The 72,089-nt window shown below is 40.5% G+C and overlaps 2 protein-coding genes across 4 annotated transcripts; one reads left to right on the top strand and one right to left on the bottom strand.

The window, feature by feature from the left end:
• On the bottom strand, window positions 14,243-21,944 carry LOC109225832 (microtubule-associated protein 70-2-like). Its single transcript, XM_019390613.1, has 11 exons — window positions 21,433-21,944; window positions 21,214-21,299; window positions 19,451-19,516; window positions 19,196-19,366; window positions 18,942-19,112; window positions 18,667-18,822; window positions 18,423-18,569; window positions 18,230-18,301; window positions 17,606-18,136; window positions 17,334-17,521; window positions 14,243-14,804 (listed from the first exon to the last, which is right to left on the bottom strand). Exons 1-11 carry the CDS (start codon window positions 21,692-21,694, stop codon window positions 14,765-14,767), a joined length of 1,890 nt encoding a protein of 629 aa, XP_019246158.1. The 5' UTR covers window positions 21,695-21,944; the 3' UTR covers window positions 14,243-14,764.
• On the top strand, window positions 29,578-44,058 carry LOC109225831 (putative RNA-binding protein Luc7-like 1). 3 transcript variants are annotated; one of them, XM_019390611.1, is made up of 13 exons: window positions 29,578-29,882; window positions 32,603-32,655; window positions 33,420-33,588; window positions 33,703-33,766; window positions 37,227-37,306; window positions 37,432-37,585; window positions 38,306-38,367; window positions 38,497-38,559; window positions 40,363-40,421; window positions 40,752-40,833; window positions 41,077-41,130; window positions 42,418-42,461; window positions 42,575-42,617. In XM_019390611.1, the coding sequence occupies exons 1-11, from the start codon at window positions 29,736-29,738 to the stop codon at window positions 41,125-41,127; spliced, it is 984 nt and encodes a 327-aa protein (XP_019246156.1). In that variant the 5' UTR covers window positions 29,578-29,735; the 3' UTR covers window positions 41,128-41,130; window positions 42,418-42,461; window positions 42,575-42,617. The 3 variants fall into 3 exon arrangements, with proteins under 3 accessions (XP_019246156.1, XP_019246157.1, XP_019246155.1); XM_019390610.1 differs by lacking the exon at window positions 41,077-41,130 and adding an exon at window positions 43,781-44,058 and having other exon boundaries at window positions 29,582-29,882; window positions 42,575-42,784; XM_019390612.1 differs by lacking the exons at window positions 42,418-42,461; window positions 42,575-42,617 and having other exon boundaries at window positions 41,077-41,131.

The following is a 72,089-nucleotide window of genomic DNA, read 5'->3' as shown; positions in this document are numbered from 1 at the left end:
GATTCATCATTAGCCGTCGATTGATCGGATTGGACCCGTCAAAGGTCAAAGCTATCCAGGACTTGCCACCACCGAAGAATAAAAAAGATGTGATGAGCTTCTTAGGGCGTCTCAACTACATCAGCCGTTTGATAGCACAATCAACCGCGATCTGTGAGTCGATCTTCAAAATGATGAAGAAAGATGCTGCAACAAGCTGGACTAAAGAATGCCAGAAAGCCTTCGACATAATCAAGGAGTATTTATCTAAACCACTTGTTCTGGTCCCACCAGAACTAGGAAGACATTTGTTGCTTTATTTGTCCTTATTAGATGGAGCTTTCGGTTGCGTTCTGGGACAACATGATGAGACTGGAAGAAAGGAGCAGGCAATATATTATCTGAGCAAGAAATTCACACCTTATGAAGCCCGGTACTCTTTGCTAGAGCTCACCTGCTGCGCTTTAACATGGATAGCTCAAAAGTTGAGGCATTATTTCTGTGCATACACCACATATTTCATATCAAGGATAAACCCACTGAAATACATCTTCCAGAAACCCATGCCTATGGGAAAGTTAGCAAAATGGCAGATATTGCTGAGTGAATTCGACATCATCTATGTAACTCAGAAGTCGGTCAAAGGGCAAGCGTTGTCAGATCATTTGGCAGAAATTCTTGTAGACGGAGAATACGAACCATTGAAAATGCATTTTACCAACGAGGAAGTATCGTTTGTCGGAGAGATATCACCGAGGCATACGAAGGTTGGATAATGTTCTTCGACGGAGCTGCAAACTTCAAAAGAGTGGGTATCGAAGCTATCTTAGTATCAGAAACTGGCCAACGCTATCCGGTATCTGCAAAACTCAGGTTTTCGTGTACCAACAATATGGCAGAATATGAGGCTTGCATCTTGGGACTCCGATTGGCTATTGACATGAATATTCAGGAACTGCAGGTAATTGGAGATTTTGATCTTTTGGTACACAAAGTTTTAGGAGAATGGTCTACCAAGAACACCAAGATATTACCATGTACTATGTACAAGAGCTAATCAAGAGGTTCACGAAGATAGAGTTCAAACATGTTCCGAGGAATCAGAACGAGTTCGCAGATGCATTGGCCACTTTATCTTCAATAATACAACACCCCGACGAGAATTTCTCGATCCCGTTCCAATAGGAATTCACAAGCATCTAGCTTATTGTGCTCATATTGAAGAAGAAACTAATAGAAACCCATGGTTCCACGACATCAAGGAATACTTGGCAAAAGGAGAGTATCCAGAACACACAACTCATACTCAGAAGTGCACAGTCCGAAGGTTAGCCAACCATTTCTTTAAAGCGGAGGAATTCTATACAGAAGGACTTCATACCTGGGATTATTACGATGTGTCAACGCCAAGGAAGCATCCAGATTGCTCGAGGAAATACATGCCGGAACCTGCGGACCGCACATGAATGGATTTGTCTTAGCCAAGAAAATACTAAGAGCAGGATATTTATGGATGACTATGGAAATAGACTACATCAAGTATGCTCATAAGTGTCACCAATGCCAGATACATGTTGATATGATACGAGGCCACCCAATGAACTCAATGCAACAAGTGCACTCTGGCCTTTCTCCGCTTGGGGCATGGATGTCATCGGTCCAATGGAACCCGCTGCTTTAAATGGGCATAGTTTCATTCTGGTGGCCATAGACTATTTCACAAAATGGGTCGAGACCGCATCTTACAAAGCTGTAACTAAGAAGGTCGTCGTAGATTTTGTTCGGGATCGCCTTGTTTGTCAATTCGGAGTGCCAGATTCAATCATCACCGGCAATGCCGCCAATCTCAATAGTGATTTAATGAAGGCCATGTGTGAAACGTTCAAGATCAAGCACAAGAATTCCACAACATACAGGCCGCAAATGAATGGAGCTGTAGAAGCCACCAACAAAAACATCAAGAAGATACCAAGGAAAATGGTAGACAATTACAAAGAATGGCACGAGAAGCTGCCATTTGCTCTACTCGGGTATCGTACCACGGTTCGCATATCAACTGGGGCAACTCCTTACCTGTTGGTCTACGGTACGGAAGCGGTTATTCCTACCGAAGTAGAAATTCCTTCTCTAAGAATCATACAAGAAGCTGAGCTCAGCGACACAGAATGGGTACGGAGCCGATATGAACAACTGGCTCTCATCGATGGAAAGAGAATGAATGCGGTATGTCATGGTCAACTCTACCAGAATAGAATGTCAAGAGCTTTCAACAAAAAGGTCAGACCAAGGCAATTCACACCGGGGCAGTTGTTGCTAAAGTGGATCTTCCCACATCTGGATGAAGCCAAGGGGAAGTTCTAACCCAACTGGCAAGGTCCCTACATAGTTCACCGAGTACTAACAGGAGGAGCACTCATACTTGCAGAAATGGACGGAGAGATTTGGCTAAAACCTATCAACTCAGACGCAGTCAAGAGATACTATGTTTAGGATTGTTTACATTTCTTCACTTGATGTAACTTAACTACGCTTGACCTGATTCTCATTTAAGAGGGGATACGTAGGCAGCCCTGTGGGTTCGGTCACATCTTAATAAAACCTTCATTTTCCAAAGATCATAAACTAGGGCGAGGTCTCGAGTTCGCCCAATTTCATAACATTTGGAACAGCCAAGGAATGTATGCACTTAAACTGGGGCAGAAATTTGAGGAGGACCCTCAAAATTCTAAGGCAAGGAGGTTGCAATGTGTCTAAAATGTGTCATAATCACCGATTCGTCCAAATTATTTGATATCACATACTACTACATTTCGAATAACTATATTTTTGCAAATAATTGTCAAATGCATACATATTTTCGAAAACTTCGTTTCTATAAAAGCCAGACATTACCCAAGGTAACTCAAACAGGATCTCAAGATGAGAGCGAAGGCAAAACAAGAGTCCAGAGCATGAACCAACCTTCCCCCTCGCAAAACTCACGATTTTTCTTTGGATGCAGGCACGATAAGACAACAATATCCGTAGATACATCAAATCACTACCTTCATGACAACAAGTTACCAAGCGCAAACACCTCCAGCTAAGAAATACTTTACTTTCTCACTGTCACTCATCGTTTTCTTGCATAAGGCTAAGCATTGCCTTTCCTTGCATGAGACTAAGCACTGTCTCCCCTAATTGCATAAGGCTAAGCACTGCCTTTTCCTACATGAGACTAAGCATTGTCTCCTCTTCTTGCATGAGGCTAAGCATTGCCTCCAAAATTGCATAAGGCTAAGCACTGCCTTTCCCTACATTGAGACTAAGCATTGTCTCCTCTTCTTGCATGAGGCTACGCAATGCCTCCCAAATTGCATAAGGCTAAGCACTGCATTTCCCTGCATTGAGACTAAGCATTGTCTCCTCTTCTTGCATGAGGCTAAGCATTGCCTCCCTAATTGCATAAGGCTAAGCACTGCCTTTCCCTGCATGAGACTAAGCATTGTCTCCTCTTATTGCATTAGGCTAAGCATTGCCTCCCAAATTGCATAAGGCTAAGCATTGCCTTTCCCTGCATTGAGACTAAGCATTATCTCCTCTTCTTGCATGAGGCTAAGCATTGCCTCCCTAATTGCATAAGGCTAAGCATTGCCTTTTCCTCGCATGAGACTAAATACTATCTCCACTATGCTATCTAAGACCTAGAACTATCCTCTGTTCACCTAGGGCTAAGCACTGCCCTCATCTTACACAAGACTAAGCCTTATCTTGTCACATTTTTGCATATGACCAAGAATCCTATCTTTGCATTTCATAGGCTGAAACATCGCCATCTTTTCCAAAGGCGCCATATTCCAAAGGCATCATCCTCATAGCCGAGAGACACCATGTCATGGCCTGAGGATCTCTCAATATTGCACATCATTAATCAAAGGCGTCATCATCCAGAGCCACCATCCTCATGGCCCGAGGGCATCATTTCATGTCCTGTGAATCTCTTATCATACACTTCATGGCCCAGAACGTCATGGTCAAAGGATGCCATCCTCACCGTCCAAAGACAACCTTCATGGTCCAAAGGGAATTTGCATCATGTTTAAATTTTTGCAATAACCCATATATTTTTACATGCACCGTGTTTTAAGTTTTGCAGGTAATCCAGGAAGTAACCGTTCTACAAACGGGATCAATCTTCGCTCCGGATTCTGTTCACAACGTTCACATCCTTCAACTATTTCAAACGTAATCGGCCACCAGCAGTTGCCCACTTTTACTCTATGACCGTTCAGATATTTGCTCCATGATACATCTGTAACGTTTCAGATTCACATACATGACTCCGCGTAAATTCATCCGGTACTATCCTACCCAAAAGAACCCTCTCTGAAACATACGAGCATTCTTGTAACAACTCTAACGGTTTAGTTCACCGTTGGATCCAGAACTACACACGGCCTAACTCCTGTAACACTAGAGATATGTAGGCAACTCAGGAACCAGGCTTCGGCCCCCATTTTTTTATTAACTCACATCCCTCACTCAATTCGACCAAAATTGGTCATCATTTTCTTTACCGGACAACTCTTTCAACATTCCCGAGTAAAGAAAGGCAGTTGTTGATATCCAATTTTGCCCTCATATTTTCTCAAATAATATATATACTTTCAAAACATCATTTTTTGCATCATTGCTTAGTTTACAAATCTATACAAGCATTTTCTATAATTTTCCATAAATTTTAGAGCTTTAAAATTGATTTTTCTGTATTTAAATTACTTGAATATTTATTATTTACTCCATTCAATTATTTTTGTGATGACTTAATTACCTAAAATTGTTATTTACATCTATAATGCATTTTTCAAATACTTTTACTGCATTACAGTAGTATTTTTAGGCCATTTGCACAATCTTGCAATAATAGCCTATATTTTACAATTTTATTGCATTTGTCATTTTATTCAAGGTCAAAATAATATCTTACATTTTTATAATCTTCTAATATTGTTTTAAAATATTGATTTGCATAAATAGCATTTTTTATCATTTATTTAATTGTTTTATTAGATTATTTTCCCCTTAATATTTTAAAATCTGGCCCAAAATTGGTATTAATTCGGACCAGACAAGCCCCAAATCTCTGGCCCAACCCCTAAGCCCAATCCAAATGACCCTTTTATCCTTAACCCAGTCCAAAAACCCGAGCTAGATCTTCCTAAATTCCAATCGTTGATCAAAAGTTATCAACGACTCACAACACCCCTCCCACTCTCTTTATATCCCCCCACCCAAACTCTAGTTCCCATTTCTCTTCATCAGCCACCCTCAAACACTCCCTCCTCCCTCAGAAACCCTAGTCTCCCTCTCAATCTTCTTCGAATCCGTCTCAATCATGGATTCCTTCCATGATTTTCTTGCCTTCTGTATGGTATCTCAGTATTACCTGCAAGACTATGGTATCACTTAGTACTTGCCTAAACTTGGCAAGTACCGTCTCTCATATTCGGGCCGGTCAACTTCAACCGCTAAGATCTGGACAATATCTCGTCCATATACATGGAAGAATTGTTGAATTCTCATACCAGTAGACGAATTTTTAAAAGCTAAACCCTAATTAGGGTTTGATTTTGGATTTCTTTCGTTTACTGGTTGCTTTATGATTGCATGTATGTTTTTCCTTTCTTTATTCATATTTGATTTATTTCTTTCTTTATTTAATCGCCTGATTTAACGACTATATAAACCCCTCCCCATTCCCCTTGGAAACGGACCTTTTTCACTAGATTCATCAAAAATTAAAGCTATTACTCTATTGTTCTCTCATTCTCTTGTTCTGTACTTTTATTCTTGGTCGGCTGAAAGCCAAGGCCGCCGAAATTCGATTCTTCAACCTTTCTTGGTGCGAGCACTTCCCAGGGTTCATTTGAATCCCTTGGGAACTCTGAAGCACTAAGATTCTAGGTTCTTGCTCTTTGTTAATATTCAGAGTACTGTGAAATTTGTTCTTTCTTGTTGTCTGTTTAACTGGTAAGTCTTTTGGCTTTACGGTTGCATTCTTCTATGTTTATGTCCTGCATATTTACGCCTCTAAACTTCATGATTCGTAGACCACCTCTGTGTATAATTTTGTTAGTATTTGAACCTATCTTATAATCTGAACTTCTCTGGCATCTAAATTCATCTAAGATTTATAGTTTTGAGACATTATTATTTGTATATGCTTAACTTGAACAATTTAGGCTCTCTTAAGCTCGATGAGACTAGTAGGTTGGTATTTGAATGTTCACCTTTACTGCCTAACGTGAGTTTTCTTCCCTGCTTTGGCCTGAGTCATTGTACTGACTAGCTCTTATTAAGAATATGTTAAGACCTTCACTATTACTATGACTTGCTCCCCTGCTATGGTGTCACTCAGCATGTCTTTGGTTTACTCAATTCCATATCCTTTAGTGATTATTTTAGACTTTAGAATAGCTATATCGACGTGTGTTTCCTTGCCATGTTTGATATTGTTTTGTTTCATGATGTAAGTAAGCATGTCTGTCTCTTGACATTGTGATGGATACTTAACATAATTGTAACCCTTAGGATTTAAACTCTTTAAGTTGGTACTCTACCTAGATTTGTTTGGTATTATGCATCTTGGTATATAATCTTGTAATCTCAGGGAACTTGTTTCTCACATAACTCTTTCAATGTGTTTCTGCCAATATGTTACTTCTTGCTAAGCGTTGAACTTGTAATAGCAACCTGCCTCTAAGTCTTGTTGACCTTCTTAACTAGCATGTTCTATGTTTTAGACAACTTTGCTATGTCTGCTTTTTAAAATACAAGTGTATCTCTTCAAATTCTGTCCCTTAACCATTGTCCTCTCACTCTCATTTGTTACCTATACTATTCTGAATCTATCACTCTTGGCCGTCTGAAAGCCAAGGCCACCAAGACTCTCACTATTGACCTCCCTAGTGTGAGAAACGCTCGGGTCTTTATGAGACCCTTGTGAACTCTGACACACTAGGACTTGGGGTTCTTTGGCCACTCTCTTTACTACTGAGACCTGAGCTATCTCTAACACTCAGTTCTTTCCTCATTCTATCTACTGAATCTGCAAATTGGGTTGTTTAATTGATTTATGTGTAATTCAATGTTTGGGTCATATGGCCGATCTGTGGCTATTTGGTTTGGCTTGGTCCCTCTATGATTTCTAGGTTATGATGATGAATATGGTCCTCTGTTGGGATCTGGGTATGCTATTTGTGAAGAAAAAGTTTGTTGAAGACCCAAGCAATACTGGGTAATCTCCTTTGGGCCTGCTATAGGCCTACTGCTAGAGCTTGTATAATATTTGTAATCACATTCATCATTGGGTCTGTAATAATTTTGTAATAAACAATTGGGGTGTTAGTGAAATTGGGGGAAACGGGCATACTCTAATGTTTGCATGAAAGGGTAGAAAACATGCATATAGGGTTCGTATGATCTACTTGTTATTTTATCCAAATTGCCATATATGTTATTCAATTTCCATGTACATTGATAGAAATTATGTTATTAGGAGAATCACACACTCACACTACTCGTCTACTATCAAAGCATGAGTGTAAATGTTTTATTTATACCTATGTCGACTGCTATGTGTTACTAGACAGCATGCGGGAAAACAAATGCCAATGAACTTTCTTTCGATTTGTATAACTACAGCATATTCATCAGATACCATGCCTATAGGAATATACTAGCTTATGTTCTACTGATTTTCACCTAGAAATCATGTCTATAGGACCTTAATTAACCAATTAGCTACTGTTATTGTTATCATATTGCTCCGCCTAGATAACATGCTTATAGGGATAAAGTGTTATAAAAATCAAGTTCGATCGTCAATTGCTAGAGATCTTGCCAATAGGATACTGTCACTTGCTTAATTTTGCTTATGAGATCAACTCGTCGACGCTGGGCTCTCATAACTGTTTTCATTGTTTAGCTACGCCACTATTAGAAATTATGCCTATAGGACAATGTCACCTTTCTAAAACTGGTATCTATAAAGCTAGCGTTAACAGCTCTAATGTTCATAAATGATCTACTGCCTCCTCGTCTAAGCCACTAAGAGTAATATTGTTATATATGCGGTGTTGGAATTCAGAGTCACGTAGAAACCATGTCTATAGAGCTTAATGGCTTTAGTTCGCCTCAATTCTGAAACTGTCTAATGCCTAATGTGGAAATCTGTTTGCGTGCATTTGTTGTCTAAGTGTGGAGGCTAACCTGAGCCTTTAACTGCCCTTACATGAAGTCCAACTTGTTTTGTATGGCGCCTAGTTTTATCATTTTGAGCAGCCTAGGTAAAGTCTAGAACCACCCAAATAGAGGTCCAATGCCTCTTGGACCATAGGCATGGCACGGGTAGTACACGCATAGGGTACGACTTAGAATTGAATTAGAGCGCAGTTAGGTAAACAACTTTAACATAGTAATCGGGTAGCAAGAGATGATAGTCTATGCCCGCTGGATAATATGAGTAACTCCCTACTTCAAGGGAGTTGCGAAGTATTATTTATGTTGCACGGGGTAATCCTTTAGGCTAAAAAACTTAGGACCCCCATCCCTCTTCTTTATACATCTAGTCATCTAATATAGACCATTACAGTTATATCCTTGTAATCCTTATCTGTGTTATAATAAATTTCTTTGACCCTTACTCTCTTTGTTTATCTTGCCTTATTATAATCCGCATAGTCTAAGTTCGGCTGGGACCCACAGTTGTAGACCTTGAAGAGTGCCTAACACCTTTTCTTTGAGGTAATTTGAGCCCTTACCCGATCTTTGGTGGCGTTGACTAGTCAAACTGAGTTATTTGCACAATAGGTGCCCTAACGAACCTCAAAAATTGTTAGGTGGCGACTCTTCCTTTTTTAACACTCTATCTCCCATCCAAAAGAGTTATTACAATGTCGAAACCCACTTTTGCGAGAAAATGGGGCGCAACACTACACTTGCATGGTTTGCTTCTACTGTTTCATCCATATCTATGATGATTTTTCCTTCACTTACAAGAGCCATGATTTTTTCCTTTAAGACGAAGCATTTCTCTGTAGGGTGGATAATGACGCGATGAAACTTGCAGTATTTCGGATCGCCAACTTTACCAATTTCCTTAGGCCTTTTTTATTCAGGGAGATAGACGACTTTCTTGGCTAGTATTTCATCAAGGATCATGGGTGCGTCTGAATCTAGAAACGGATAAACCTTTGCCTCCAATTCCTTCAGGGTTGGACGATGTTTCTCCTCTTTGGGATATTGACTCGGGTCTTATCCTCCTTCACTTTTGCTTAGTCGTGACTTTCACAAAGTTGCTTTCACTGCCTTAGATTCTTTTGTTTGGTTCTTTGATGCAACACTTTTCTTTAACTCCTTCTGATCAGCAAATGGAGATGCATTTCCATGACTTGCGATGCTTAACTCCATGTCGTGAGCTCGCGTTGCAAGTTCTTCAAAAGTTCGTGGTTTGATCCCTTGTAAGATATACAAAAGGCCCCAGTGCATACCCTGAATGCACATCTCTACAACATATATTTCTGAAAGGCGATCCTTGCAATCCAAACTTAACGCTCTCCAACGATTGATGTAATCCACCACGGATTTGTCCTTCCTTAGCTTGGTGCCAGTCAACTCTATCATGCTTACAGTTCTTCGGGTACTGTAAAAACGATTGAGGAATTCCTTCTCAAGTTGCTCTCAAATATCAATAGACTCGGGCTCCAAGTCAATATACCAATCAAATTATTCCCTTTCAACGAACGAACAAACTATTTTACCAAAAGGTGACCATACGTTCCAGCATTGCTACAAGTCTCGTTAAAGTGGGTAATATGTTGCCTTGGGCTTTCTTTGCCATCAAATTGATGCAGCTTTGGTGATTAATAATTGGTTGGCCTAGTTAGACAATAAATCCTCTTATTATAAGGCTTAGAGTAGTACAACGAACTTTGTGATGGTTGCCATATTGAGCTCTGATGGTGTTTGTTATCATGTCTTGCAATTGTTAGACAGATAACACCGCAACCGAAGTGGATTGCTTTTCCCTCTGAATGCTGAACTTGGCAAGCGATTCCTCAACAACCATTTTTTGCGAGGTGAAGACAGGTGAACGAGGGGGACATGGCTCGAATCCCCATGTACATAGGCCTCCAATTTGTTCATGAGTTGAGCGATTTGAAGGTTTTTGTCTTCAACAGATTTATTCAAGACTTCTATAGTCTGTTCCATCATGGCAAAATTTTCATCCATGTTAGTTGCGTCAGTCATTAAGGCATTGACTTTTTTTGAAATTGGAGAATCCACTAGATCCTCAAATTCACCAAGGTTGGAGGTTGTTTGAGAAAGTTCGTCAAATAGCAAGGATGGGGTGTTGCCCTGGTTGCAGACATCATGTGAGATCTGCTCTTCTTTTCCATCTCCAAGGAGGCGAAGTATTCGGATCCATCCAAGCCACTAGCCTTGGACTTGCTTCGAGTGATTGGTCCAACATGACTGATGTTACGTCCCGTAATATTACGTCGATATTATGTCCCGCAGTATTATATTACGATGATGTTACGTCCTGCGGTATTATAGTACGATGATGTTACGCCTTGCAGTATTACATTACGATGATGTTACGCTTTGCAGTATTAAATTACGACGATGTTGCACCCTGTAGTATTGTACGTTGAATTTGTCGTAAGGTAATTGACTTCAGTCCAAGGAAAAGATTATTTGGAGATTATAAGGATTATGCTATTTCAAACAAGTGATCAGTAAATTCGTGAAGGTGAGATGGGAAGCAAGTCAAAGGAAATGAATTTTCGTCCAAGTTTGATATGTTGGGATAAAATACGGCCCGAGCTAAAATACCCAGTATTTATGGACTAGTACCATACAAAGTACCACATGGCCATGATAGTAAGGTGTATAATATGTGATAAAAGTGAGTAGTATTTTAAGTAGTTTGAGATAATTCTTAATTATGTGGATATTTGGTTAATTGTGAAGTTTTGGTGGAAGATTAACCATGTAATTAAGAAAATTGGTGGATAAAATTTGGATAAGCTTAAGTGTTGAGACGTGCCAGCATGTGCCATGTAACCAAATGACTCATTAGTCATTGATTATATGCGTCAGATTAAGGAATTTTTGGCAAAATTTGTCCTTATCAAGTGGGGCCCACAACCACTATGATAAGAGTAATTTTTCCTTTCCTGGGGCTTAATTTCCTTCCGCTATTGTTATTAAATGGTCAAGCAATGATTCTCGTCAACAACCTTCCATTTCAACAGGTTAGTGTAAATTTCAATTTTGATCTTGGTATATCGTACAGTATACCAATACAAATCTGATTAAAGCTTCAATTATTTGGATCAGTTGGTAATTGTACTCGACGAGAATTGCACAAGCTCATGATTGCTTCCTTTAAAGTGTCAAGATAATTCGATAGTAATTCCAAGTTGTCTGTCTCTTTTTGGTTGCAGAACTAATTGGAATAGTGCATGGAAAATACAATCTTTCTCAAGAATATCATACGGATTTTTCCCTACTTCGGTCCACCGTTACGTGTTGTCGCAATTGACGAGTGTTAGAGGGATTGTCAAGAGAATCGGCTCAGGTATGTTAAGGCTATCCCTTCTTTCTTTTTGGCATGATCCAAATAATACGAATGAAACGAGCAAAATACGCAACTTTCATAAATGACTCTATTCATAGAAATACTATGGGTGTCTATATTCTTGATTCCCCATGTGGATTATTATTATATCTTCTGTTCATAGGTCTCAGAAAAATACGTATTTGATAAAGTTTACCCGAAAGGCATATGGATTTTTATGGCATTCCGGGAAAATCTTATTAACGTATTTTTCATGCATTTCATGCATTTATACATGTACATTGACCAATGACCAGATGGCGTTATATACGTGTATATATGTATATTGTATTTATATGGGATATGGGAAAAGGTTACGGCGTTATATACGCACCACCGCTAGATCAGCTAGTATACGTTGATGATTTGCCCACAGTGGCCAAGATGATATGATGGGATGCCCTTAGAGGCTTGATGATGTTATGAACACATATACCCATGCATGGTATGACATTTATACGCATATGCATGACATTATAAAAAATGAAATGATTCACAGAGCTATGCAAATGTTCATGTCGAGTCTTTTACTCCATGTTTCTCTCATGTCTATTATTTACTGATTTTCATTCCTTAAATACTCGATACATTATTTGTACTGACGTTCCTTTTGCCTGGGGACGCTGCGTTTCATGCCCACAGGTCCCGATAGACAGGTCGAGAGCCCTCCAAGTAGGCTATCAGCTCAGCGGAAGATGTTGATGCGCTCAATTTGCTTCGGAGTTGCTTGTTTGGTTAGTATGATTTAGATGTGTATTGTTTGGTATGGAGGAACTCTGTCCCGACCTTTATGAAAATTATGTATTCTTAGAGGCTTGTAGACAGATGTCATGTACGTAAAAGATTGTATAGCCTTGTCGGCCTATTCAGTGTACGAGTGGTTATTTTGGCCTTATAGACCCGTATGTCTTATGTATAAATTGGTATCACATGTTATATTCTACTTATCTCACAGCAGCCTTCTGGCTCAGTTATCTATGATAGTATGACATGAAAAGATATGTTATGTTGGTGCTCGATTGAGTAAGATACCGGGTGCCCGTCGCGGCCCATCGATTTGGGTCATGACAACTGAGCTCAGCGATGTGGCAGCAGTAGCATCGTTGCATGAAATATCATCACACATGCGGAAGGCCATTGCAACAGTATATCTTAAGTTTGTAGTTTTCAACTTGCAAAAAGGAGAGATGAAAGGCAGAATTGGTTCCGTCGGGCGTGCCAAAAAGTTTTCGCGACAAATTTTCGTAGTACAAAAAATAAGCTGCAACAAATTAATATGAAGAAAAAAATATTTTATTGATAAATATTTGTGAGTACAATTCTATGTATCCCTTGATTCTCCTCTCTAAAATTCTCCGTGATTAGAGGGCTTGAGAAGCATCTTTCTCGAATGTAGACGATGCAGACCTCCTTGTGATATATTTAATCGCCAAGAACGTCGAGCAACACTTTATTGTTATAGGTTGATCTCCGGGAAGAACTTCGTTGATCACTCCTTTGTTGAAGAACTATGCACTTAATGATTGATCTCTATGTTTGTGGATGGCTTCACCAATTGCGGAATACTCTTCTCCAACTCTGAATGTCTCCAGAGAGTTATGTAACCCCTCTATATATAATGGTAGAGGATGGACAGTCCAGCTACATATGAACTCTCTTGCTTGATTCTGAATTTCTGATTAGCTCTTGTGAGTCATCAAACTTATCACATAAGTTATGTGATAAGCTTGCTAGTGATTGTCCAAGACATGTCATTTTAGACACTTGGCAACTCTTGATTGGTCATTGTTTTAGACTGGGATTGCCACATCATTTCACACGTGACGTCATCTTGTTGGCTTTGAGTTTGACTGGATATGTCATGTCACTTGACACATGGCATGAGTCTGGGCCTTAAGATGAAATGGACATTGGGCTTGCAAATAATAAAATAGACTAATTTAATTTGTAAAGTTTAAATTAATTATTTAACCCAAATAAAATTAAGATTCAATCCAAATTTTTGTATGGATTAGACTTAATAAATTTTATATGTCTACGATCATACCATACGACCCCTTAGATTAAAAGTACAATCGAACTTTGAGTTTGTCTTTGACCGGAGGACTGGCTGGATTAGAGAGATTTGCATTACCCTAAAAAGAGAAGTATGTTGCTCTTAGCTTTACTCTTTAGTACTTACTTATTTTTGCTTTGTAAGGAAATAAGGAGTGTGTCCAAGGCGAAACCATATACAGGGGTGGATCAGAAACCATATTCATGAGTTTGATTACGCATACATTTGACTAGGCAACTATGACCTTGTTTCCTGACACAAGGGCATAGTCCAAATAAAATCTCTGGTACTTCTTCAAAAATACCTTTTAACAGAGTTGGATGCTTGAGAGCTTTAATAATGCTGGATTTGCAGAATATTTTCAACTGCGAGACATTTGACAACCTAAAGTACCATATCTCAATGCAGTTGGGAATTCAAAGGAGCAAACTAATCAAACAATTGCAAAACCATTCTTAAAAATCCAAATGGTTTGGAAGTCCTAAATCATTCTCCAACTATAGGATGCAACAAATTTACCTGATTCAGGCTTGAAAATTATATGACCAGAAATACTCAACTTTAATTGAAATATCAGGGTCCAGAATAGTACACAAAAATGCAACACGTTCAAGGGGGCAAAAACTTCTGATCTTCATCTGATTACAAGAATATTGACAAACCTGAACAAGAAGATATCACACTAGAGCTGCAGATTACTACTATTGACTGCAAACAAGATGGGGAAAAGAAAACAGGGCAAAGTAAATGCTGACAAGCTATCTATACAACTACAAAACCACAGCTTAAAATGTTCTGCCAAAAAGTTAGTTCAACTTTGATAGCTAGAACCTCCTGCCGATTCCTAAGCAGACTTGCGTCATAACGTATGTTAGAAGCACACCAAAATATCACCTGTTGTCCTCCCATGTTTGGAGAGATCTCTATCTTGCCACTTTCAGAAAGCAGAGAATAGAGGCGTTGGCATGCTTGTTAGAAAATAGGAGAATTGTAAAAGTATGCAGATGACAGCAAGCCTATGCAGAATTGCTTCTTACAGCTGTCTATGGGGTTGTCCGCGAATGTTATTGTGTGCCTCGCATTGACCCATTCCGTGCTACACTCCTGTAGATATATACATATTATTTGAAGCTAAAAATAAATAAAATTGAATAATAGGCACAGTGAAGTTCTACATTTCAGCACTTCTCCCTAGCACTTATTGCAAGGATGAGTGAACAGTAACTGGAGAAAAGAAAAGGAAACCTAATAGAGGGTTTTTAGAAAGGGAAAGCATAAAAATCTTTGAGAAAGTTAGTTTGCTAGATAGTGAATTGTGCTTAGATCCGGAACTGCAGAATCTATCCCTTGTGGCTGCACCTGCATTGCCTAGAAACCTCATGTTTTTTTCTTTCTCTCTTTTCTTTTTTTTTTTTTTTTTTTTTTTTTTTTTGTAACAAGGTAAGGTATTTTGTTGATGTTAAGTACCAAGAAGGTACTACAGAAAGTAGAAAAGGAAGACAACTAGTTCACATATACTGTTACAGCATCACCTCTTCCAAAAATTCCAAAAGAAAATCTGGAAATTCCAGCATACCACTCCTACACTATGAATATAAAGACTGTAAGCAATCTATACGCTACAAGAGAAGAATGGTGTTTCTTTCCCTCAAAACATCTGTAATTTCTTTCCAACCATATTGTCCACATGATGCATAGAGGGGAAGAAACCTCATGTTATAACTTGCCAAAACTAAAAAAGACGATGAACATCTGAAAAAAAAGTGATTCAAACCAGAATTGAGGATCCAGCTATTTTCAGTTACTATATGTTTGCCTATAACTGCCATCTTAGATAAACTACGTGCCTTTAGAACCCCACCTGAATTCAAAAGATTATATTTCAAGTCTGAGTTTGTCATTTAAGGACCTCTTAAAGGAATTAAGTTATCAGATGAATGAGCAGAGCAAAAGGGCTGAGCCCCTATATGCAATAAACCAAGACAGAGGCTCATTAGACTGCCCATCTCCTGACATTGTTCATGGAATCATATTCTCAAGTGTTAATCCATCCACTCCGTGTACATGTACATGTTCCGCTCCATAATTTTTTCCAAAATATAGGCCTCAAGTCTTAATATATCAAGTTAGATAAGTTTCAAGCAAAGATATTGAAACCTGATATGGTCATCTGTTTCCACTACCATCATAGAATAAGGCCTCAACAACAGCATAAGCATTCACCACCATCATGTGTTAGGCATCGACAATCATAGAAGCATGTGAATTTTCTTTGTTGAAAACATACGCCAAATGGGATCCAGCTCAAGATGGTCCTAACTCCCAACAGTCCAACCCCTTCCCCTCCACCCCAGCCTTTAACAAGATTTGTAACCATTAGGTCAGGAGTACAGAAACAAATACAAATGTCTAAAAAAGTAGACACTGATAAAGAGGCCTCTAATGTCTTCTGTTTCTCACGTTTGTTTTGGCAAGTCAAAAGAAATCTTCTTGTATTTCCCACAATGCAAAATAAGATAACATCATTTGCTAGAATGGCCTAATATTGTTCATTCAGCTTCAAGCCAGACAACCTAATTATTCTGTAACAAAGGGGGATGCAGCCTATATTCAATGAGTCCAACTAAACACAGTATTTTGACGCGGAATATAGATATATGTGAAAACTACTAAAATTTCAACAAATATTAAATTCTGGATCAGTCTAAAATTCGGTGCTAAGAACCTTGAAGGTCGAACCCATCAAGTTTAAATCATGAATCGTCTTTGTTTTGTAATAGTGATTCTACTTTAACCTCCAGGTGAATCCTCACAGGCATAGTAAGTTTCAAATTATTTGTTCTAAACATGTTAGCGCTAAAGTTCACACAACAGTTTTTCTAGACTCATTTTGAAATAGAGATGGATAGGGGGAGGGGTATGAAAAAAGTAATTTGTAATTTCACAAAAGTAGCTTGTAAAACAAGGAATCAGCTAAACCATGCAATCTGACACACAGTAGGTGGCCCCAAAAGACTTTTCATTTAGAACAGGGGTCCACCTGCTATTTCACGCTTGTCTTTGAAAGAAAAAAAGGGTCTGAACTCAAAGTCCAAGAATACTTTTTTTATGACCAAGAAATATGTCTGGGCCAACCTTTAGGACCAACCGCAACCTTCGAAACTCGGGGATAATGGGTCCGCCCTTCTACTCTTCTCCATTTAAATACCAGGCTTAGTTCGCATGATGCAGGGCTCGAACCTGTGACCTAAGGCACAAGTCCCTCAACCTTATCACTTGAGCTATGTCCTGGGGGCCAAAGTCGAAGAATACTTTAAACTGCTTACTGAAACGCCGAGGAATCATGTGTCTAAAGAAATTCAAAGTAAAGACTTAAGTTCCTTGCAAATGGGAAAAAGATGTATTGTGCATATCCCGCAAGGACTCATTCTTTTTTTTCCTATTTCCTCTTTTATTTGGGTCAAGAAAATTTGGCTTAAGTCCTCAAGGGGATGACAGAAGGGATTAGACAGGAGTTAAAAAGAAAATTTTGCTTGAATGTAAAGTCTGAGATAAGGGATTGCGAGATAATTAGCGATAAAGACTGACTTGAAGTTCATTTAACATAATTGGTTGACAGAATTGAATGCATACCTTCCTGGAAGTAGCTGAGAACTGTTCACTGGACCCTTGGAATTGGCAAATCTTTTGGCTCTATTTTCTTGTTGTTTCTCAACACGCATGGCAGCAACTTCCTTCTCCATCGCAGCGACTTCCCTTCTCATCTTTTTGGCCTCGACTTCCATGGCTTTTGTTAAAGTCTCTACTTTCTTTGCTAACATCTGAACCACAAGAATGTTATCAAACTTTGCAGAAAATCAGAATGAGTGAAGGTAGTCATGATACCAATCAGCAGTCGATCTAACCTCAATAGCGTCGTCTTTATCATTAAGACTTTGATCCTTCTCATGACCAGCTTTCCTCAAAGCAATTACTTCTTTTTGCAGCAAATCATATAATACTCCAGGGACAGTATCCTCTGTTCCTGTCACTTGGGAATCATTGTGTTTTTCATCTTGATTCGCTTTCCATGAACTGTTCGCAGTCTCATTATCCTTAGTCCCATCACAGGACTTGCTGCTATTGAAATTTGGACCTGTTCCATTCAGAAGGTTTTTAGTCCTGTCCAATGATCTTGAGCCACCATCAAACGACTTAGATGTCCCTTTTGCATGCTTCAACACTGTACTGGCCCCAGAAGATCTCAGCTGAAATGATGGTGATCTCTTGGGTAAAAAGCCATTCGAGGACAATTTGGAGATGTTTTCAGCTCCACCCAGTGATTGCCGACGGGAAGGGCCGTTGCTTGAACTTCTACCATCTGGTGTACTGCGAGCACCTGCGCTAGTCGATCTCAATGTCTCTTCGAGGACCTTGAGCCTGAGATGATATTTCTCCTGAGGGAATTATCAAGATCAAGATAAAAATAAATTATAGAAATAGCATCAAAATCACGTTAAAATGCACCCTGTATTGGGACATAATTGTACTTTCAACTGGGCTTCGGACTTTGCAGCTCGTTCAGTGATTGCAAGCTTGTCACGTAACTGCTGCCTCTCACCCTGCAGAACATTTTCTGAGATCAATGTGAGCTCATTTACTTTATTTAGATTGCATCAGTTCTATTAGGACAAGATGCCCCTATGACTATCTTATAGCGAAAGTCAAGGAAAACTATCAAACCTGCACAAACTTCCTTTCTTCAAGCCACTGTTTAACAGGCATTACTTTATCATTGGCATCTTTCCACTCATTAGCAACCACGGTTGCAACCCTATTAGCGGTTACCTTGGCACGTGCTAGCTCCCGATCAAGAGTTTTTCTTTCTTCCTGTAGAATGGATAAGTAGAAGCATTCCAATTTAGGGATTGTCCACATAAAAAATATCTAGTTTATATTTTATTGAAGTCTTGCTAGGGCGAATTACATTCATCTCTTGAACTTTTCGTTGGTAATCCCGGACAGCATTAGCAGCAGCACCGCCAGCAAGAACAGCCTCTTCAAGCTCACGTACAGTTTGGGTAAGCTTTTCAACCTCTGCAACCTTTTGTCGATGCATTCTGTCCAGTATTTTATTTTCTTCCTGATGTATGTTTGTATGAAAAACATAATTAAAGGATGATGATTTAGAGATTAAAAGAATAACAACAAAGTGGTCTAACGTTCATAACAGCAGAAGCACCATTTCTGTGATCGACGTACCTGGCATATTTCTATCTGTTTCATCAATTCCTGGTTCTTGTTCTGAAGGTCATCCACCATAGAAGCCTTTGCTAATGCTGACTGCACAGTTCTCTCAGCATCAAGTAGAGCTGCCTCTTTTGACTTAGTAAGACGGTCCAGTGCTTTATTATCATCTTGTAGCTTTGCAATCTAAGGAGAAATAGGCCAGAGAATGAGTTCTATGAGGTGAGGACATACATAATCACACCCAGATGCGAAATACTGCCACAGACCTCCTGACGAGCAAGCTTGAGCTCAGCCTCCAAAGGCGCAAGAATGGCTTCAATTGGAGGCATATCATCGTCTTTTTGAGCAGCATGAACCCTTCGAAGGGTGGCTTCTGCTGCAAACTGAGCTGCCATGGATGCCTTTTTCTCTTCATTAATTTTCTTAATTTCAAGATTCTGCCAAGCATGAATTGTATCCACAGTTATGAATGCACATCAACAAAACAAAAGAAATGTACAGGGAAGAGTTCGAGCTAGTACCTTGCTTTCCAGAAGAGATTCTGTCACCTTCAGCTTTTCGTCAACCCTTGACAACTCGGCCGTAAGCTAATATCATATAAAACAATTAACTGTATCAGCCTGCATTCTTAGCACTAATGAATAGCTCTAAAATTAGCACAATAGAATTCATCATATATGCCCAAATCAAAGTGCGTAAGGGACAAATATGCAACGGTACCACTAGAACTATGTTTCCAAAAATCAACATGATTGCAATACTAATCTAGACCTGCCCAATCAATGAAGAGTACATTGCAGTATTCAACAATTAATGTGGAATTTATACATGCTATTCTTATTTTGGAACAAGCTGCCCTTCCCAAAAAGGGCAAAAGAAAAAGTAGTACGATAATGTAGATAATACTAATATCTAAGTAATATAGCAATTTCCCTAAATGGTTTTTAATGAATCCTCAAATTTTAAGTCCAAATTATATGAACAGCATCTTGTTGCTCCTAAACTAAGACACAAACCAAAAGTAAATTCAGTTACATAACAGAAAATCTAGTTCAAACAAGACTTTTTCCAAAATGGTAAATTTTAGATGAGAAATGCACTGATAGATATTGAAGGCAACAGAAACAGCAAGAGAATTAAAGTTAGAATTCTGTATTTTACCATATATTTTTCTGAAGAATTTTAATTATATACACCGACAGTGTTTTATACTCCCTCCGTTTTAATTTATGTGAACCTATTTCCTTTTTAGTCTGTGCCAAAAAGAATGACCATTTTCCCTATTTGGAAACAATTAACAAAAAATATATGTGTTTCATTTTACACCACAATTTCAAAAGTCATTCTTTCTTTTCTTAAACTCCGTGCCAGTCAAATGGGTTCACATAAATTGAACGGAGGGAGTAAAATTTTACACTAACAGTTTATGTTAACTGGTTATAGCAGGTTATTAGTCTATTTGTCAAGTTACCTTACAAGTTTTTTTCTGACGAGTTACATATTATTGTATCAGCTTAACCTGATGGCTGATGGTATGAAAAATATATACACCGTTATTGCACAAAATATAAACTCTTTTCTGAAACAAGACAGTCAACCAGTCATAGCAAAATTTTGTCCTCTGTCCTAGTTGTTTCAACTCCTACAATTCTTGTCAAACTTAGAGAATGCAGTTAATGCATTCACTTCACAGCCAATGCTTCTCTTAATCAACGCCGCTCTTTATTGAACAATTTTCAACTGTGATTGCACTTGACCTTTGAACTCAGTTTTTTAGACGTTAAAAGTGAAAATGGTATCACTTTCCTACTTCCTCTTTGTTTGCACATCCTCAATAACTCAAAATTTTGTTTAGTTGATTAAAAGTAACTGAGAAGCATCAAGTGTTGAAAAGCACTTTTAGGTGTTGAACCTGATTTTATAAATAAGCAGCAACATGTTTGGATAAAAGTGTTGAAGCTGATAATAATAGTCTTATTAGCAATTAGGAATTCGATACCTAACTTACATTAAAATATCCCTATGTTTCACTTTAATTGACACTCTTTGTTTTTTGGTCGGTCCCAAAACCCTTGACACATTTCTATATTTAGAAACACTTTAACTTTAGACTTACCAAATTACCCTTAATTATGTGATTTACAATCACAAAAATATATCTGCCTTCTTTTACACCTTCCTAAATTATGTGTCCAATCAATCAACATTACACAAAATTGGGACTGAGGTAGTATTTTGAAATCACGTCACATTGTAAGAAGGTAAATATTCAAAAAATCAAAACCTCTTCAACAGCCTTTTCTCGTAAGCGCTCTGAGAACCTCAACGCCTTGATCTCCGCCTGAGCCTCACACAATTCCCGGTCCTTATCTACAATGGCACATTCACACACCCTATCAATAAAACTGTAAAAAGCAAGAAAAAATTAAAATAAAAACTCACAACAGAAGAACACAGCTAGCTATCAAATAGCTTTGGATCCAATCCAGCTAACAATACAGACCTCTTACTTCATTCTCCAGTCGATTAAGCTCCAACTTCACCGGATCCGACCCGTGGAGAAGGTTTAAGAACTCGTCTGCGTCAAGGCTTGGCCTCATCGACGTTCTTCTTCGGTAAGTCTTCCCTTCCTTGAACGAAGCTGATACTGTCAACGGCGAAACTGTTTCACTCGTCGTCGGTCGCACATTGCCGCTGTTATTGCCGGAACACACCTCCGGCGACCTTACCTCGCCGGAAACCTCCGTCAGCTCCGATCTGTACATTTCTCTATTCTTACAGTAAGCTCACTTTTAATGAATAATTCATACATACAACAAAATGTAAATAGACAGATGATTATGTCTATATATCTATAGTATGTATATTATATACGGAAAGTGTCTCTGTGTGTGTGGAGTTCAAAAATGCTGTGTTGCTATCTCTTCAGTGTTAACTGTTAAGCTCAAAATAGAACTCTGTGTTAGAGAGAGAGAGAGTTGAAAATGGTGCGATTTTGGGGTTTGTTTCAAGACAATTTGTTACTCCGAAACAATGTTTGTTTTTATTGTTTCATTAAAATTGGTTGTATTGTATTGTTAAATTTATTATTCCGAAATAATAAAAAGTTTTTTTTTAAAACTACCGATTTGGTGTGGTGGTATTGTTTCCTATTTTTCTTTTTAATTATGACCTAACTTATTACTCCACAATTCTAATTTACCCTTTATCTTTTTTCTATTTTAACTCCAAATTTCCAACTTATAACCTACTATATTTTTTTCTAGACCAATGTTAAAGGTGTTTTGCTGCCCTCTGTTTTATTTTTTCTCCTAATTTGCTTGTAACTCAATTTTAATTAGTTGTGCTCTTTGTTTTGACTTCTTCTGTCTTGCCCCTTTGTTATGCTTTCTTGTTGTGTTTTGCCTTCTTCTGTTTTGTTTTTTAAAATTATTTTTATGCATAATTTTTGATAAATTTAATATTTAAATAATTGAGGGTATTTTAGTAAACTTGTCACAGTACAGTATGATACAGTCAAACCAAACAACAAATTATTATTTAACAATAACAAACAATACAATCTATCCAAACATTATATTCATAAAATGATACAGTATAATACGGTATAATACAATATATTATAAAACGATTGGGAACAATGATCCAAACAGAGTGTTAGTGGTGATTGAGATTGAGAGAGAGGCAATGGGAGCGCGACTTTGTGACTTGTTGAGTGTGTGAAGTAGTGTTTTTCTTTCTTATAAATTTCACACTTTTTTTTTTGGGGTTAAAACTGGATGCATAATTAATTAACAAAAGAAACTACCCGTTAGGGGTTACATGTTCATACTACTAAGTAGTAAGTACTAATTTAACTTTAAGTTGGCATTTTTATTTAATTTAAGTTATACTATATATTATTAGTCTTGTGAGAAATTAATGGATTTTGTTGTTATTATATGTTGTTAGCATTTTTATTTATTTTTATTAATTTAAGTTATAAATACTATTAGTGTAAAAATTATAGTATATTATCAAATATATTAATTAATAACTTGATGTGTATATATCGTTCTGACTTTTTCACCATCAATAAAAGGAACATAAAATCCTTTTTTATTTAAACAACAAAAGTTTATAATTAATCACTTTACATACTTCCCACTTTTAGTTGTTCACTTTGGACTTTTCACGCCCCTTAAAAAATAATAATCGTAGTATGTATTTTACCTTATAACTCCCTCATAATAATAGCATTTCAAAAAGTCTTTGGGAAACAATTAGAAATGAGTAATTAATGATAAGGGTACGCTAGGGAAAAAGTTTGTCTTTTTCTTGATTTGCTAAAAGGACAAGTAAAAATAAAACTATATCTTTAATATGGTGAACAACTAAAACTGAAAGGAGGGAATATTTATATACTTCTGTTTTATACTTCTCTCCTAGAACAAAGACATTAAAGATATACTTTGAACTGAATTCTAGTCTCGATATGTAAATGAATTCGAAGCGCCTGCTTAACTATCATTTGCTAGACTATACTTTGTACAAATTTTGTTTTGTGAATATTATTTAAACTAGTAAAGTCATAACAGACAATAGTAATAAATTATAACATGCTTTTTTTTATAGTTTAGCTTCTTTTTGCCATAAGTTTAGTTGAGATAGAAGGTACAAAAATTATTCTTATATATGTATATAAATGTTAATTTCGCGAACTTGATTAAATCACAATTAAAATATTTTTAATATTATATTGTTGGGCTGTCTAAAATCTCAAACAAGAGCCCAATAGAGTAGTAATTTTGCTTACACAACACTTGGGCCCTGATGGGCTTTTAATATCTTGGCATTGATGGGTTTTTAATGTCTTGGCCTTATGCGTCTTATGTTTTGATGATTTAACAAACTTGTCGTGAAGAACCAGATAGAAAACCTGGCAACCTGGCCTACTAGGTATACACTTCATGTGACTTTGTTAAAGTATGAAAATCAACAAATGGGTGAACAACCACATGGAGGAACACAACAGGGACCTGGTAACCTGGTCCTTTAGGGTTCTCCGACACAAGCACAAGTCAGTGACTGTACGCAATCAATATAAAGAGAAACTGTGACGACCCGGCCGGTCGTCTTAAGAATTTACGCTCCGATCCCCTATTAACTGCTTCCCCTAAGTTCATTTCGGTTATTTTGGTTTGCCGGGACGTTCGGTGTTAAGTTTCGGAGAGTTTTGGGACACTTAGTCCCTAAATGAGAGCTTAAGTGTTGAAAAGTGGTCCGTAGTCGGAACAGTGTGAAGACGACCTCGGAACGGAAATCCGATGGTTCTGTTAGCTCCGTTAGGTGATTTCGGGGTTGGGAGCGTGTTCGGAATGTATTTTGGAAGTCCGTAGCTCATTTAGGCTTGAAATGCCGAAGGTTGAATTTTTGAAGTTTCCGGTTCGATAGTGAGTTTTTGATCCGAGGGTCGGATTGGAATTCCAGAAGTTGCGGTAGTTCCGTTGTGTCATTTGGGATGTGTGTGTAAAATTTCAGGTCATTCGGACGTGTTTTGGTTAGGTTTTTGATCGAAAATGTATTTTTATGGAATTTGAAGTTCTTAGGCTCAAATCATTGATTAATTCGAGTTTCCGACGTTGTTTGAGGTGTTTTAAGGATTGGTACAAGTTTGAATGAGGTATTAGGTGCTATTGGTACTTTTGGTTGTGGTCCCGGGGGCCTCGGGATGATTTCGGGTGGTTAACGGAGGAATTTTGAAGTTAATGCAGCAACTGAATGTCCCTCTTCTGGTATTTTCGCATCTGCGGCTTGGGACCGCAGATGCGGCGCCGCAGAAGCGGCTATGTGGCCGCAGAAGCGGCTTGTCCCCTTTTCCCTTGGAAGCCGCAGAAGCGGTGCCATTTCCGCAAAAGCGGAGCCGCAGAAGCGACCCAGCCATCGCAGATGTGGCCCTGTCCCCTTTAATGAAAACCGCAGAAGCGGTATATTGGTCCGCAGAAGCGGGACCGCAGATGCGGTCCCTTGTTCGCAGAAGCAGAAACACCTGTTCAGAAAAGGGAATTTCGAGGGTTGAGTTTCTAGAGTTGGAAAAATCAATTGAGAGCTCGAGAGAGGGCGATTTTGAGTGGGTATTGAAGAGAAGATCATTGGGTAACGTTTCCTTAATCCCTTTTTGTTGTATTCCATCAATATATAGCTTAATCCATCATCTAATTTCGAAATTGGAATCAAAATGGGGGAAAACTTCTTAGAACAAACTATTGGGTTTTGAGTGAGCATTTGACCTCCGATTTGGGAGATTTTTATACGGTTAGACTCGTGAGAGTACGAGGGTTCTGAAAATTTGAAAATTATTCGATTGCGAGGCGTTGGCCTGAAGGGCATTTCGGTCATTTCACCTAATTTTACGCGCCGTAACTTTGAATTAAATAGCAAAACCAGTTGTTTGCGATGTTATTTACAATGTGTAATTGAATTGAATAGATTTAGGCCATTTGGAGTTGGATACTCGTGGCAAGAGCGTGGTTTCTAGTTGATATTGAGCCGGTTCGAGGTAAGTGGCTTGTCTAACCTTGTGTGGGGGACCTCTTCCCCTTAGGACATGATATTTGATATCTGAAAGCCTCGTACGTGAGGTGACGAGCGCGTACTTGAGCTAATTGTTGAAAATCCGTTTTTACTTGAAGTATTTAAATTGAGTTTTCTTGCTTACCTACTTATTTGAATTGTAAGTTTATCCTATGCTAGTTTAGTTGAGCATGTTTAGTTGACCTACTTGCTTAAGTGCTTAAACTGTCTTGTTTGTGCTACGTGGAATATGTTAGGCTAGGATTTCTATTACTTGTTCTGAGTTTAGCATTTATCCTGATGTTTGGGCTGTTATTGTGTGTTTTAAATTGGGACTACGGGACGGCATCTTGGGAGATCCCCCTGTACTTGTTATGTTCTGGATTGAGGTGCGGGATACCAGGAGAACCCCGGCACATGTAAATGTAAGATTCGAGGATACCAAGAGATCCCTCGTATAAATGATGAGGATACCAAGAGATCCTCGGGATACCAGGAGATCCCTAGTGCATATGATGAGGATACTAAGAGATCCTCGGGATACCAAGAGATAACCAGCTATTACTTCCTGTTGTGAGCAATATTCCTTATATCGTTTTGTTTCTGCTTCCTATTGCTGTTTTCCTTATTTATCCTGTTTAGATTCTCGCTGTAGACTTTATCTATACTGTTTTCCTTATTTCATCATTTATTATGTTTATCTCAGTAGGGCCCTGACCTTCCTTGTCACTACCCAACCGAGGTTAGGCTTGGCACTTACTGAGTACCGCTGTGGTGTACTCATGCCCTTCCTGCGCATGTTTTTTCACGTGCAGATCATCCAGGTACCTCTACTCAGGCGCACTATCCTTGAGGCGAGGAGATACACGGAGCCTTCGAGGTATATCTGCAGCGTTCGCAGACCGAATAGTCTTCTTCTTATTCTAGTTATAGTGCTTTTTTTATTCCTATCATACTTTGATGTAGACATTCTGGAGGCTAGAGTACTTATGGTAATTCTATAAGCCTGTGTTTCTCGTGAGTTTTCGGGTTTTGGGATTGAGTTGTAGACTTCCGCATATCTTTAGAGTTGTATAGGCCGGGTGGCCTTATTTTCAGTTGATATTTTTTCCATATGTTCAGTTTAATTAACGATTCCGCAAGTTAAATTGTTATTCCCGCACTTTTAGGCTTACCTAGTTGTAGGAACTAGGTGCCATCACGACATGTTCATGGAGGGTGAACTGGGGTCGTGACACAAACACTGAGATTGCTACTTCCGTCCGTTCTTTTAAACCTCTAAAAGCCCCAGGCTCGAATGGCCTCCACCCTATATTCTTCCAAAAATTTTGGCATGAAACAAATCATGCAGTAATTCACACTTGTCAACATGCGTTCTCTACTTCCTCTATTCCACTGAAAATTAATAAAACTAACATTACTCTTATTCCAAAATAAATCATCCTGAGTCTATTACTCAATATAGATCAATTGGGCTTTGCAACACGATTTATAAAATTATTACTAAGATTATGGTCAATAGAATTCGCCCACTGATGCCTAAACTAATAAACCCAACTCAAATCAGCTTCAAGGTCGTAGGGCTGCTGATAATGCCATTCTCGTTCAAGAATTAGTACACTTATTTAGGAGATAAAAGGGTAAAATAGGCAACATAATGCTTAAAGTTGACCTAGAAAAAGCTTTTGACCGCTTGGAATTGTCCTTCATCCGCTTCTCACTTCAGCAACTACACTTTCCACAAATACTAATCAATCTCATAATGTCATGTATCACTACTTCTTCCATTTCAATACTTATTAATGGTACACACACCCCTTTTGTTCCAACCTTCCCGTGGTATTAGACAAGGAGACCCTCTATCTCCTTATCTATTCATCATCTGTATGGAATCCTTGTCCCGTATAGTCGAACACAATGTTGATATTTGCCGTTGGACACCCATACAATTAAATAGAAATGCCCAACCTCTCTCGCATCTCATGGTTGTTGACGATCCCGTGTTGTTAGCCAAGGCAACAATGTCCAATACTAAAACCATTATTGAAATTTTTAACGTGTTAAGTGCAAAATCAGGGCAGCGCATCAATTTTCAACAATCTAAATTACTTTTCTCTGCAAATGTAGACACCAACCTTAGTCAATCCCTATCAACATCCCTCAATATCCCAATTGCCACAAATTTTGGAAAATACTTGGGTCTCCCAATCACAATACATCATCCTAAAACATCTGATTATCAATACATTATTGACCGAGTCACCTCCAAATTATCCGAATGGAGATCCAAATTCCTTACCCTTGCGGGGCGAAGCACTCTTGTTAAGTCAGTTTTAAATTCAGTCCCAATTTACCCAATGCAAACTAACTTACTACCACATACAATCATAACACAACTAGAACGCATTCAACGTAACTTCTTATGGGGTTCCTCGGCACAGAAGCGTAAAATTCACTTAATTAATTGGGATACAGTTACTTCTCCTAAATCTAAGGGGGTGTGGGGGTGGTTAGGCATCCAAAAATTAGCCCCAAAAAACAAGGCTATGATCACCAGTCTTCTATGGCGTTACTCCCATTCCACTAACTTCATATGGCCTAACATACTTTCCGCTAAATATAACCATCAAAATACTAATACTAATAATTATTAGTACATATTGCACACACATTCTAATGCCTCCTACATATGGAAAAGCATGATCAAAGTAGCCAAATATTGTAGATCAGGCACAGGCTGGAATGTAGCTCATGGTACTAGAATAAGCCTTCGACGAGATTGTTGGATTGCAAACAATCTTTCTTTACGCCAACTCATCCAAGGTCCACTTCCTATAAATGAACTAAATCAATCGATAACTTCAATTACAACCAATACTTCGTGGGACATTTCCACCATATCCTTCATACTACCCCCACAAATTCAATCCCTAATTAATAACAACGTTATTGACCAATCTCCCCAAGCAAAAAGACACTCCTTATTGGTATCATACCTCAGATGGTATGTTCTCCACATCCTCTGCTTACACACACATCTTGAAGATTGACAATAACTACACTACTGACTTTGCTTATACCTGGATTTGGAATACAACTGCACTACCAAAAATAAAATATTTCTTGTGGTTACTAACTCACAGGAAATTACCTACATCATCGCTCCTTCATCATAGACAAGTCACTAATAACTCCACTTGTCCAGTATGCCATAACACCTGGGAAGACATACCTCACATTTTTCTCTCTTGTACACCAGCAGCCACTTTGTGGCAACACCTAAAAATAAATCCTCCATCATCAAATTACATTGAATGGTTACACAAAATGTGCACCGCCCATAATCCAATTTCACTAAATGCCAATACTGTTGTACCTTCATTCATACTCACTCCAATCATTTTATGGCATATTGGCAAACCGTAATGACAATATTTTTGCTAATACTAAACATCTAATGACCCTATCACCTATCACTACACTAGCAACGTAAACTACTTATTTAACAAACATTTCTGGGAGAAAACAGCGCCTCGTTAAGGAATAAATCACATGGCACAAACCACGTGAGTATCACTACAAACTAAATATTGACGGGGCCTATGACCCGACTTCACATTGTGGTGGAGCAGGGGAAGTCTTTTGTGATTCCTCAAGACAGTGGATCTATGGATTTGTAAAACACATACCAAATACAAATGCACTACATGCAGAACTTTTAGCTCTTCACCAAGGGCTATTCTTTGCCATTAGTCGCCGTATTCACCCTCTAATGGTTGAAACCCACTCTCAGGTATTACTTCAAATTCTACAAACTGGTAGTCCAAAGTTCTCACAAATTGTTTCCAACTGCAGGTCGGTGCTCCATGAACTGAAAGTCCACCATCTCGGGCACATCTATCGAGAGGGCAATGGAGTGGCAGATGCCTTAGCAAAATTTGAAAAACTGACATTGGGTTCAATTACACAAAATATATGCTTTTTGAAGACCCTACTCCTTCTATTTTCATGCAATTAGATTTTAATGTAATTGGCACCAGCACTAGTCGTTGCTTAACTTTTATTAATGCAATTCTCCATTTCAGCGAAAAAAAGAAAAAAACTTTGGCTGCCGTAAAATGAAAAAAGAAAAAAAGAAAAGAAAAAGAGAAAGACAAAGATGAAGAAGCAACCCAATTAGCCCAAACCCTATTAACCAGCACAGTGACTGAAAGACAAGCAGAGAAAGCTTTCATCAGGAACAAACCAGCAAAGATGGACGCAATAAGGAAGCAGCTGGACGTGTTAATGGGAGCGAATCGCAACGGCGACGTCCGTGAGGTCGATCGGAAGTACTACGACCGTGAAGTTTGCCGTCTCTTCCTCGCTGGCCTCTGTCCTCACGAGCTTTTCCAACTCACTGTGCGTAATTGAACACATACACACGCACACGCACACGCACACGCACACGCACACGCACAAGCACAAGCACACACTCTCTCTCTTGCATGTTTCTGTGATTGTATTTTGGAGCTCTAGATTCAGATATGTTAATTTACGCGTGGATGGAGGTTTTGTTTTGTTTCCTTTTTGTTGCTGAAAAAGCTGGAATTATTGTTGAAATAGTAGTTTATTGGCTCTGCTATTACTCTTTGTACTGGAACTGTTGAATGAAAATCGTAGGAAGCTTTGCTGTGAAAAATTATCTCTAAGCGTGAGTATATCTGGGGAGGGGGGGGGGGGGTTACAAGAATAGACTAAGCATTAATTAATCTTTTGGCTGCAAATGTAGTTGTTCCTGAAGGAGCTTTGTTGAACCTTCTTCTATTTTTCTTTTTGATTCCTCTTGCTTTATAATTGTTGAAGTAAATCATTGAAGCTACCTAAAGTATGCATATCAAGCCCTAGATTACAGTTACACTGTAACTGAGTGTGTAGAATTTTAGGGCTGTACTGAGTCTCCTTTGCACAAAGACATATCAAGCCCTATGCGTGATACTTGTTAGTGCTTTACAATCTGAAGACTCAGACATTAGGTTCCCTGTTTCTTTGGGAACATCTTTCGAGTATTGGCATTTCCCTTTTTGGTATTGATATTTTCTTTTACTTCCATATTTTTTCATTTTATGTGATGATATTACCGGGCTCGAGGTTTAACATTTTAATTTGGCTAATATAATATTTGTGATGATTAACAATATTAAAGTATTGGTTAAAAGAATAGATTATATCACATCAAAGTTAAAGTGTTTAAGTGTGTAATATAAAGAATGTAACTTCTTGAGAAGTGTGAAAGTTGTATTGACTAGAATGGTGTAAAACAGTTTCGAGTGCCCCAAAAATAGGAGTGTTGCATGATTAAAGTGACGGAGTACCTTTTCTGGTTTTTGAATCTTAAATTCTTTTGAAATGGTTTTTAAAATTACTCTTGTTGACTACTATGAGCATGCCCCGTTTTAAACATTGTGAATGAGTTACATGTAGCTCGTATTCGCCATGTCTATCTAATGTGGTTAAAGGCTTGTTTGAGGCGCGCTTAAATCCTAAAACTAGGTGAATCTAAGGGTGGGTCTTCACCTAGTTTGGTTGAGGCTTTAGGGAAGTATCGGTGTGATAAGATAAGCATCTCATCGCAATGGGTCCTATCTTGAATTGAGAGGCACTAAATGGAAAAAAGACATTTTAATTGTTAATGAGACATTATCAATAAATTTATTACTTATAAAAAAGAATAAAAAATCTAAGATAAGAAAACATTCACTTAACGACCTATTAAAAACAGTCACTCAACTGTGTTTTAAGAATGGTAAGGTTTAAAACAGTCACTTAACTTGTATTTAGAAACTTGAAACCTATGTTACTCGGTCTTTTCAAAAATGTTGTTGGGTACGTGTCGGATCCTCCAAATTTAGTGCATTTTGGAGGATCCGACACGGGTGCGACAACACTTTTGGATAGTGCGAGCAACATAGCTTGAAACTACATCTTGTGCATCTAATTCAAAATTTTAACTAGGTTTTTGAAGTTAACTTACATGTCCTTTTTTTGTATCATCAAGAAATCTCCGAGGGCTATGTTCAAAACTTGTTGGATAATGTCCCCGCTCCTCTGCCCTTTTCCATTTAAATACCAAGCTTTTATCTGTGCCAGGGCTCGAACTCGTGAAGTGCACCTACCTCTCACATCACGGACTGCGCTGTTGCCACTAGACCAAAGCCCTGGGGGCAATTTAAATGTCTTTTTACTTCATATACATATCACTAAAGTGTAGTTTTTGTTTTTACTTTGACGATATAATTGTTTTTTTCTATTGCATTCATATGCAGTATTTGGTGTCTTCATTGCACCTTTATTTATTAAAACTCGTGTGTTAATTCCGCATTGCACTTAAAGCCTCAACAAGATTTTGAGCACTTTTCTATGCTTTTGGGCTTACTCTTAGGTTTTAAGGGCTTTGTTTGAATCTCCTCACATGCTATACTAGTACTAAAGCTTATCTAGCTACCATTTAAAAAAACTTGCACATCCTTTTTCCTACATTGCATTCGCTTTGTGTCTAAAGGAACATAAGCTAAACACTTACGAGTAATAAGAGGTCAGTCATAGCATAGTGAAATCTAATGAATAATCAGTAATCCATTAGTGCTGATGTTTTCTCTCTCTAAAGCATAGAACTTTCTTTTCAACTTGAACTTTGTATTTAATACTTCTATTGACAATACCTTCTTCCAAGTAAAATCATTCATTACTGAAGAGGTGATGATTATAATCTTAGTTAAAAAATATACAACAATTTGGGGTGGGGGTGGGGAGTTTGGGGGGGGGGGTTTCAATTTTGTGCCTTGATCTAGACCTGCTTCTGCTTTCTGTATTTTGCAATTGATTGTAGCATTTTGTCTTTTCTTTCTTTTATGATGTAGTATCGAGAAGGTGTTTTCTAAAAAGTACAAAAAAGTATTACAAAGACTTTATTGCAACATTTTCTTCATCGAGTCTACTAACTCAAAAGATGCTCAATATCTTCTGATCTATATTCCTTGCACCAGATATATAAGCTATGTATGCATTTGTTTAACAAAGTATAGATATTGCATCTTTGCCTCTGCAATTGATTGTAACATTTCTTATATGGATCTGTGCAGAAAATGGACATGGGGCCATGCCCTAAGCTGCATTCGTTGCAGCTGAGGAAAGAGTATCCTTTTTCTGTTATGTTTATGCTATGATTTGCCAAATATTTCATTTGATTTCGAGGTGTGATTAACTGATTATGTATTCATATATGCTGGTAGGCTAGCTTGTCAGAATCTTTTTAACTATCTAATGTTGTTTCTTCATGTTTTTTCTGTCTTTTTTGTCCTTTTATGTTTCCTTCTAGTTTATGGTAAAGCAAAGGTTGATGCTCCCCTCACCCCTCTTCCCAAAAAAAGAAGAGAAAAAGAAAGAAAGAAGAGATAAAAGAAAATAATGGAATTTTTCATCTATCCTGCAGAGCTTCATTGATTGTATTAGCAGTAAAGGAAAACTGTGAGGTATTAATAAGTGGTCTGCTTACGCACTTGAGAGGGTCAGTTATTGGGTTGGCTAAGTAAACCCCCCCATCCCTCTTGATATTGAGAATATTAATTGTCCAAGGTGCTCACATTCAAACATCCTTCTCCTTTCTGTCTTAAGAGTATTCCCAAGTAAAAAGAAATGTAGTGCTTTTGTTTCTCTTGGTATCTAGAATAGTAGCCGTCCAAGGTGCTAACTTGTCATTTTTAATTGAAGTGTCAACATTATACCTTGCTTTTGCGACCCCCAATTGCTTAGGGGTCGCACTCTGTCCCGCTTGGTGGACGAAATCTTCTCTCCTTTTAGAATTCTTTCTCCCACACACCTTTTTTGCCCTCTTTCACCGAGGAGGAAAGAATACCTTTAATATTCTAGCGCCTTTTGTCTTGCCTTAACTCTGTTCAGCTATGAGGAAGCAAAAGCAAAAGGTCAAGATAACTATGATAGAGACTTGGAGGATGTAATAGATAGGCTGATTATTGAATGTGATCGAAAAATAACTAGAGCCCTTAAACGACTAGATGAGGAGGATGCAAAAGCTGCAATTGCCATATCAGTATCTGAAGTTACTCAGGTAATGGTAGAATGTTGGGCTCTGACATTAAGTAACTTCCTTTTATTGGTCTTTGGTACTTACTTTCCCTCTTTTGCTTTTAGTCAGTCACAATTACACTTGCTTAAATGGCAGGCACCTGAGATCGTTGAGCTGTCAAAGCAAATTAAAGAGAAGTTGAAAGAAGCTAATCGCTTTGGTAAGCCCTTTAAGGCCTCATTTCTTTTTTTAAAGATTAAGACGTCTGAATCTGAATGCCCATCTGGATATTAAGATGTGTATTAAGATTAAAACGTGTGAATTTGAATATACATCTGAATATTAAGATGTGTATTAATATCCGAATATTAAATGATTAAGACTGTAATCTAAATGTTTAAAATTTATTCTTATTTCAAAATTAAAAAATAGAAAATTTTAAAAAAATACTACTCCCTCTATTTCAATTTAAATGACATACTTTCCTTATTAGTCTGTTCCAAAAAGAATGACGCATTTCTATATTTGGAAACAATTTAACTTTAACGTTTTCATTTTACCCACTTTACCCTTAATGAGAAGCTTTTATAGCCATACAAATGTCATGACCCTACTAAACTTTTGCCCTTAGGACCAAATATATCAAAAGTCTTTTTTTTCCTTAAACTTTGTGTTTGCAATGAATTTTCAACATACGAAAAATATACTGCAATCACAAAAGAATAAAGTGATTTTATTGATAAACATTGCGGGTTACAACTCTGTTTATCCCTTGATTCTTCCTCCGAATTGTTCTCCGTGATTCGAGGGTGTAGGATGATACGGACCTCTCTCGATTATTTGATCTCCATGAAAGTCGATCATTGTATGTATATTCTTCCTGAAGTATTTGATTATCAAGAAGAACATCTATTGATCACGGCATTATTTTATGCCTTAGATCCCTTTGAAAATTTATGGGATTTTTTGAGACGCCTCGTCAAGGGAATATGTATCCCTTTATATAGGTGTGTGTTAGGGTTTAGGGTAGAGTAACCTCCAAGAAACTCTGATAGACTCCTGGGATTTCAAGAGTCTTGTCATATCTTGAATTTAGGATTTAGCCTGATCCTTTAAAATTTCGATGTCTACACTTTGTACCAAGTCAAACTATATCATCTAAATTGAAACGGAGGGAGTAGTTAATTTAATGTTCTGTTAATATATTTTAAAAAAATAATAATATGGTAGTTGGTGGTGATGATGGCTGACTGTGGCACTTATGGATGCCGACTGGAGGTGGTGGTTGGTGGTAGTTTTGATTGATGGTGGTGGTTCTAGGTAGTAACTAGTCATGATTTGTAGTGGTAGTTATGGTTGAGGAAGGTGGTGGTGGTTGGTGGTGGTAGTTTATAATGGTAAACAATGGTGGCTATGGTTGATGATGGCGGTTGGGTGGTTGATAGTGGTAGTTGAGGTGGTTGGTTGTGGTTGAGGATAATGGTGGTGGCATTAGTTGATAATGATTGGGGGGAGGGGGTTAGGCGGCGGTAGTCGATAATGGTTGGGTTGGAGCTGATGGTAGTTGATAATGCAGTGGCGGCTATGGTTGAGGATGGTGGTGGTAAGTGGTGGTGTTTGATTTTGGGGGTAGTCGGTGGTGGTGGTTGAGTGTGGTGCATGGTGGTAGCTGATAATGGTGGGCGGTGGCGGCGCTTGGTAGTGAATGTGGATAATAGCATCTTAATGAAATTAAGTCTCTGTTATAAATCTTAATCAACGACCTATTTAGACCCATTAAGTGGCTGGGAAATAAAAAAAACAAACACACTTAATGATTAAGATCTGAATAATTAAGATCCAGATTTAAAAAACAAACGTACTTAATATCCGAGATATGAATGAAGATTCCGACCTCCATTAAGTACAAACAAATGAGGCCTTTTGTTAGTCCCTGGTGCAAGGACATTCATCAAGCAAATCAGCATGGGCATGTTCTCTTGATGTGTCATGTTACCAGTTTATGATTAAATCTCACGTGTTGTAAGTCATGATATATATGAAATATTATGAATTGGCTTGCCCAATCTATTTACTCTGTGCACACACGAAACTCTTTAAGGGAATATTGTAGACTTGAGAGCCAATGCTGATATTATAAGATGCCTCAACTTTGCCTCAAAGTATCAGCTCTATGAAGGTCAGGTTTCATGGTAACATCTAGTCCTCTGTGGTCGCTGATAAAGGGTGGCAAATGGGCAGTTTGGGTTGAGTTTGGGCGGGTCAAAATGGGTTGAAGCAAGAAATGGGTCATTGCCCAACCCTGCCCAAAGCTTACTTGCGTTAAGATGAGTTAGGTCAAAATGGGCTAAAAAATAGGTTGTAGCCCAACCCACCCAACTTTTGTATATTCTTTCAAAGACACTAAACATTATTCAAATTACTTAAATTGACTAAAATAATACACTTTATAAGATCCATAATTACATTAATATCGCTACCGTCCTATTTGATTTGCTGTTTTTTTTTTCCTGTTCCTTTAAACTTGTCTCTGGCAACAACGGAAAAAAAATTGTTTCTTCTAATTCGTTTGAAATAATGAATATTTACATGTGGTAAGTATAGTCTTTGGTTCACGGTTATGCCTTTGACATTTTATTTTCGATAAATTGGTCAATTTGAAAGTTAACTGTTAAAATAAAGGTATATGTATATTCATATTCAAGCAATCATAATATGGGGCATTTACATTAGAAGATTGGAATATAAGAATAAAATTGAACCAAAAATGCTACCCAAGATCACCTTGTATCCTTATTATAGAAGTTATTTATTCTTCTCAATAGGCACTAATACATTTATTTTGTAAAATAAATACAAAAGCATATACTTGGACAATAATATAATCAACAGGTTGACTAGGTAGTTACTGGTTCAAGTAATTTAAAAAGAAGAAAATAGGGTCAGTTTAAAAAAGGTTGACTAGGTAGACCTGGGATTTGTTCATTGAAGAAGGAAGAAGAAGAAAGTTGAAGTGACAAAGTTGAAATCTGATATGGACTTTTGCTATTCATGGGTCAGTTTGGGCTAAAATGATGGGCTGCTTTGGGCTAATTAAAACCTGGGCGGGTCAAATGGGTTTGGGCTACTTCTGCCACCCCTATAGCTAACTAGGAAAATGCATGTTTCATTGGATCTTGTCTCGTGTTAACTTAGTAAACACGTGTTCTTACTGATGAAGTAACTATCTGGAAATTGTAGGAAATATATAGGTTTGATCTAGGATGTAGCTTTATTAGGCCTTTACAGAAAATGGATATAGATTCATTAGAAACTTAGAACTGAAAAGAAGAGGAGCAGGAGGTGTAAAAATTACAGAGATTGGAAAAGCAATGTGATGCATGTGAAATAGGATATCTTATAATAGGAGGCTAGTAGGGTTAGTTATGATGTAAATAGGTTACTGAGGCGGAGTTCCTTGCTCTGAAGGGCGAATGTACACTTTGATGTAAATGGTTTGCATCTCTAGGATGCTGGTTCTAAAAAAGTAACTCATCAAAAAGGCAGTGATAAATTTGATTGTAACATAGGTATCAGATGAATAAAATAAGCGCTACTTTGTTTTATGAACTTCTCTACATGAAAGAGAAAGGTGCTGCCTTCTAGTTAGATAAGTTTTTAAATGATCTATTTCCTTGCAGATTTTGAAGGCAAGGCAGATATGAAGATTCGAGCTTTGGAAGAGGTCGAGGAACTTAGAGCAAAGAGGGCAGACAAACAGGTGCCGAGGGGAATTCAAGACATTCAATTTCCTTTTCCAATAAGTCAATTCAAACAATAATTCATTACATGTTTAAACTTCCTCGGCTAAAAATTTATATCACGATACTGTTCCCTTTGCTTCAGTCAATTCTTCTTTTGGAGGCTTTTAACAAAGACCGAGCATCTTTACCTCAGCCCCTTCAGAATGCTCCACAATTAGCACCCTTGCCTGCTGCTACTCCAGATCCTCGCATACAAGAAATTATAAATGAGAAACTGAAGAAAGCAGAAGATCTCGGTATGTACCAATTTAATATCTATATAACCATGAAGTTCTTTGTCTATGACCTACTTATTTTGCACCAAGTCTTCGTATTTCTTTATTAATACACTTTCTCAGGCTGACTATGTTTGGATCTTGTGAAATCCTGTTGATTTTGGTTCATGTCCATGAGTGTTTCAATGGCAATTTGAGAAGTAAAGTAACTACAGGAACAAGAGTGACTAGTTTGGCTTTAGAAGCATCTTAGTGACTACTTTTGAATGGAAATTGATTCAGTGAGTAAAGTAGAGGATAGGCATGGACAAATTTTATTCCCAGTCAGTTATTTGTTCTGATACCTTGACATTCTACAGCATTTCTTCATTGTGGAACCAAATGAGATGGTGATGTGCACAGGTCAATTTTGAAGCAGAACAGGGATCCTCTGATCTCCATTTTCTGATGGAAAAGCATTTATAGGGAAAAAGGGAAAAACAGAAATGATCGACTGATATCTAAAGAAATGTGTTAACAGATATTGACTAAAGACAAAATTATCAGAAGAAAAATTGACTTAGAAGAAGATTAAGCCCAATGTGGAAGAATTTTGCTTTTGTAAACCTCAGATGATATCTACTGTTGGTACTTTATCTGAGCAAAATGCTGCATAGCTTTTGCTCATATTTTTAATTACTTTCTGGTAACTTTTTTCTGATCAATTACTTTATTTTGATATTTTGCCCTCATTGTATTTAGGTGAGCAAGGGATGGTTGATGAAGCTCAAAAAGCATTAGAAGAGGCTGAAGCGCTTAAGAAGGTTCCGGGCAATTTTGTTCTCGTGTTGTGCTTGTTTATGAACTTTTGATGCTTTAGTTTGCCTCTCTTCCCTTTCTCTATTTATGAGTTTCTAGTCAGTGCTATGTTCCTAACTATCTTCTTTATTCAGCTGCCTGCGAGACAAGATCCTGTTCAGGATTCCTTAAAGTACACTGCAGCCGATGTGCGGATCGTATGTCAATTTTCTCCATCTCTTTTAGGCGGTATTATTGTGTATGAATTATATCTTTGTTGCAAACCAGAAATAAATAAATAAATGTGTTCTATCTCGAGCTGTTTAAGCTTTTAAGTTAGGTGGTACACACTTCATCGCAGTATTAGAGCAGAGATTTTGTGTTCAAGTCTCACTACCCACCTATTGAATTGTCCAGGAAAAAAAAGGAAGAATGAGGCAGCATGTGACACAGCATGCTGTAGACCTAAAGTACATGAATAAAATTGTTCTAAAAGCTTCATATTGTCTTTTCGTCTTCTTGAGCCGAGGGTCTTTCGGAAACAGCCTCTCTACCCCATCGGGGTAGAGGTAAGGTCTGCGTACACTACCCTCCCCAGACCTCACTTGTGGTACTACACCGGGTCGTTGTTGTTGTTGTTTGTTGTATTAGGTTAAGCTTTTAGATGCAATGGTCAGAACACTTTAACAATCTATCTAATGTATTTTTGTTAATTCTGAATCTTCCCTGGGTGTTTATCATAAAAATCGTAATTTCAGTTTGAGAATCTATTTTACCAATTCATGAAGAACGCCCTCAATGAGACTGTGTGGAATCCTTATAAAAGAAAAATAGAGACTATTCTATGGATGGAATGGTTGGGGAATGGGGTGTTGAATCTTACCTTTTGAATTTTAAAACAGTTTGCAGTGGTTACATTCTCTTTTTAGGAAAGCTAAGAGCTTGGTTGGATTTTGTAGCATCATTCTGTTTCATTTTCCAAGAAATTTCTGTGGAGGAAGAGTTCTGCATTTTATTTGGCTTGCTTTTTTGCTTTTTCTCAGAGGACTTGTTCGGTTAGCTAGGGAATTTGAATTGAGGAAAAATCGAATAGGATCCAATTGACCAGTAAAAGTGCTAAGTTTCAGCTCAAATAGAAAGGAGAAATTAGAACAGAGTGAATTAAGAGCCTTATGGGAGCTTAGATATGTATGTTTTATGAGGGATGCACTTCGCAGACACATACACACACACCCCCTCTCTCTCTCTCTCTCTCTCTCTCTCTCTCTCTCTCTCTCACTCACACACACACACACACACTCAAGAGAGAGGGAAAGGGGGAGGGAGAGATGAGTCAAAACAGTTTTTGAAGAGTAAATTTAGACTTTGTGCTCCAACACACTGCTCCAAAGAAGACTATGGGAGCTTAGATATGTGTGTTTTATGAGGGACGCACTTCGCAGACACACACACACACACACACACACTCTCTCTCTCTCTCTCTCTCTCTCTCTCTCTGTCTCTCCCTCTCTCACACAAACACACGTACACACACTCAAGAGAGAGGGAGAGGGAGAGGGAGAGGGAGAGAGATGAGTCGAAACAATTTCTGAAGTGTAAATTTAGACTTTGTGCTCCAACACACTGCCCAAAGAAGACTTTTTAGTTTTTACAGCTTCTCCCTAATTGGGCCACAGGTGCAGAATAATGTTGTGTTTTGTTTGAACTGGTAACTTTTTGAAAACAACAGAATTTGTCCATCCTCCCACATGGGCTAGTTTGTGCACTGTGTTTCCGTAATTTTCACTGGAAACAATAAAAGCCAGGTTTCTTTTGGGCCTGAGACGATAAATAAAATGAATGAATCATTGATTTTCTCTTGAATTACTAAAACATTGCCTTGAATTGGGACGTATACAGTATGCTGAGTATTAGCAAAATGTGCTTGCTTTCATGATGTTTGTGCATATGTTCCTTTTAACTTGAGAAAATGAAGTCCTTGTATGGAGTTACCAATCCTGATATGTTGATTACTTTTGCAGACTGATCAGAAGCTTCGCGTATGTGACATTTGTGGTGCATTCTTAAGTGTTTATGACAGGTGAATGTTCTTTTTTCTATTTTCTTCTTTCTGGAAGATCTACCTAGTAGCTTTTTAGGAAAGACGGAGGGCTACTTTGGAGTTTTGAGTACTTCAGTATTTAACATGGCGATTGTACCTCCTTGTCACCAGCAGGGTTTGGGCCCAGTTTTACGAGGATAAACTTTTGCTGCTAAATAATGTGCGTCTTTTTCTGTATTAATTTTATCAATCATGCTATCCTTAGCTAGAAAGTTGTGGGGCAACTGTTATTGTTACAATCTTGTGTTAAAAGCAATTGGATTCAGAGCCAAGAATTACCAGTTGTGCTTGCTTTGCTTTTCTCCTCAGTGATAGACGCTTAGCTGATCACTTTGGAGGAAAACTTCATTTGGGTTATATACAAATCCGTGAAAAGTTGGCTGAACTTCAGGTAAGATAAAACTATTTACTTTCCATTAATCCTTATCTTGCTCTTGTTTTGTGAGAAGGCAGCTATATGATTTATAATATTTATTAAGGGTATTGTGTTCTTGTATATATCTGTTTGGAGAAAATATCTGTTTGTAGAAAATGGTGCTTGACTGCGTGATGTGATGTGTTTGATCTATTAAGAATTTCGGATGAGCATTTTTAGCAAGTAGCTAAACTGGGTAATCTGAACATTTTGATTCAGGTGCTGGTATATTGTTTCACTTTCTTCTATAGAGATTCTCAGTGTATATGATCTGTGAGTTTTCTATCCTCGGAGAAGAGTGTATCTTGACTTCTTAGTTATCTTGTTGTACTCTTTGATTTGAGATTAATGGTAACTAAAAGTAAGCTGCACAGCATTGTTATTGTTCCTGATGGAGTTTGAAAAGAGACATAACTTCTCTGTGAAATTCATTAGCAGCTACATTTGAACAGTTTTGGTACTCGTAATGGGGAAAGAATTTCAGGCGGAATAGATTTGTTGCATGAACTTGATTTTCCTGAGAGCAGAAGACAATTAATAAGTATACAATGGATATGCCTGTGCCCTAGGTGAAATATCAATTATTTAATGCATGTTTTAAAACATATATTAATGATTTGTGTTCCTGCCACTTTCTGATGGATAGCAGTAAAATCACTTAGTAGCTCAATCACTCTGTGCATACCTGCAGTAATCACTTAGTCGCTTAATGCATTGTTGCAAGTTGATCCTTGCTTTGATCTTTTCTTTTTTTTTTTTTTGCGTGTGTATAATTTATGAGTCATGTCAGAGCATGGTACAATTTATTTGCCAAAGAAACTCAGTGTATCCTGTATGATAACTGAAAATTGGGTTTCATCCTTTTTGTTGCTAGATAAGACTATCTCCTTTAATTTTGTATGGTCCAAAACATTTATGATATCTGTGAATTGATGTGGCTTCTGGAATAGGATGGTTAAAAGCTAAGGCTTTGGTAACAGGTTTAATTTAGTTTTTTTTTTTTAAATACGTTGACTAGTCAATAACTGAAGGAAATCATCGCATTTTATAGTTGCACGTAGGAGTGGCAAACGGGCGGTCGGGTCGGATATAGGTGGGTCGAAAACGGATATGTAAAAATGGATAAATTATCCGACCCAAACCATATTTAATACGGATAAAAAAAGGGTTAACCGGCGGATAATATGGATATCCATATTATCCATGACTTCCTGAATATGATCACTTTTGGGAGAATTCCTAGTCTCCCAAACTTGAGGACCTCTAATTTGAGGCTTTGCAAATGTAAAAGTCGAACCCATTAGTTATACATTGTCTAATGTTATTATGTTTCTTATCCATATTTGACCCGTTTTTAAAAAGTTCATTATCCAACTCATTTTTTAATGGATAATATGGGTGAATAACTGTTTTCTTTTAACCATTTTGCCACCACTAGTTGCACGTCTTTTGTTTGAATGCTTTCTTTTTGGTTGAATATATCCATTGTATTTTCACTGGCTGTAACGTGTGTGAAGTTGTGATATGCTTCAATCTTTTCTCTCAATGACAAATTGTCAGGAAGAAAGAAACCAAAAGCGAAAGGCCTGTGAAGAAGAGAGGAGGTAAAGTTAGATTACCTTTTCAATGTTGTATGCTTTTTTTGCACTTTTCCCCTCTCTATATATATATGTTCGGTTTTATTTGTTTAGTTCAAGTCTTTACTGTTACTATGTAGATCAAAAGAGAGTAGAAGCAGGGAGCGTGGCAGAGAATCAAGCAAGGATCGAGGTGATAGCCGTGAACGAGCGAGGGATCATGATCGTAAGAGCAGGGACCGTGACAGATACTATGACCGAGATTGCAGTTATGAACACGAGCGTGACAGAGATAGAGACCGCTCTCGCAGGAGATCACGATCACGGTCAAGGGATTATGATCGTCACAGGTTTTTATTTTTTGAACTGCTACATAAAATGCATTATGGTGTTCTATGTTTTTTTTTTTTTTTGAGTTGTAGCCAGGAGGTATCAATATACTGCATGCCAAGTAGCTTTGAATTCCAAAGAATTAACCAAAATAGCATCCCACCTAATCTCTTAAACTAAAAATAGCTGGCAGATGTATAATCTATGTATACCTGCTAGAATAAGCAAACATTGAATTTGGCCGGCTATATGTGTAACAACCCCTTTGAATTCCTGGTGGAAATGTTTGAGTGTCAAGAAAGGGAACTGCATACAACAACAACCACCAAGTAAAATCGCACAAGTGGAGTCTGGGAGGGTTCAGTGTACGCAGACCTTACCCCTACCCCGGAGGAGTAGAGAGGATGTTTCCGAAAGACCCTCGACTCAAGAAGACGAAAAGAGACAGTGGATCCGTAACAAAGGGAACTGCATACTATATGATTAAAATAGGATAAGCTAATCCCTCGAGGATGAACTATATTCTTTTATGATGCTCATTTTTTTTTTGTGGTATGGTGACTTGGGTCGGTGACTTCGGTGTGGTGACTTGGGTTGGTACTGCGCACTCCTTTAGTTGGACGGGTATGAATGACACAGATCTTTAACTTATCTTGAAGTGATGTTTGGTGAGGATGGGCTCCTTGGGGTAGCATACAAAACCTTCCATTTGGGAGGCACTGTTGTTTCTGGAGATGTTTTGTTTTAAGATTTTCGCACTGAATATCAAGCTACATTCAGTACTTTTTGAAGAAGAAATTATTACGTAGAGCAAGGGACGGGGAAGGAGGACAGTGAGAACCTTACCTTACCTATCATTTCACACCAGTTTCAGTAGACTATTGATCTACAAATACACTTTTAAGTATGTACTAGCAATACATGGTGATGAGGTCATTAATTCGTTCAAGCTATTGCATATAGCAATTGCAATTACATATTTCTAAATGGTTACTATTTTTGTCTGTTATCTTCAGGCGTTATGATCGCTACTAGGTGGAAGCTGCTGTTCCGGGGCTAATTTGTATCTTGTTGGTGGATGCTCACTAGCTAGCTGTTTTAGCATCTAATATGATGTCACTTCTTGGTCTCCCAATTTAGAAAGACATGTCAGATGTCACATATATAGCTAGCTTAATTTTGTGGTTGTGGACATTATATGTAGTGGTAGAAAGAAATTTGATGTTGATCTCTTAATGTTATCGTACATTTTATGCTGCTTTCATATTCTAGTAAAATGCAGGATTTTGCAGTTTGACTCTCCTACCCCACAGATTGTACGCTTTTCTGCAGGGAATTATACGCAATGAATTAGTCATTAAAAGACGAGACGTGTAGTGAGTGGAGATTAACTGCATGATTATGGGTTGCAAGCAATAGATGTTTGGAAATCTGATAAAGTTTAAAATAGATTTTAGAAATGAGTTCCTTTTTCTAAATCGATGGGGACTTCAAAAGGGTCCCAAGCTTAATTAAACTTGCAAGAGCCGTCAAACATTGCTACCGGTTGTCATGCAGTCAGTTATCTGTCAAGATTTTGAGAATCTTTGCAGTTTCCACCTTTAATGAATGCCTCCTTTTTTTTTAATAATCAAAGCTGAACATAGAGTCTTGCACATTCAATGTATGCCTCATTCTGGAAATTGTACTTTTTCTCTTCTTTTTTCCCCTTAAATCATAATAATAATGATAATCTAAATGCACAGCCATTGTATAAATCAGATATGTATTGCTGGGTGTCTCGATGGCTATACCATTTTCTATAAGATGGGAATTCCAAATAGCTGCTCTCTTTATTAGTTCCCACCAGTTTTCTATAGTCAGAAATTAGTTGCATCCTCCTGGCTCCTAGAAGAAGATGACAACTAACAATGGTAAAAGAACAGCTACCTTCAACAGATCATCCTGTCCACAACCTGATAAAACCCGAACCTTTTTTCTTGTCCTCGATCTCCTGCAGCAGAGGCTTGACGGCCTAATGAATTCGTGCTAAATAATTTGTAAAAAATAATTGATGAAAGAGTATACTGAAAAAGAAAACGACATATAAATAAGAGATAAACCTTCCAACTAGCTGAAAAGATTGTACGGAGCATTCACAATGCAGTATGTAAGTACTCTCCTCGGGCACGTAATTTAGGTCATCAATGGAGGAAATTATTGTCAATAGCTGAATGACGGAAATAACGTTAAGCTAATATAATTTGCTCCAAATATTAAGGCAGCAATGGTTCCAAGATCATTCTCAAACAAATTGTTTACCCTCAAATTCGGATAACAATTAAACATATATTGTGGTTTTAAGGATATGTGATTTCGTCCAATACCAATTGATAAGCAAGAAAATAAATGAATAAATTAGAGAATAAAATAAATCAAACCAGTATGCTAGCCAAGTCTCGACCTCGACTTGGGGTATTCTCGAGGTGGGATAATAAGAATAGTAAATGATAAAGCAACTCTGATGAACAATAAGTGAAATAACAGGAAAGTAATGGGTGTATATATTCTTGTTAATGAACAATAATGATGCCTACAAATGAATGGGATCCCTCTTTATATAATAGAGGAGTCCTAAATAAGGTACACTTCTAATTATAGTAGGAAACCATATTAACATCTGATTAACCGCCGTAGATTGATCCGTTCCGAGATTCACGCTACGATCCTCGACCAATCGTTGATGTCTCGCCTTTTCCGTTATCAAGCTATACCGATGTCACTCGAAGTCTGTCTCTTTCTGGCCGCAATCGGTGTTGATCTCGGTCCGGACTCGACGTCCTAGCTCTTTGACGCGACATTCCTATCTCGACCAAAGAATGAAATCGGGTAGCCCAGATTTCTACCGTATACAGATAGTCCCCTCGTTTCTTAGAGTAAAACGATAAGAAACGACTTGAGCCTCGATTTTCTGGAGACCCCGATAAGTGATGTCATCCCCGTGACGTAAGCGATTGAGGTGACCGAAGCGTCCCGTCGGTACAGTTCCCCAAATTATTAATGCTTGCCAGTGGACGGTCGACCACTAGCACCACCGAATCGTCGCCGTAAATCTATAAATACAGGCTCTTTGGTTGAATCAAAATTTTACTTTCACCTCCACCAAGTTTTCTAAGCCTCTTACTCTCTCCATCTCTTCTCTTTCACCACCCGTTAAGTCAACTTTGTTAGTACCAAAAATACTAAATTTCACCTCTTTCCGCTTCCTTCTACCTGAATCAATGGCAAAAACCTCCAAGACCGCCCCAAAAAGGAGAAAGCTTCTTCCTCTTCTTCCCGGCCGGCCGGTGACAAAACGTCGGTGGAACCACTCACTCACAAGTATGTTCCCGGCCCTTGTGTATTAAAATCCGACTTCAAAGTCGAGAACCCTCCATCGGTCCCTGGCCGATGTGAACACGTGTCGAGATACATCTGCTCGATAACAGCGGTCCATCTAGAGGTTGTGAAGAGAGACTGTAACTGGGGGCCGAGGTCGTGGTGCAAATCCTTGGTCCCGAAGAGAGTATTACCACCCACGTGGAGGGGTTTCTAAGTGTCTACACTTACCCCTTCACATTCGGTCCTCTCGACCCAGTTATCGTCGACTTTTGCAAGAGGTACCAGGTCACCCTCGGCCAGGTTCATCCCTCGTTCTGGCGTATAGTGATCATGCTCCGCTTATTTTCTAGCAAGGCCGAGGGGTTGGAGTTCACTCTCAGCCACCTCATGCGGTTACATCGACCTCGACTTTTTCGAGGGTTGATCAAGCTCCAACGCCGCGCAACGAAGACCTTGTTCGCGAGCGTCGATGAGGACAAGGACCGGGGTTGGATGAGCCTGTTCTTGCGGGTAAGGACCTTCCACCTCATCCCAGAGGAAAAACTACCATTCCCCGAGAAGTGGAACCCCGATCGTAAGTAACGTATTACCCATTAGTCTTCGTACTCCATTTTTTGCTTTATGTAATGCCTTCATCTGTTATGCAGTGGTTGCCTGGATGCCCGGAGCAATCCCGGACCTCGAAAGTTGGGTTCAGAAGCTGGCTTCGACTTCCACACATGCCGAGCGCTCGTGGTGCGATTTAGCGAGGGACCGATGGGAGTCCAAGAATCATGGTGAGCTTATCTTGTACGCTTTCGATGCTTTTTTCTCAAGCATTTCTTTTTATTTACACTTGAATCCCTTTTATGCAGGCCTCGGGGATGTTGCTGAAATGAGGCCGAACCCGCCTGGGGAAGAGGTGGCTCCCAAACCGGCTAAGGACAAAAAGAGAAGGGCCTCGCCTTCTGCTATCCCGAAGCCTAAGAAGAGTAAGGCTCACAAGCCGAAGGATGACTCCGCTGCTGCTGCCGTAGCCCAAAAACTATGAGATGAAGAAGATGAGGGGGAAGATGCTGGTAGCGAGCTGGTGGCTCGAAAGAAGGGAAGCACTGAAGCTTCAAAAGCAGCTGAGCCGGTGATGGTTGAGGAAGCTCATCTTCGGACCAAAGAGATCTTGGAAGATGGTCCGAGCAAAGTCCCCGAGTCATCGGGGGCCGAAGATATCTCCTGACGTGACGAACAACCGGCGAGTGTGCCCGAAGGGTCCGGTCCCGAGGCCCTTCAAAAGGGAGAGAGTGCCTCAAGTGACTTGCTTGGGGCAATCAATATTGACTATTCGCCGCCCGGCCCCACATTTTCTTAAGCCAATTTCGGGAGGCTCGGTATATGGAGACCCTCGATGTGGGAACGACCCACGAAGGGAAAGACATATTCCGAGGCTGCCTTGCGGGGGTTGACGATGTTTCCAACCTATATGCAACGATCATTTTTGACGAGGCTCAGTGACTCCTGAACCAGGTAAATTTCATCCCCCGTTATTACGTTTGCTTTTATTTCCTTCTATCTGATTTCTTTCCTTTCTCCATAGGCTGTGACGCTTCATCGGGAAGCGTTCACCAAATCCCAAGCCGAGTTGAACCGGTGTGAGACCGATTTCAAAAGGCTCATGGAGGAGAGAGACGCCCTCGAATGCCTCAATGTGCAGAAAGAAGAGGAGATCAAGGACCTCCGAGCTGAATTGGCAACAGCCCATAAGAGGCCGACCGACCTCATCGAGCAGGTAATGTAAATTTTCAGGAGCTTGACATATCAATTTGATATTGGTGACTAACACTTAGATCCTGCAGGTTCAGCAAAAGGCCGAGAAAATCGAGCAGCTCCACGAGGAGGCAGAGATGAAAGAGGCAGAGACTTTAGGGTGGAAGCATAACATGGACCGTCTTGCCTCGGAAAAAGATACCGCTCGGGCCCAACTATCCTCGGTTGAGCGTCAACTCCAAAGAATAAGAGACGAGAGCTCGGCTCGAGCCAAGAAAATTGAAGATCTCGAGACTCGGCTGGCTACTGAGCTTGCAAAGGCCGCATCTCTAGCCAAAAAAAAGCAAAGGCCGACACGGAGACGGTCGTGGCTGTCTACCGAGCCAACGCTGAAGCCGCTAACGCTCGAGTGAAGGAAATTTCCGACGCCGCTCAGGTTCGATTAGAGCATGCCAAATGTCAGTCTCGGAGGGAGACTCTCGAGGAGGTTCATGCTCCTGGCTTTGACCTCATGGCTGATATTAAGAATGCAAAAGCGCTGGAAGCCGAGGCCGAAGCTTTGCTCTCTAATGATAATGACTCCAGGAGTGTGAGCGGATCCGAGAGCGGTGAAGATGGAGATGAAGGTCTCGGGGAAGATTAGGCACTTAGAATATTTTCCTTCTTTTCTTTTTTTTTTGAAATTTTGTGTAAGGCCCTTGTCGGTCTCTTGTACATATTTTTGTCCATATATATAAAGAAATTTCTCTTTTGAATGCCTTCTCTAATTTTGTCTTCGATCATGTTTCGTGCCTTGTTAGCACATTTTTATGCTTTAAATAATATGTGTGAGTCTTTGGTTTTAAATGCCTTGATCGAAGCCACAATAATACTGCTTTTATAGTCGGGTTCGAGTGAAACCTGAATTTGGAGAAAAAGGACCCTTGGGTTTGTTTTGAATGATAACAAAGCTCGATTTGTAGTTGAGTAGGTTCTTATTCCAATTCGAGATAGTGGGACCCTCAGATTTGGATCTGTCACGACCCAAACCCCGGTCGTGATGGCGCCCAACACACTGCTAGGCAAGCCCGACCATTTACACAACCTTAACCAAATAACCTAGATGGATAAATGAATATCACAAGTAAAAATAACAATTTATGCGCAATCTCTAAAATAATTTCTAACCTCCGAAAACCCCAAAATAAAATACTAAATAGCCCACAGATCTGGTGTCACGAACATGAGCCTCTAATATAAAATATTCACCTAATCACAAGTCTGTCTAGGAAAGAAATACAAATAAAAGGATAAAGATAGATGGGACAGATCAAGGCTGCGAACGCCATGCAGCTACCTCGATACTCCCGGATAAACGCTGCTCAGCCAACAAGTCCTCACTCACCCTGTAGTGTACCTGAATCTGCACACAAGGTGCAGGGAGTATTGTGAGTACTTCCAACCCAGAAAGTAATAAATATAAATAATGTCTGAGGATAATAAATCCCAAATAAACACAAGGTAAGGCTATAAATACAGTAAAACAGCGAGGACAATTACAATAATACCACAACATATAAAGAATAAATGACAATTAAAATATGCAATGCAACACATAAACCGGTACTCTCCAGTACCCCGCTGCGGCCGTGCAGCCCACTCCATTTATTTAACGTCGACGTCGATCACTGGGGGTGTGCAGACTCCGGGAGGGGCCCCTTACGGCCTAAGCGCAATAATAAGCCATATCGTGGCATCAAACAGGCCCTCGGCCTCATATCAATATCAATATTATACCACTGCGGCGTGCAGTCCGATCCCATACTCAGTCCAAAATCACATAAGCCTTTCGGCACAATACTATAAAAATATTCAGCCCAAACTTCATTTAAAAATATTACTTTAGTTTCTACTTTTAGAAAAATGGCCGAGTTTACAAAAACAGTGTTAAATACCAGGACTGAGTTCAATATCTAGAAATATGGTAAGAAACCAGTAAAAATAATCCCTGAAGGATTCAAGTAGTTGGAACGAAGCCCAATTATGACAATTAATCCATTTTTATAAGGATATCACAAAACTACAATCAATTAGGTAGTAATTTTATTAAGCGGGACGGACCAAGTCACAATCCCCGACGGTGCTCTACCCCACGCCCGTTATCCGGCGTGCAAGTCACCTCACATAGCACTACATTGTGCAAATTCGGGGTTTCAAACCCTCAACACAGCATTACATTTATTACTAACCTCAAGCCGGCCAAAGTCCTAGCTTGCTATGCCTTTGCCTTTCGAATTAACCTCCTCGCGTACCGAATCTGATCAAAACCACAACGAATACATCACAGTATGCTAATGGGACAATACCCAATCGAAAACAATCGAAAAAATAGTGAAATTCCCGAAATTAGCAAAAACCCGAGCCCCGGCCCACTTCTCGAAAATCAGTAAATTTACCATCAACGGATTCCTTATCTCTCCACGAGTCTATACATATAAAGAACACCAAAATCGGAGTCCAAATGACCCCTCAAATTCCCATTTTTGTTCTCTTAGGTTTCAAGCCCTAAACCACCATTTTTTACCTTAATTCCTTGAGTTTTCAGTGTAATTTCATGTATTTGCATGATAAAATTGTGTTCTAAGTCCAAGAATGCTTACCTGATCGAAGTCCTTGAATTTCCTCTTCAAAATCGCTCTAGATCACCCCAAGTCCGAAGTTAAAAATATGTTTCTGTAAAACTTCGCGAAGGGATTAAAATCCACTTTTGATCAGTTATTTCCGCTTCTGCGGTGCCTTTGTCGCTTCTGCGACTACCGCATCTGCGGTCACTTTCCGCTTCTGCGAAATCTCACTTATTGCCTTGGACCGCTTTTGCTGTCACTAACCGCTTCTGCGGAAGCCGCTTATGCGGGAAATAGTCCGCTCCTGCGGAAATCTCCAAAATGCCCAACCTCGCTTCTGCGACTCCTCATACGCTTCTGCGGAACCGCTTCTGCGGTCCATTCCCGCAGAAGCGAAAATACCAGATACCAGACCACTCAGCAGTCCTTAAACTCTAAATTTCATCCCGTTAGCCATCCGAAATCACCCCGAGGCCCCCGGGACCTCAACAAAAAATACAAACATGATCCAATACCTTATTCAAACTTGCTCCGATCATCAAAACACCTTAAACAACACTAAAACCATCGTTTCTCATCGAATTCAAGCCTAAGTTCTTCCAAAACTTCTGAAATACGCATTCGATCAAAAACCCAACCAAAACACCTACGAATGACCTGAAATTTTGCACACACATCCCAAATCACCTAACGAAGCTACTGCAACTCTCGGAATTCCATTCCGACCCCCGGATTAAAATCTCACCTATCGACCGGAATTCGCCAAAATCCTAACTTTGCCAATTCAAGCCTAATTCTACTCTGGACCTCCAAAATCACTTTTGATTACACTCCTAAGTCACAAATCATCCCCCGAAGCTAACCAAATCATCGGAATTCATATCCGGGCCCTCTAACACAAAAGTCAACGTCCGGTTGACTTTTTCAACTTAAGCCTTCTTAAAAGAGACTAAGTGTCTCATTTCTTATCAAAACCCAATCCAAATCAACTCCAACACATCTAATACTGATACTGAAACATAAGGAAATAGAAAATGGCGAAAACGGGGTGATAACACACGTGACGACGGGTCGGGTCGTCACATCCTCCCCAACTTAAACAAACGCTCGTCCTCGAGCGAGTCAAGAAACATACCTGATACCTCAAATAGGTGGGGGTATCTGCTCCGCATCTCCCGCTCGGTCTCCCAGGTAGCCTCCTCCACGGGCCGACCTCTCCATTGCACTTTCACCGAAGCAACATCTTTTGACCTCAACTTCCGAACCTGACGATCCAAAATGGCTGTTGGCTCTACCTCATAAATCAAGTCACCCTCCAGCTGAACTGTACTGAAGTCTAGAACATGGGACGGGTCCCCAATGTACTTCCGGAGCATAGACACATGAAAAACTGGATGCACTCCCGACAAGCTAGGTGGCGAGGCCAGCTCATAAGCCACCTCCCCGATCCTCCTAAGTACCTCGAAAGGCCCAATGAACCGCGAACTCAGCTTCCCTTTCTTCCCGAATCTCATAACACCCTTTGTGGGTGAAACCTTCAGCAAGACCTTCTCACCAATCATAAAAGAAACATCTCCAACCTTCCTGTCTGCATAACTCTTCTGTCTCGACTGTGCTGTACGGAGTCTCTCCTGAATCACCTTCACCTTTTTCAATGCATCCTGAACCAAATCTGTCCCCAACAATCTAGCCTCACCGGGCTCGAACCAACCAACTGGAGATCTACACCGCCTCCCATATAAGGCCTCATACGGTGCCATCTGAATGCTGGACTGATAGCTATTGTTGTAGGCAAACTCTGCAAGCGGTAGAAACCGATCCCATGACCCTCCAAAATCAATAACACAGGCACGTAACATATCCTCCAATATCTGAATGGTGCGCTCGGACTGCCCGTCCATCTGAGGGTGAAAAGCTGTGCTTAACTGCACCTGAGTACCCAACTCTCGCTGAACCGCCTGCCAAAACTGAGAGGTGAACTGAGTGCCCCGATCTGATATGATGGAAACTGGGACACCATGCAATCGAACTATCTCCTGAATATAGATCTCTTCCAGCCGCTCTGAAGAATAAGTAGTACAAACCGGAAGTGCGCGGACTTGGTCAGCATGTCTACAATCACCCAAATAGCATCAAATTTCTTCAGAGTTTGTGGGAGTCCGGTAACAAAATCCATAGTGATCCTCTCCCACTTCTACTCAGGAATAACCATCTGCTGATGTAAGCCACCCGATCTCTGATGCTCATATTTCACTTGCTGACAATTAAGACACCGGGCCACATACTCCACAATATCTCTCATCATCCTCCGCCACCAATAGTGTTGTCTGAGATCCTGATACATCTTCGCGGCACCCGGATGAATGGAATACCGCGAGCTATGGGCCTCCTCCAATATCAACTCTCGAAGCCCATCCACCTTGGGCACGCAAATCCGGCCCTACATCCTCAACACACCATCATCTCTAATGGTCACATCCCTGGCATCATCATGCTGAACCCTGTCCTTAAGGACAAGAAATGCGGATCATCATACTGACACTCCCTGATGCGGTCATACAAGGAAGACCGAGAAACCACACAAGCCAACACTCGACTGGGCTCTGAAATATCTAATCTCACAAATCGGTTGGCCAAGGCCTGAACATCAACTGGAATGTATGCCAAGCTCCCCATACTCACCAACTTCCGACTCAGGGCGTCGGCCACTACATTGGCCTTCCCCGAGTGATACGGAATAGTAATGTCATAATCCTTAAGTAACTCCAACCATCTACGCTGCCTCAAGTTAAGATCCTTTTGCTTGAACAAATGCTGAAGACTGCGATGATCAGTGAATACCTCACAGGATACGCCATACAGGTAATGCCTCCAAATCTTCAGTGCATGAACTATAGCTGCTAGCTCCAAATCATGAACGGGGTAGTTCTGCTCATGGGGCTTCAACTGACGAGAAGCATACGCAATAACTCTACCCTCCTGCATCAAAACACAACCAATCCCAACTCTCAAAGCATCGCAATATACCGTATAAGAGCCTGAAGCTGATGGCAAAACTAACAATGGGGATGTGGTCAACGCCATCTTGAGCTTCTGAAAGCTCTCCTCACAATCGTTCGACCATACAAACGAGACACCCTTCTGAGTCAACTTAGTCAAGGGTGACGCAATAGAGAAAAATCCCTAAACAAACCGGCGATAATAACCTGCCAATCCTAGGAAGCTGCGAATCTCTGTGGCTGAGGTCGGTCTAGACCAACTCTACACCGCCTCTATCTTCTTTGGGTCAACCTGAATACCCTCGCTGGACACCACATGTCCCAAGAAAGCCACTGAACCGAGCTAGAACTCACACTTGGAGAACTTCCTGCGAATCTAAATCTGTTACCTTTACTTTCCAGATACTGATACATAGAATCCCATAACTAACATAAAAATACCACAAGTCTTGACCCTTTTTCCAATGAAAACACAGTCTCTAACCACATACACAATCTTAAGACACCTGATTGTTACATGTAGAATCTTGAACACATTAAAACCATTCTCGAGAGTCATTTACTTCTTATTCAAACTGCAATTCACCTGATCAAACGAACATAACCACCCGTGCCTCATTAGGACTCTGACACCGCAGGATATGACCTCATCCTAATACAAACAAACATCTTCCTGCTCCATGCACCGAGCATTCTTTACCAACAACAGCTTAAGACATCCTGTGATTCTCACACATCTACGAAGCACCATATAACCTTTGTCAAAATTTTGCTTCACTCGTGCCATCCTCGGCCCAATTTCCGCAACCAGAACTGATTCGCCAGCATGCCTCAAACCGGAACCAACATAGCACATAACCGTACAATTAGCTAATCAATAGCAAACTCCCCAACTTGGCTCGAAGCCATAGATCAAAACACTCCCAACAACTCATAACGCACATACTCCATTGTTGCCTTAATACCATAGTGAGATTAAACTCAATCATTCATAAGCTTGTGGAAATACAAATCATCTAGAATTTTTTTTTTTGCAAATCTCGCATTCACTCACACAACAGTTAAGCCCACTCTCTAGGCGATCCAATTTAGATGTCAACACATTTTCTTCACTTGTAAATGAGATCTTCTAATAGATAACATAAGGATCACACAACTTTAGAACACTCCGCAGGAGATGACCCACCTACTTTGCCTCCAACTACCATTTCTGTATACCCTCCACCGTCCTAAATTGTACGCAGTCGCTTAGTCTTCCTGAGTATGAACTCATACCGCAACATAAACTCACAGATTACATCTCGCCCCTCGATCGGGGAATCACAAGCCATCAAGGCACATCTGATATTGAGCGCTCACGCGCGCGTACGAACACGTGGAAGGAATTTCAAGAGTTTCTTTTAAAGTTGAATCAAGGACGCACGATAAGAATTCAAGAATGTGAAGTTTTCCTAAAGGTTCTGCAGCCTCTCGAGGATAAGTACAGACGTCTCCGTACCGATCCACGAGACTCTACTAAACCGGCTCATGACTCGCGAGACCAAGTAACCTAGGCTCTGATACCACCTTGTCACGACCCAAATCCCGTTCGTGATGGCGCCCAACACACTGATAGGCAAGCCCGACCATTTACACAACCTTAACCAAATAACCTAGATGGATAAATGATATGATGGAAACTGGGACACCATGCAATCGAACTATCTCCCGAATATAGATTCTGCCAGCCGCTCTGAAGAATAAGTAGTACAAACCGGAATGAAGTGCGCGGAATTGGTCAGCCTGTCTACAATCACCCAAATAGCATCAAATTTCTTCAGAGTTCGTGGGAGCCCACGCCCGTTATCCGGCGTGCAAGTCACCTCACATAGCACTACGATGTGCAAATTCGGGGTTTCAAACCCTCAACACAGCATTTACATTTATTACTAACCTCAAGCCGGCCAAAGTCCTAGCTTGCTATGCCCTTGCCTTTCGAATTCACCTCTTCGCGCGTCGAATCTGACCAAAACCACAACGAATACGTCACAATATGCTAAGGGAATATAACCCAATTGAAAAGACTCGAAAACATCGAAAATCACGAAGTTGGTAAAACCCGAGCCCCAGCCCACTTCTCGAAAAATTATAAATTTTACATCACCGGATTCCTTATCTTTCCACGAGTCCATGCATATAAAGAACACCAAAATCGGAGTCCAAATGACCCCTCAAATTCCCATTTTTGTTCTCTTAGGTTTCAAGCCCTAAACCACCATTTTTGACCCTAATTCCTTGAGTTTTCAGTGAAATTTCATGTATTTGCATGATAAAATTGTGTTCTAAGTCCAAGAATGCTTACCTGATCGAAGTCCTTGAATTTCCTCTTCAAAATCGCTCAAGAACACCCCAAGTCCGAAGTCAAAATATGTGTTCTGTAAATATTTCGCGAAGGGAATTAAAACCCTTTCTGACCAGTTATTTCCGCATCTGCGGCTACATAGCCGCATCTGCGACTTCCGCTTTTGCGATGGGGAGCCGCTTCTGCGGACAAGACCGCTTCTGCGGTCTCGCATCTGCGATTCCTTTTACGCAGGTGCGGTTTCCTTTAGCCTTTCCAAATTCCGCATCTGCGGTCCTACTGTTGCATCCGCGACTCCGCAGATGCGGTCAGCATCTCCGCACCTGCGATGCCTGTCGCTTCTGCGGTTCTTGACTCGCTTCTGCGGTACCGCTTCTGCGGTCCCATTTCCGCAGGAGCGAAAATACCAGAAGCAGCACAGGTTCTGCAATCTCCTAAGTTCAAAACTTCCCGTTAGCCATCCGAAATCACCCCGAGGCCCTCGGGACCTCAACCAAAAATACAAACATGATCCAATACCTTATTCAAACTTGCTCCAATCATTAAAATACCTCAAACAACACTAAAGCCATCATTTCTCATCGAATTCAAGCCTAAGTTCTTCTAAAACTTCCGAAACACGCATTCCATCAGAAACCCAACCAAAACACCTCCGAATGACCTGAAATTTTGCACACACATCCAAAATCACCTAACGAAGCTACTGCAACTCTCGGAATCTCATTCCGATCCCCGGATCAAAATCTCACCTACCAACCGGAATTCGCCAAAATACTAACTTCGCCAATTCAAGCCTAATTCTACACCGAACCTCCAAAATCAATTCCGATCGCACTCCTAAGTCACAAATCATCCCCCGAAGCTAACCAAATCACCGGAATTCACATCCGAGCCCTCTAACTCAATAGTCAACATCCGATTGACTTTTCTATTACAAGCCGTCCTTAAAGAGACTAAATGTCTCATTTTCTACCAAAACCAAACCGATTCGACTCTAACTTACCAAATGCCGATAATGAAACATGAAGAAGCAATAAATGGGGAAAACGGGGCGGTAACACATGAGACGACGGGTTGGGTCATCACATCCTCCCCAACTTAAATAAACGCTCGTCCTCGAGCGGCCAAGAAACATACCTGAAGTCTCAAATAGGTGAGGATTCCACATCTCCTGCTCGGTCTCCCAGGTAGCCTCCTCCACGGGCGGACCTCTCCATTGCACTTTCACTGATGCAACATCCTTTGATCTCAACTTCCGAACCTGACGATCCAAAATGGCTGCTGGCTCTACCTCATAAGTCAAGTCACCCTCTAGCTGAACTGTACTGAAATCTAAAACGTGTGACGGGTCCCCAATGTACTTCCGGAGCATAGACACATGAAAAACTGGATGCACGCCCGACAAGCTAGGTGGCAAGGCAAGCTCATAAGCCACCTCTCCAATCCTCCTAAGTACCTCAAAAGGCCCAATGAACCGCGGACTCAGCTTCCCTTTCTTCCCAAATCTCATAACACCCTTTGTGGGTGAAAACTTCAGCAAGACCTTCTCACCAATCATAAAAGATATATCTCGAACCTTCCTGTCTGCATAGCTCTTCTGTCTTGACTGTGCTGTACGGAGTCTCTCCTGAATCACCTTCACCTTCTCCAATGCATCCTGAACCAATTCTGTCCCCAATAACCTAGCCTCCCCGAGCTCGAACCAACCAATTGGGGATCTACACCGCCTCCCATACAAGGCCTCATACGGTGCCATCTGAATGCTGGACTGGTAGCTATTGTTGTAGGCAAACTCTGCAAGCGGTAGAAACCGATCCCATGACCCTCCAAAGTCAATAACACAGGCACGTAACATATCCTCCAATATTTGAATGGTGCGCTCGGACTGCCCGTCCGTCTGAGGGTGAAAAGCTGTGCTCAACTGCACCTGAGTACCCAACTCTCGCTGAACCGCCTGCCAAAACTGAGAGGTGAACTGAGTGCCTCGATCTGATATGATAGAAACTGGGACACCATGCAATCGAACTATCTCCCGAATATAGATCTCTGCCAGCCGCTCTGAAGAATAAGTAGTACAAACTGGAATGAAGTGCGCGGACTTGGTCAGCCTGTCTACAATCACCCAAATAGCATCAAATTTCTTCAGAGTTCGTGGAAGTCCGGTAACAAAATCCATAGTGATCTTCTCCCACTTCCACTCAGGAATAACCATCTGCTGATGTAAGCCACCCGGTCTCTGATGCTCATATTTCACTTGCTGACAATTAAGACACCGGGCTACATACTCCACAATATCTCTCTTCATCCTCCGCCACCAATAGAGCTGTCTGAGATCCTGATACATCTTCGCGGCACCCGGATGAATGGAATACCGCGAGCTATGGGCCTCCTCCAATATCAACTCCCGAAGCCCATCCACATTGGGCACGCAAATCCGGCCCTGCATCCTCAACACACCATCATCTCCAATGGTCACATCCCTGGCATCATCATGCTGAACCCTGTCCTTAAGGACAAGCAAATGCGGATCAAACTGACACTCCCTGATGCGGTCATACAAGGAAGACCGAGAAACCACACAAGCCAACACTCGACTGGGCTCTGAAATATCTAATCTCACAAATCGGTTGGCTAAGGCCTGCACATCAACTGCAAATGGCCTCTCCTAAACTGGAATGTACGCCAAACTCCCCATACTTACTGACTTCTGGCTCAGAGCATCGGCCACTACATTGGCCTTCCCCGGGTGATACAGGATAGTAATGTCATAATCCTTAAGTAACTCTAACCATCTATGCTGCCTCATTAAGATCCTTTTGCTTGAACAAATGCTGAAGACTGCGATGATCAGTGAATACCTCACAAGATACGCCATACAAGTAATGCCTCCAAATCTTCAGTGCATGAACTATAGCTGCTAGCTCCAAGTCATGGACGGGGTAGTTCTGCTCATGGGGCTTCAACTGACGAGAAGCATAGGCAATAACTCTACCCTTCTGCATCAAAACACAACCAATCCTAACTCTCGAAGCATCGCAATATACCGTATAAGATCCTGAAGCTGATGGCAAGACTAACATTGGAGCTGTGGTCAAAGCTGTCTTGAGCTTCTGAAAGCTCTCCTCACACTCGTCCGACCATACAAATGCGACACCCTTCTGAGTCAACTTGGTCAAGGGCGATGCAATAGAGGAAAATCCCTACACAAACCGGTGATAGTAACCCGCCAACCCTAGGAAGCTGCGAATCTCTGTGGCTGAGGTCGGTCTAGGCCAACTCTGCACCGCCTCTATCTTCTTTGGGTCAACCTGGATACCCTCACTAGACACCACATGTCCCAAGAAAGCCACTGAACCGAGCCAGAACTCACATTTGGAGAACATTGCATAAAGCCTCTCCTCCCTTAATCTCTGCAATACAACTCTCAAATGCTGCGCGTGCTCCTCCTAACTGCGAGAGTATACCAGTATGCCATCAATGAATACTATGACAAATGAATCCAGGTAAAGCCGGAACACACTGTTCATCAGGTGCATGAAAGCTGCTGGGGCATTGGTCAGCCCGAAAGACATGACAAGAAATTCATAGTGACCATATCTAGTCCTGAAAGCAGTCTTATGAATATCTGAGTCCCTGATTTTTAACTGGTGGTAACCCGAACGGAGATCAATTTTTGAGAACACCCTTGCTCCCTGAAGCTGGTCAAATAAATCATCAATGCGAGGTAAGGGGTACTTGTTTTTAATTGTTACCTTGTTCAACTGCCTATAATCGATGCACATTCTCATCGTGCCATCCTTCTTGTTCACAAATAGAACTGGTGCACCCCAAGGTGACACACTAGGCCGAATGAACCCCTTATCCAGGAGCTCCTGAAGCTGCTCCTTCAATTCTTTCAACTCCGCTGGTGCCATGCGATATGGTGGAAAAGAAATGGGCTGAGTGCCCGGCACCAGGTCAATGCCAAAATCAATGTCCCTGTCCGGCGGCATACCCGACAGGTCTGCAGGAAACACATCGGGAAACTCCCTCACAACGGGAACCGACTCAATGCCGGGGGTTTTCAGCTCCCACATCTCTCACAAACGCCAAATAGGAAAGACAACTCTTTTAAACCATACGCTGGGCCTTCAAGAAAGAAATAACTCTGCTAGGAATATAGTCAGTCACACCACGCCACTCGATCCGCGGTACACCCGGCATAGCCAAAGTGACTGTCTTAGCATAACAGTCTAGAATAGCATGACACGGAGATAACCAGTCCATGCCCAGGATAATATCGAAATCTACCATATTCAGTAGCAATAAATCAACTCGGGTCTCCAGACCCCCAATAGTCACCAAACACGACCGGTATACATGGTCCACAATAATAGTGTCGCCCACCGGGGTAGACACATGAACAGGTAAGGCAAGACACCCTCGGGTCGTACCCAAATGATGAGCAAAGTATGAAGATACATAGGAATAGGTAGAACCGGGATCAAATAATACTGAGGCGTCTCTGTGACAGACTGAAATAATACCTGTAATGACAGCGTCTGAAGCAATGGCATCTGTCCTGCCCGGCATCGCGTAGAAACGAGCCTGGCCACCGCCTGATCGATCTCCACCTCTGGGGCGGCCCCTGGCTGCCTGATCTCCACCCTTAGCTGACTGGGCGGTGGTGAGTAACTGGAGCAGAGNTTTTTTTTGCAAATCTCGCATTCACTCACACAACAGTTAAGCCCACTCTCTAGGCGATCCAATTTAGATGTCAACACATTTTCTTCACTTGTAAATGAGATCTTCTAATAGATAACATAAGGATCACACAACTTTAGAACACTCCGCAGGAGATGACCCACCTACTTTGCCTCCAACTACCATTTCTGTATACCCTCCACCGTCCTAAATTGTACGCAGTCGCTTAGTCTTCCTGAGTATGAACTCATACCGCAACATAAACTCACAGAGATTACATCTCGCCCCTCGATCGGGGAATCACAAGCCATCAAGGCACATCTGATACTGAGCGCTCACGCGCGCGTACGAACACGTGGAAGGAATTTCAAGAGTTTCTTTTCAAGCTGAATCAAGGACGCACGATAAGAATTCAAGAATGTGAAGTTTTCCTAAAGGTTCTGCAGCCTCTCGAGGATAAGTACAGACGTCTCCGTACCGATCCACGAGACTCTACTAAACCGGCTCATGACTCGCGAGACCAAGTAACCTAGGCTCTGATACCACCTTGTCACGACCCAAATCCCGTTCGTGATGGCGCCCAACACACTGATAGGCAAGCCCGACCATTTACACAACCTTAACCAAATAACCTAGATGGATAAATGAATATTCACAAGTAAAAATAACAATTTAAATGCGGAATCTCTGAAATAATTTCTAACCTCCGAAAACCCCAAAATAAAATACTAGATAGCCCACAGATCTGGTGTCACGAACATGAGCCTCTAATACAAAATATTCACCTAATCACAAGTCTGTCTAGGAAAGAAAATACGAATAAAAGGATAAAGATAGATGGGAGAGATCAAGGCTGCGAACGCCAAGCAGCTACCTCGATACTCCCAGATAAACGCTGCTCAGCCAACAAGTCCTCACTCACCCTGTAGTGTACCTGAATCTGCACACAAGGTGCAGGGAGTACTGTGAGTACTTCCAACCCAGAAAGTAATAAATATAAATAATGTCTGAGGATAATAAATCCCAAATAAAATCAAGGTAAGGCTATAAATACAGTAAAACAGTGAGGACAATTACAATAATACCATAACAGATAAAGAATAAATGACAATTAAAATATGCAATGCAACACATAAACCGGTACTCTCAGTACCCCGCTGCGGCCGTGCAACCCAATCCATTTATTTAACGTCGACGTCGCTCACTGGGGGTGTGCAGACTCCGGGAGGGGCCCCTTATGGCCCAAGCGCAATAATAAGCCATATCGTGGCATCAAACAGGCCCTCGGCCTCATATCAATATCAATATCATACCACTGCGGCGTGCAGTCCGATCCCATACTCAGTCCAAAATCACATAAGCCTTTCGGCACAATACTATAAAAATATTCAGCCCAAACTTCATTTAAAAATATTACTTTAGTTTCTACTTTTAGAAAAATGGCTGAGTTTACAAAAACAGTGTTAAATACCAGAACTGAGTTCAATATCTAGAAATATGGTAAGAAACCAGTAAAAATAATCCCTGAAGGATTCAAGTAGTTGGCACGATGCCATATTATGACAATTAATCCATTTTTATAAGGATATCACAAAACTACAATCAATTAGGTAGTAATTTTATTAAGCGGGACGGATCAAGTCACAATCCCCGACGGTGCTCTACCCCACGCCCGTTATCCGGCGTGCAAGTCACCTCACATAGCACTACGATGTGCAAATTCGGGGTTTCTAACTCTCAACACAACATTTATATTTATTACTAACCTCAAGCCGGCCAAAGTCCTAGCTTGCTATGCCCTTGCCTTTCGAATTCACCTCTTCGTGCGTCGAATCTGACCAAAACCACAATAAATACGTCACAATATGCTAAGGGAATATAACCCAATCGAAAAGACTCGAAAAACATCGAAAATCACGAAGTTGGCAAAACCCAAGCCCCGGGCCCACTTCTCGAAAAATTATAAATTTCACATCACCGGATTCCTTATCTCGCCACGAGTCCATGCATATAAAGAACCCCGAAATCGGAGTCCAAATGACCCTCAAATTCCCATTTTTGTTCTCTTAGGTTTCAAGCCCTAAACCACCATTTTTGACCTTAATTCCTTGAGTTTTCAGTGTAATTTCATGTATTTGCATGATAAAATTGTGTTCTAAGTCCAAGAATGCTTACCTGATCGAAGTCCTTGAATTTCTTCTTCAAAATCGCTCAAGAACACCCCAAGTCCGAAGTTAAAAATATGTTTCTGTAAAACTTCGAGAAGGGATTAAAACCCACTTCTGATCAGTTATTTCCGCTTCTGCGGTGCCTTTGTCGCTTATGTGACTACCGCATCTGCGGTCACTTTCCGCTTCTGCGGAATCTCACTTATTGCCTTGGACCGCTTTTGCGGTCACTAATCGCTTCTGCGGAAGCCGCTTATGCGGGAAATAGTCTGCTCCTGCGAAAATCTCCAAAATACCCAACCTCGCTTCTGCGACTCCTCATACGCTTCTGCGGAACCGCTTCTGCGGTTCATTTCCGCAGAAGCGAAAATACCAGATACCAGACCACTCAGCAGTCCTTAAACTCCAAATTTCATCCCGTTAGCCATCCGAAATTACCCCGAGGCCCCCGGGACCTCAACCAAAAATAAAAACATGATCCAATACCTTATTCAAACTTGCTCCAATCATCAAAACACCTCAAACAACACTAAAACCATCGTTTCTCATCGAATTCAAGCCTAAGTTCTTCCAAAACTTCCGAAACACGCATTCGATCAAAAACCCAACCAAAACACCTCCGAATGACCTGAAATTTTGCACACCCATCCCAAATAACCTAACGAAGCTATTGCAACTCTCGGAATTCTATTCCGACCCCCGGATCAAAATCTCACCTATCGATCGGAATTCGCCAAAATTCTAACTTTGCCAATTCAAGCCTAATTCTACTCCGGACCTCCAAAATCACTTTTGATTACACTCCTAAGTCACAAATCATCCCCCGAAGCTAACCAAATCATCGTAATTCATATCTGAGTCCTCTAACACAAAAGTCAACGTCCGGTTGGCTTTTCCAACTTAAGTATTCTTAAAAGAGACTAAGTGTCTCATTTCTTATCAAACCCAATCCAAATCAACTCCAACACATCTAATACTGATACTGAAACATAAGGAAATAGAAAATGGGGAAAACGGGGCGGTAACACACGTGACGACGGGTCGGGTCGTCACAGGATCGAGTGAGAACGTGTTCTCGAACTCAAAGTGTGTTGGCGCTTAGGCTCTTTGAATCGGGCCGATATGGCCTCTAAAGGATGGCTATTTTTTCCCTCTTTCGGCTCAAAGACTTAGTAAAATTTTCTTATGCCTTAGACGTATTTTTTGAGGGTTTAGTGTTGATCGAAACCCCTTTTTCTTTTGTGTCTTAGCACAAGTTTGTATTTGAATAATTCGATACCTCTTAAGGTTTTTCAAGGGCTGATTTTATCGAAGCCCTTTTATTATTTTGCCGAGGGTAGCCTTTTTTAACCGGTTTATAGAGAATTCGAAGGCCTATTTTTATTGCGGGGTTCAGACGTCTCCGAACCGCGTTACGTTAGTTTTGCCGTAGCCTTTAGGTGTGACTCTTGATCTTACTTTCCCAATGATACTTTGAATTCGTTGGAAGTGTTAGTCCCCGAGAATGATAGCCTTGGCCTATAAATCGAGGGGTGCCTTTTTGAGGTCATTAGGTAATTCGAACATGTTGATTTTCCACGGCAGTCCTCGAGTAGGGGGTTGAACGTTCGAGATGTGTTTATACTTGGCCCTTGAGCTATTTACCGTTTGAGGTATAGTTGCACTTGGCCCTTGAGCCATTTTTTTTAAAAATCATAAGCATGGAGCTTGTATAGTAGAAAATTTTCTTTGAGGCACAAGATATTTGATAAGGAAAAATGCTTCTTTGAATAATTTATACATGCGTACATGTTTTGCCAATGGGGCTCGAGTAATCTACATGGACACGGTTCGTTCGACCATTTGGCCCATTACAAAGTTTCCCTATCGAGGCCCTTTTGACACGAAGTATTTTTCCTTGAAAATAAATCATCCGAGGGTGATGCCCCCCAGTATTCGAGGTTGAATATAGAGAAGCCTCGAATACTGTTGAATCCCAAGGTAGCACATACAATTGTTGCCTCGTTAAAAACCTCGCCGGAAAAACCCATTTGCGATAAAAACCGATCTAAGGGAAAAAGAGTGCAACGCGTGCTTTAAAACCTAAGTTTCTTGTGTTGAAGAGCTTCTCGACATCTTCGATCGAACTCCTGCAATAAGTTAGAACCAAATACAAATGGAAAGGGAGAAAGTCATACCTTAGCAATAATATCGTTTGAGGAGTGATATATTCCAATTGTTTGGAAATTGTCCGCCCTCCATTGTGCCAAGTTTGTAGGATCCTTTTCCGATGACACCGAGGACCTGGTATGGTCCTTCCCAATTTGGGCCGAGCTTTCCTTCGTTTGGGTCTCGAGTATTAAGGGTGACTTTCCTCAGGACTAAGTCATCTATTTTGAGGTGTCGAGGATTGGCCCTTCGATTATAATACCTCTCGATTCGTTGTTTTTGCGCAGAAACGAGTGCGGCTTATCGTTTCTCATCCAATAGCTCGAGGTTAGTATTCATAGCTTCGTGATTTGATTCTTCCATTGTATGTCAAAATCTGGCGCTACGTTCCCCGACTTCGACCAGAATCAAGGCCTCGGAGTCATATACTAAGGAGAACGGGGTTGCCCCGTGCTGGACTTCGATGTTGTTCGATATGCCCAAAGGACCTCGGGTAGAATTTTTCTCCATTTTCCCTTGGCGTCGTTCAATCTTTTCTTTAGATTCTGAATGATAGTTTTGTTCGTTGACTCGGCCTGTCTGTTTCCACTTGGGTGATACGGTGTCGATAAGATCCTTTTTATTTTATATTCTTCGAGAAACTTCGTTACCTTGCTGCCGATGACTGCTTTCCGTTGTCGCATACGATTTTGGCAGTTATCCCGAATCGGCATATGATGTGATCCCAGATGAAGTCTATAACTTCTTTTTCTCTGAATTTCACAAAGGCTTGTGCTTCCATCCATTTAGAGAAGTAGTCAATCATAAACAAAATGAATTTATCTTTACCTGGAGCCGATGGCAGAGGGCCGATGATATCCATCCCCCATTTCATGAATGGCCATGGGGATAGGACCGAATGAAGTTGTTCTCCGGGCTGATGGATCATTGGTGCATACCTTTAGCATTTATCACACTTTCGGACAAACTCCTTAGCGTCTTTTCCCATACTATCACAATAATACCCTGCTCTGATGACCTTGTGAACTAGTGATTTGACACCGAAGTGGTTCCCACAAGTACCTTCATGGACTTCTCGTAGAACATAATCGGTGTCCCCTGGTCCCAAACATACTGCTAACGGTCCGTCGAACGTCCTCCCGTACAATGTTCCATCTTCAGCCAATGTGAATCGAGCAGCTTTTGTTCGTAGGGCCCTCGAGTCTTTAGGGTTCGATGGGAACTTTTCGTTTTTCAAACACTCGATATATTTATTCCTCCAATCCCAAGTTAAACTTGTGGAGTTTATCTCAGCATGACCTTCTTCGATCATTGATCTCGAGAGTTGAACGACAGTCCCCGAGCTGATTTCGTCCTCCTCGACTGACGATCCCAAATTTGCAAGAGCATCGGCTTCACTGTTCTGCTCGCGAGGTACGTGCTGCAAGGTCCATTCTTTAAAACGGTGTAAAGTCACCTGTAGCTTGTCCAAATACCTTTGCATTCTGTCCTCTCGAACCTCGAAGGTTTTGTTTACTTGGTTTACTACCAGCATAGAGTCGCACTTGGCTTCAATGACTTCCGCCCCCAAGCTTTTAGCTAGTTCGAGACCTGCAATCATGGCCTCGTACTCAACCTCATCGTTAGTTAGCTTAGAAGTTTTGATAGATTGTCTAATAGTATTGCCCGTGGGCGGCATTAATACGATGCCTATCCCGGACCCCTTCACATTCGAGGCGCCGTCTGTGAAAAGGGTCCACACCCCCGATGATGTACCTGATTTTAACAAGAGTTCCTTCTCGACTTCGGGTATGAGGGTTGGCGTGAAATCGGCCACGAAGTCAGCTAAAATTTGAGACTTGATGGTCGTTCGGGGTTGATATTCGATATCGTACCCACTGAGTTCGACGGCCCATTTGGTCAATCTGCCCGGTAGTTCGGGCTTATGCAAAACATTACGAAGCGCGTAAGTGGTTAATACACATATGGGGTGACACTGGAAATACGGTTTTAGCTTCCTAGAGGCGCTTATTAGTGCAAGTGCCAATTTCTGTAAGTGCGGATATCTAGTTTCTGCTTCACCTAGAGTTCGGCTTACATAATAGATAAGGAATTGTGTACCTTGCTCTTCTCGAACCAAGACACCACTTACCGCGATCTCTGGGACTGCCAAGTACAAGTAGAGTTTTTCATCTGCCTTTGGAGTGTGAAGCAATGGCGGGCTCGAGAGATATCGCTTCAATTCTTCTAACGCCTGTTTGCATTCCGGGGTCCAGGCGAAATCGTTCTTCTTTTTGAGTAGAGGGAAGAATGTATGACTCCGGTCCGATGATCTCGAGATGAATCGGCCTAAGGCAGCTATCCGCCCTGTCAGCCTTTGCACGGCTTTAACGCTGTCCACGATGGTGATGTCTTCGATAGCCTTGATTTTATCGGGGTTGATCTCGATACCCCGGTTCGACACCATGAAGCCAATGAACTTTCCCGAACTGACCCCGAAAACGCATTTCTCGTGGTTGAGCTTCATGTTATATTTTCTCACTATCTTGAATGTTTCCTGCAAATGTGTCAAATGGTCCTCTGCGCGCAGGGACTTAACTACCATGTCATCAATATATACTTCCATTGACTTACCTATCTGTTCTTCGAACATTTTATTTACTAGGCGTTGGTAGGTAGCTCCTGCATTTTTTAGCCCGAAGGGCATTACATTATAACAATATGTTCCATACTTGGCGATAAAGGAAGTCTTTTCTTGGTTTTTCGGGTTCATTTAAATTTGATTGTACCCGGAATAGGCATCGAGAAAACTAAGGATCTCGTGGCTGGCCGTGGCATCGATCATGCGATCGATGTTAGGCAGTGGAAAAGAATCTTTGGGACATGCCTTGTTTAAATCCTTATAATCTACACACATCCTAAGATTGTTCCCTTTTTAGGAACTACGACTACATTAGCTATCCATTCGGGATACTTTACTTCCCGAATGGACCCTATTTTGAGAAGTTTAGTTACCTCGTCCTTTATGAATGCGTGCTTTACCTCGGACTGGGGCCTTCTCTTTTGTTTCACTAGTATGAACTTTGGGTCCAGGCTTAGTCGATGTGTTTTTATTTCCAGCGAGATCCCTGTCATGTCTAAGTGGGACCAAACAAAACAATCTATGTTATCAATAAGAAAATGAATAAGCTTTTTCCTGAGTTCGAGGGTTAACCCCGTTCCCAGATAATACCTTTCGCTCGAGCAGGTGCTCGATCAATATAACCTGTTCCAGCTCTTCGACCGTTGATCTGGTGGCGTCGAAATCTTCGGGAACAACAAAAGTTCGAGGGGTCAAAGAATCTTCCTCTTCTTCTTCCATTTCCTGCTTCTCCGATTTGATCGAGGCTGGTGGCGGTGATTGCTATTTGGCTTCCTGTTTACCCTTGATGCCCGATCCTTCCGATGTTGATAGCGCCGAAATCGGTATTACCTCATCGACCGCGAATATTTCTTTTGCAGCATGCTGCTCCCCGTACACCATTTTGACCCCGTTCGATGTCGGGAATTTTATTATTTGGTGGAGAGTCGAAGGGACTGCCCTCATGTTGTGGATCCAAGGCCTCCCGAGTAGGGAGTTGTACTTCATGTCGCCCTCGATTACGTGAAACTTGGTATCTTGGATAGTTCCAGCCACGTTCATCGGTAGGATAATCTCTCCTTTAGTTGTTTCACTGGCCATATTGAAACCGTTCAAGACACGAGCTGCAGGCACGATCTAATCTTGTAGGCTGAGTTGCTCCACGACCCTCGATCGGATGATATTTACCGAGCTACCTGGATCCACTAAAACACGTTTAACTTGAACTTTATTTAATAAGATAGAAATTACCAGAGCGTCGTTGTTAGGCTGAGAAATTCCTTCTGCCTCCTTGTCGTTGAATGATATGGTGCCTTCTGGCACATAGTCTCGGGTCCGTTTCTCCCTAGTAATTGATACCTTAGTGCGTTTGAACACGGGCCCTTGCGAAATATCGACCCCTCCGATGATCATATGAATTACATGTTGCGACTCCTCCTGCTCATTTTTCTTGTTGCGTCCCTTTCCCTGAAATGATTCTTGGCTCGATCACTTAGGAATTCTCGAAGGTGTCCCTCATTGAATAAACAGGCTACCTCCTCTCTCAATTGCCTGCAATCCTCGGTCATGTGACCATGCGTGCCATGATATTTACACATCAAATTGGGGTTCCTTTGGGAAGGACGGTCTGTATGGGCCTAGTCCATCTGGTGTCTTTGATTCTTCCAATTGCTGATACAATGCCTGACGCATCGACACTAAAACTATACTCCGATAATCGAGGTGCCTCTGTGGGATCGGCGTACTTGTCAAAACCATTTTTGCTCATGAGTCCCCGAGAATTCTATCCTTGATCGCTTCTCTGATCATTCCGAGCGTGATTGCGTCCTGGACCACTGTTCCTATGATCTGAGGTGTACGGTTGATATCGGTCTTTGTTCAATCTTGGCTCTCTGTCGATGTCCCTCTGATTTTTGGCGGCTGACCTGTTCGGGTGCACTGAACCGGAAGGAGCTCCTAATTGGTCATCCTCGACCCTAATCTTTGATTGGTACCGATTGTGTACATCTACCCAAGTTAGCCGGATATTCGATCGGATTTTGCTTCAGCTGACGTGATGCTATCGAACTTCGTTCATTCAATCCCTGAGTGAAGGCTTGAACGGCCCAATCATCTGTGACCGGTGGCAACTCCATGCGTTCCTTTTGAAATCGGGATACAAACTCCCTCAACATTTCATTATCCCTCTGTCTTACTTTGAAAAGGTCCGATTTCCTTCTCTCAACCTTTATGGCTCCGGCATGTGCCTTTACGAAAGAGTCTGCCAATATGGCGAATGAGTCGATGGAATTTGGTGGTAGATTGTGGTACACCAAGTCATTGCTTCCTTCGATAGGGTTTCCCCGAACGTCTTGAATAAAACAGATTCGATCTCATCATCTTCCAAATCGTTACCCTTGATGGCGCATGTGTAGGAGGTGACATGCTCGTTGGGATCGGTGGTCCCAATGTATTCAGGTATGTCCAGCATACGAAACTTCGTTGGAATGGGTTTCGGAGCCGCACTCGAAGGGAACGGCTTCTGTACAAATTTCTTCGAATCCATCCCTTTCAAGATTGGTGGTGCCCCCGGTATCTGATCAACTCGGGAGTTGTATGTTTCCACTTTTTTATCATTAGCTTCGATTTTCTTCTCTCCTGACTCAATTCTTTTGGTGAGCTCCTCGAGCATTTTCAATATTGCAGGAGCAATCCCCGATTCGTTACCATTCGACCTTTCTGGCACTGGCTCGGTACGGCGAGTGATTTCTAGCTCGATCCCACTCGAGTAATTTCTCGCTCGACCCCACTCGGAGTTCTATGTTTATTTTATAATTGAGCAATGGCGGCCTGCTGAGCCTGTAGTATCTCGAATATCACTTGGAGACTAACTCCTCTGTCTCCTCTGCCCTGTGTACCTTGGCCACCAGATTGGGCTTCTCTGCGTACACTCCCTTCGGGGTCCGCGCCTAGGTCCACATTTAAAGCAACGTGCGAACTAACATCGATTGGATTGGCAACCGGTGCTCCCCCGAGATTAGCCTGTGGCATCTCGGCTCATGGAGAAATTACATTGTCGTTTTCCCCATGAAACCCGAGACCATCTTCACCATGTGCGGATGCCTTTTGTGAGTTTGACATGTTCTAACACGAGAGCAAAGATACTTGACAAGAACAAGTGTAAAATAATGTGTGTGTTTACCCTCAAATTCGGATAACAATTAACCTTATAATGTGGTTTTAAGGTTATGTGATTCGTCCAATACCAATTGATAAGCAAGAAAATAAATGAATAAATTAGAGAATAAGATAAAGCAAACCAGTATGCTAGCCAAGTCTCGACCTCGACTTGGGGTAGTCTTGAGGTGGGATAATAAGAATAGTAAATGATAAAGCAACTCTGATGAACAATAAGTGAAATAGCAGGAAAGTAATGAGTGTATATATTCTTGTTAATGAACAATAATGATGCCTACAAATGAATGGGATCCCTCTTTATATAATAGAGGAGTCCTAAATAAGGTGCACTTCTAATTATAGTAGGAAACCATATTAACATCTGATTAACCGTCGCAGATTGATCCGTTCCGAGATTCACGCCACGATCCTCGACCAATCGCGGATGTCTCACCTTTTCCGTTATCAAGCTATACCGATGTCACTCGAAGTATGTCTCTTTCTGGCCGCGATCGGTGTTGATCTCGGTCTAGACTCGACGTCCTAGCTCTTTGGCACGACATTTTTTATCTCGACCAAAGAATCAAATCGGGTAGCCTCGATTTCTACCGTATGCACAAATATATGTACTATCAGTCTATATGGTTAAACATAGTCTTGCAATTACATATTCTTCCGCAAAAACAAATATATATTCTTGTTCTTTGCGCTAGCCATAAAGTTCTCTTAAGAACTGAAAGATAAACAATCAGCAATATTTGATATTTTCCACAATTTCATGTGGATCAAATAATACTTTTTGAAACAGAGTAAGTGACTGAGCAACTAAAGGAGACTAGAACTCTTAATGGAACATACCTTTATTTGGTTTAAAGCTGAAAGTTTAAAGCCAGTAATGTCTAAAACCTTGAGACATTTGCTGATGCGGCTGATGCGTTTCCCATACTTCTTAGTTGCAGCAGGAATCCACCTAATGTAAGGGATTATAACTACACACACACACACAAAAGGGAAGGGATTATGAATCCTTGTTACCAGAACCACGCGATCATATCTCGATATTCATTTATCTGAATATAGGATTGGACGTAATAATGGACCTGAGATGAAGAACTGTTTATATCAGCAGAACTTTATATAGTTACTATAATGAAAACCCAAGCACAAAAACCTCCAGCCCTCCCCCAGAATAAAACAAATAAGACAATTGAGACTGAGAAGTAAATAACCAAAGCTAAAGGAAAACGTATTCCGTACGGGAAGAATGAAATTATGCCGAAGTTTCCAGCCACGTGCATGAGGTAACAAGTCAGTACAGTTTATATTATAGACATATTGGGGGCCAAATGTTAATTAAGTCATCCACCAAACTATTTCACTAATACGCGTAAAATTATAATTACCTCGTGGAACATAACTATCATGAAAATATGATCCTAATTCGACATGATTGTTGAGGTTCATTCATACACAAGATGGCAGATTATTTAATATATTTTTTAGACAATTATGAATACTTGCAATTTTC

This window comes from Nicotiana attenuata, chromosome 5 (assembly GCF_001879085.1).
Source record: "Nicotiana attenuata strain UT chromosome 5, NIATTr2, whole genome shotgun sequence".
Taxonomy (NCBI): Eukaryota; Viridiplantae; Streptophyta; class Magnoliopsida; order Solanales; family Solanaceae; genus Nicotiana; species Nicotiana attenuata.
The sequence above is the reverse complement of the archived record's forward strand: the minus strand, read 5'-3'. Positions and strand labels throughout refer to the sequence as shown.

Coding starts and splice junctions, on each gene's coding strand:
- LOC109225831 (XM_019390610.1), top strand. CDS start 29,736: ATGGACGCAATAAGGAAGCAGCTGGACGTGTTAATGGGAGCGAATCGC. Junction 32,656..33,419: donor TCGTTGCAGCTGAGGAAAGA/GTATCCTTTTTC, acceptor AACTCTGTTCAG/CTATGAGGAAGCAAAAGCAA. Junction 40,422..40,751: donor TTCTTAAGTGTTTATGACAG/GTGAATGTTCTT, acceptor TTTTCTCCTCAG/TGATAGACGCTTAGCTGATC.
- LOC109225832 (XM_019390613.1), bottom strand. CDS start 21,694: ATGTACAGATCGGAGCTGACGGAGGTTTCCGGCGAGGTAAGGTCGCCG. Junction 18,570..18,666: donor GAAAAGTTCAAGAGATGAAT/GTAATTCGCCCT, acceptor TCCATTCTACAG/GAAGAAAGAAAAACTCTTGA. Junction 14,805..17,333: donor TCTCAGCTACTTCCAGGAAG/GTATGCATTCAA, acceptor ATATATCTACAG/GAGTGTAGCACGGAATGGGT.